The 72,089-nt window shown below is 30.0% G+C and overlaps 6 protein-coding genes across 10 annotated transcripts; 2 read left to right on the top strand and 4 right to left on the bottom strand.

Annotated features, from left to right (window-relative positions):
• Positions 1 to 18,977: 18,977 nt before the first annotated feature.
• On the bottom strand, positions 18,978 to 21,825 carry LOC110656024 (V-type proton ATPase subunit c4). The gene is made up of 3 exons (XM_021812542.2): positions 21,603 to 21,825; positions 20,672 to 20,957; positions 18,978 to 19,336 (listed from the first exon to the last, which is right to left on the bottom strand). The coding sequence occupies exons 1-3, from the start codon at positions 21,679 to 21,681 to the stop codon at positions 19,204 to 19,206; spliced, it is 498 nt and encodes a 165-aa protein (XP_021668234.1). The 5' UTR covers positions 21,682 to 21,825; the 3' UTR covers positions 18,978 to 19,203.
• A 429-nt stretch (positions 21,826 to 22,254) lies between these two features.
• Positions 22,255 to 26,173, bottom strand: LOC110656001 (polyprenol reductase 2). Of its 2 annotated transcripts, none has more exons than XM_021812527.2 (6): positions 25,691 to 26,173; positions 24,732 to 25,081; positions 24,223 to 24,457; positions 22,719 to 22,817; positions 22,513 to 22,603; positions 22,255 to 22,427 (listed from the first exon to the last, which is right to left on the bottom strand). In XM_021812527.2, the coding sequence occupies exons 1-6, from the start codon at positions 25,847 to 25,849 to the stop codon at positions 22,375 to 22,377; spliced, it is 987 nt and encodes a 328-aa protein (XP_021668219.2). In that variant the 5' UTR covers positions 25,850 to 26,173; the 3' UTR covers positions 22,255 to 22,374. The 2 variants fall into 2 exon arrangements, with proteins under 2 accessions (XP_021668219.2, XP_021668210.2); XM_021812518.2 differs by having other exon boundaries at positions 22,256 to 22,427; positions 22,532 to 22,603; positions 25,691 to 26,171.
• Positions 26,174 to 44,974: 18,801 nt separating this feature from the next.
• Positions 44,975 to 48,769, top strand: LOC110635459 (bZIP transcription factor 29). 3 transcript variants are annotated; one of them, XM_021784796.2, is made up of 5 exons: positions 44,975 to 45,165; positions 45,370 to 46,708; positions 46,812 to 46,944; positions 47,041 to 47,125; positions 48,184 to 48,769. In XM_021784796.2, exons 2-5 carry the CDS (start codon positions 45,417 to 45,419, stop codon positions 48,459 to 48,461), a joined length of 1,788 nt encoding a protein of 595 aa, XP_021640488.2. In that variant the 5' UTR covers positions 44,975 to 45,165; positions 45,370 to 45,416; the 3' UTR covers positions 48,462 to 48,769. The 3 variants fall into 3 exon arrangements, with proteins under 3 accessions (XP_021640488.2, XP_021640487.2, XP_057997408.1); XM_021784795.2 differs by having other exon boundaries at positions 44,976 to 45,165; positions 45,260 to 46,708; XM_058141425.1 differs by lacking the exon at positions 44,975 to 45,165 and having other exon boundaries at positions 45,173 to 46,708.
• A 489-nt stretch (positions 48,770 to 49,258) lies between these two features.
• Positions 49,259 to 54,648, top strand: LOC110635460 (tRNA-dihydrouridine(47) synthase [NAD(P)(+)]-like). Of its 2 annotated transcripts, none has more exons than XM_021784798.2 (10): positions 49,259 to 49,666; positions 49,735 to 49,845; positions 49,946 to 50,182; positions 50,780 to 50,996; positions 51,114 to 51,370; positions 51,830 to 52,102; positions 52,929 to 53,210; positions 53,361 to 53,481; positions 53,997 to 54,166; positions 54,253 to 54,648. In XM_021784798.2, the coding sequence occupies exons 1-10, from the start codon at positions 49,391 to 49,393 to the stop codon at positions 54,349 to 54,351; spliced, it is 2,043 nt and encodes a 680-aa protein (XP_021640490.2). In that variant the 5' UTR covers positions 49,259 to 49,390; the 3' UTR covers positions 54,352 to 54,648. The 2 variants fall into 2 exon arrangements, with proteins under 2 accessions (XP_021640490.2, XP_021640489.2); XM_021784797.2 differs by having other exon boundaries at positions 49,262 to 49,666; positions 50,780 to 51,011.
• Positions 54,649 to 58,741: 4,093 nt separating this feature from the next.
• On the bottom strand, positions 58,742 to 60,899 carry LOC110635461 (amidophosphoribosyltransferase, chloroplastic). The gene has a single exon (XM_021784799.2). It carries the CDS (start codon positions 60,771 to 60,773, stop codon positions 59,010 to 59,012), a length of 1,764 nt encoding a protein of 587 aa, XP_021640491.2. The 5' UTR covers positions 60,774 to 60,899; the 3' UTR covers positions 58,742 to 59,009.
• A 2,538-nt stretch (positions 60,900 to 63,437) lies between these two features.
• LOC131176296 (uncharacterized) lies at positions 63,438 to 66,515 on the bottom strand. The gene is made up of 7 exons (XM_058141297.1): positions 66,269 to 66,515; positions 66,102 to 66,214; positions 65,684 to 65,787; positions 64,996 to 65,613; positions 64,253 to 64,822; positions 64,074 to 64,168; positions 63,438 to 63,949 (listed from the first exon to the last, which is right to left on the bottom strand). The coding sequence occupies exons 1-7, from the start codon at positions 66,513 to 66,515 to the stop codon at positions 63,438 to 63,440; spliced, it is 2,259 nt and encodes a 752-aa protein (XP_057997280.1).
• Positions 66,516 to 72,089: the final 5,574 nt, after the last annotated feature.

Raw genomic sequence — 72,089 nt, 5'->3', positions numbered from 1 at the left:
ACGGAGTCAGTAATTCATTAGGTATACTACAAGATCATATTATGCCTTGCAGAGGGATAAGGTGTGACAGAGTGGTTATAGATAATTATACAAATATACATTTATGTTATATAAAGTTAATTTTTTAATATTTTTATTAAATGAAGGCTAAAAATTGACCTTTTTTTTTCTTTTATAAAGAGGAAATAATTTTAAAAAATAATTTAATTTTCATTTTAATTAAGAAAATATTTAATTTTGACTAATTAATTTTCTTAATACATCAAACATAAAAAAAAATACATAATATTTTTTTTCAATTCCTCTAAAACAAATGAAACCTAAGTTGTTATTTTATATATATATCAAAATAATTTAAAATTTTATCAAGATAAAGGATATATTTCGAGAACACTGTATAACTTCAATGTCACCTAATTGAGGTTGGTTGGTTGGTAATGGGCATGAGAAATCAACATCTAGCGAAGAAAAAACGAGAGAAAATTAGGGAGGGAAAAGAGAGATGACGTTTAAGTCTTTGCACGTGAATCACATGGGTTTTACTTGGACTTCCTCTTTACATTACCTTTCGTTGAATTCTCCTATTATTATTATTATTATTATTATTATTATTATCTACTTTACCTTTGCACCCCTTGCCCCTACTATATCTCTTTCAATAAAATAATAAAATTCTTTTTTTTTCTCAAAAGTTGTTATAAATTATGATATATAAGTTGTAAAAGCCTCGCATGGCTTAATTTAACAACTAAAAATATATTATTCATATAATAAGTTTAAATTTTTTTTTACTTTTCATTCTTTTCGTATAAAAAATTAAAAAAAAAAATAAATTGTAGAATAGTAATCTCTTTCCTTAAAAAATAATTTCGATCGTCTCATAATTATGATTTTGTGGATGTACCAAATATAAAATATATTACTTAAAATGCACTCTAATTTCTGAATCCAATGATTATGAGAATTGACTACAATGAATATAATTTTGTCAATTTCACTTGTAAATTAAAAGTAAGTGAACTGAAAATTAAAATAACGTTTTGATTAATTGATTGCAAAGTGAATACAAAAACTTGAAATTAAATACAAAAGTTAAGAAAATTAAAGATAAATAATATAAAAGATAAATAGATTGCTAGAGTCTAATTTATGTTGTTGAATTAAATTGTTGAATTATAAAAATTGCTATTTATCTAATATTTATATTTTCCCTTTGTTAGCATAATTACAGTAATTAGCATGATTATAGGAGATTTGTGTAGCATAATTACAGTAATTATTATTCTTATTTAAATTAGCTCATATTCTCATGTATAAATAGATGTAATATCTCTGTAAATAAGACACAAATAAATACATAATTTTTTCTTTCATTACTTGTATTTTTTCTTCTAATATGGTATCAGAGCCGTAAAGCTTTTATTTCTAGTTTCTGGGGTCTCTCTTCTCTATCTACAACCTGTTCTGGTTCATTCTTTCATTCCTGTTATTATACTATTTTTTTTCTCCTCATCTTATTATCAATGGAGAAATCTGATATTTCAAAATCTATTGCAACAGTTCTGACTGGTTCCAACTATAATATTTGGATTCAAGGAATGAAAAGTTTTTTGATAGGTCACAAGCTTTAGCGTATTGTTACCGGAAATATCACTATGCCGACAAGAGAGAACGATGAAACTGATGCAAAATTTACTAACTGTCTTGAGGATTGGGATAGTAAAAATCATCAGATCATCACCTGGTTTTGCAATACCTCTATCTCGTCCATCCACATCCAACTTGCTAATTATGACTCTGCAAAAGAAATATAGGATTTTTTGGCTAATCGATATCAGACCATTGGACTTGCTCACTATTATCAGTTGTGGACTACTCTTCATAATCTGAAACAAGAAGCAGGTCAATCTGTGAATAATTTTCTTGCCCAGGTCCAACCTATTTAGAATCAAATATCTCAGGTCAAAATCAATGAAGATCATCTTCATCTCATTCAAGTTCTAATGGCTCTTCGATTAGAATATGAGGTCGTTCGAGCATCCCTGCTACATCGAAATCCACATCCATCATTGGATACTGCTATTCAAGAGATTATTTTTGAAGAAACTCGTCTCAGTTTGGATAAAACTCCTCAATTTGAAACTGCTCTTGCAATTACTCGATCCTCACATCAGAAATCTGGCAATCAACTCTGTAAGAATTGTAATCAAATTGTTCATGCTTTTGCATATTGTCCTACTATAGAATGCAGATATTGTCATGGTTACGGTCATATTCTTGAACATTGTCCCACACGCCCTCCAAGACCAAAAGGAGGGCATTCTAAATTCAAGTCTCAAAGCCTGGATCTTCCTCTGTCACTGCTGTTGCTGCTACTGAGGGTTCTATTGCCATTACCATGAGTGATCTTGAGACACTATTCAAACAGGTTATCTCTTCTAATTCTCCTGCTGCCATGTCTGCCACTCTGGGTAATTCTTATTGGCTTTTTGACTCTACATGTTGTAATCATATGACCACTAATCTTAAATTCTTGTCTTCTGCAAAACTTGTATCTTCCTTACCACCAATCCATATTGCAAATGGTACTAAAATGAACATCACACATACTGGTCATGTGTCTACCTCAAATCTTCATCTCCCTGACACCTATTATATCCCTAATTTGGCACTCAATCTTATTTCTATTGGTCAGTTGTGTGAATAAGGACTAAATGTTATTTTCTCTCCCCATGGTGTCCAGGTACAGGATCCACAAACGGGACAGATTCACAGTAATTAACATAATTATAGGAGATTTGTGTAGTATAATTACAACAATTAGCATGATTATAGGAGATTTGTGTAGCATAATTACAACAATTATTATTCTTATCTAAATTAGTTCATATTCTCATGTATAAATAGATGTAATATCTCTGTAAATAAGGCACAAATAAATACACAATCTTCTCTTTCATTACTTATATTCTTTCTTCTAACACCCTTTAGATACCTTTGGAAGAATGTGAATGTCACTTTCACATTATACCAGTGTTGGCAACTTCTTAAAACTGTTAAGAAATCTTTATTAACTTTTCTTCCAATTAACCACTCATATTCCTAATAATTTCTTTGATATTTATTTATTAACCATCCCATATTTCTAATTAATTAAATTAATAAAATAAAATTAATTAAATTAATTTTAAAAAATTAATTTAATTAAAACATAATCAAGTTAGTGTGAGTAGCTTTCTCCTAGTATAGAAGCCGATTTGAAATTTTTAGTATAGAAGCCGATTTGAATTTTTTTTTTAATGTATCTTCAATAAAAAAAGGAAATTATTATTTAAGGCTTTATTTATTTGTTCTATGAAAAAATAAAAACTTTTTCTTTGCAACATTAATTTTAAGTACACTCACCTATCCATAATACAGATTTTTTTTTATTATAAATATGTTATTTTGAAATGATGAAGATCAATTATTTATTTATTTATACTATCAATATATATATTTTAATTGGTTTAATATTATGTGAGAAAGTTAATTTACAAGATTAATTAGAAGTATAAATATTAGTAGAGTAAACATCTACTGTGAGAAATTAAAAAGTTAGCAACTAAAATTACTGACTATTTTATGAAGAATTTAATTGATAATTTTATTTATCAACTAATTACTAACTAAATATAAATTCCAACATATTAATGGGTATTTGGTTGGTATTACAAAGAAATTAGCTACCATTTTTCAACTTTTTTAGATGGTAATTACTGTTTGTGATATTTTAATTGGTAATTATTGAAAAAATAGATAATAACTATTTTCTATATAAATTTTTATTTTAAATAATATAATGTTAATATAAAATAATAAAAATTACCAACCACAATAATAAGTTGTATTTTATTAATTATTATAAAAAAATAAATTAAATATGGTATTACTGTCTAAAATTTTAATCGGTATATTTTATTATTTGTCACTACTTTTAGTACTATTTACCTATAATCCGTTGATAATTTAATTGGTAAAAATTAATTCAATTTTTAATTTTATTGAAATCCTAATTGATAATTATTAACTAAAATTATATAATTATAAAATTTTTTTTTATTTATTATAGCGATTTGATTCGATTCAATTCAGTATAAAAAAATTAAATTAAATTAAATTAAAATTTATATTAAATTAAATAAAATAAAATAAAATTAAATTAATTTATTTTAATACAAAATTTAAGTTTGAACTTTATCTTAAACTTATTTTTTCTCCTCAAAACATAATTTTAATTATATTTTTATTTTTAACTATAATATGAAACTTAATTACAATTGATTTTAAAGAAATGAATTATTTGATTTATTTTTAAAAAAATAAATCAAATTAAATTTTAAAATTAAAAATAAAATTAAATCAAATAAACCTGATTTATAAAAGAATTTTTGTAATAAGTCTCATCATGATAGAACCTAAAAGCCTGAGAAAAGTGGAGGCCAGAACTGCGGAGATGGACAAATAGGTAATTTCGGTATGAAGCAATACGCAAGCGATGGCGTCGTCGTCGTGGTCGCAGGGAAGGCCTTTTTGACTTTCGTCAAGTAGCCACGCCCAATAAACCTGTCCCTTCTAATTTAATAACGTCCAAAACATCTTTTTGGTCTTTATTATCTACATAATTATTATTATAACTGATTGAATTTTATAAAAATATAATAAAAATTCTAATGCATGTGTAAATTAAATCACAAAATTAAATAATTATATTTTTATAAATTTTTATAATTTTATGCATAAAATGAAATGTAATTAAAATTAAATTTACCAAGCAACATTTTAAGTAGATAGGATTTTTAATGTTATATTTATTCATAATTTAAATGTTTTATATATTAATATTTTATTCATATATAATAATTAATTCAAAGTTATTGTTCACTACAATCCAAAAATGATTGCTGAGATATTTACATTATATATATATAAAAGGAAAATCATTGATTCTGCTTGGCATGTGACATGTCTGCCAAGAAAGACTGAATTAGGTCTTAAGTAATAAATACCATCACTATTATATTTTAGTTTTAAATTAGTTAGAGGTGGAAATTTTTTTTCTTTTTATATAAGAGAAATAAAAGAAAATGTGGTACCATAATTTTTTAAAAAAAATATATGAACGCATTTTTATAATTTTATATTAAAAATAAATAAATATTATTTATAATAGACAATTCTCATGTGCATTAAAATCTAATAAAAATTTATTTTATTTCAAATGTTTTAAAAGTTTTTTTTTTAAAAAGAATTTATTGATAAATATCAGAATATAAATATATCATAATATTTTTATAAGAGAAAAAATATAAATAATTAAAAATTAATATTTAAAAATAATTTTATTAAAAGAGAATAATTTTTCAGATAAAAAAATAAAAAAACATTATGTAATACTGTTTTTTCAAAAAAAAAATTACCTTTATGATTTATAGAAGAATTTATTATTAAAATAAATAAATACTATTATTGGATTTTATTAATAAAAAATTATTATTAATAAAAGAAAAATAGAATTAAGGGGACAATTTTGGGAGGCCCAGACAAGACACCAAAGGATAGGATATTGTTTTAAAGTGAGTGAACGTCACGTAGATTCCCGGACAATGAATCCTGCATTTTTCTTTTTTAAATTCTGAATATTCTTTACCTTTTGGGTCTCGAAAAGCCTTTGAAATTAAAAAGGAAACTAAAAAAAAAAAAAAGTTTTAGAATAAAATATTGCGGCAGATTCAGTGTAATTTCCTAATTTTTAAATTGTTTTTTAAAAATAAAAAATAAAAGGCTTTTTTCATTATTTTTTTAATTTTATTAAAATTATAATAAATAAATTATAAATTCTTCATTCATAATAATGAGAATTTTATGATTAAAAAATTCCTTCAAAATTTTTAAACAATAATTGATCAATGATAAACAAGAAACAGAACTTATTTTAGGATTATGCATATTATTGGAATTTAATAATAAAATTTAGGTTTAGGGTTTAGGAGTATACATTAAGAGGTCAACTTTTAATCATTGATATATTTATTTTATGTCTAATGAAAAGATATTTTTAAATTATGAAATTTATGTAATTAAAATATTAAGTAATTTAAAAAAAAATGATATACCAATCCTACTTGGTTGTCATTTAAACATTCACAATTTTAATTTTGACCATTCTATAAATTTATAATTAATCTTTAAAATTGAAATAAAATTACCAATTTTAAATTTTAAATTTTTTTACTTTGATCTTTATATTATTTATATTGATTTTTTATTTAATTTTAATTAAAATTAAAGTTTATAATTTTAAATAAAGATAATTGATCATGTATCTTCAAATTTAATTGTGGGAGTTGCAATATTTCTTTAAAATATAGTCTCTTTTCAACTTTTAAGAGTAGAGATTGTAAATACATGGATTATTAATATGTAGAATGTCAACTTCGAAATTCTGAAGTTCTTACCTCATTGTCAAGCATGAATTAATAGACTAGGTTTATGGTCAAATAATCATATTATCAAAATATGAATTTTTCACATTTTTAAATATCTACAATTATTATATTAATAGTTTAATGTGAGAATTTATCTTGTGATACAAAAAATTAAAAATCTAAACCTTAACAATTTAACCACTTTACTATGATTCAAGCTATATAATGAGCAATGACATAAACTTGACCTCATGATTTAGGACAAATCTCCATCCATCCATATATAAAGCAGCACCACTATATATGTTTATTTCACCTTACCACATGACCTAAGAACAACCACTTAAACTTCTATATATGCATTAAAAGGAAGGTTATCTATTCAACTTTGTAAAATCATGGCAAGAATTTCCCTTTTATGGGATTTTTTTAACCTAAACTTAATCTACTATAAATCCAAAATATAAAATATATGGTGAGATATATTTATTAAATATATGAGTTTCACATGATCGTACTTTGGGTCGATAATAGACTCGATCTAGGCAAGAATTTTTCTAATTTTTGTAAATCCAAAGGATTAACCCATTAATAAAAGGACCCATCTTGAAATTTTTTGCTCTGAATCTACATGCATACATATTTATCTTTGATCGAAAAAAAAAAATCTATTAAACTTTATTTTTGGTAATAGGTATTACCAGAACAACAATTAAATTCTTTTTTCTATTGTTAATGGTGATTTGTATGATTATAAATGGCAAAGTAATTAGGAGCAAGAGAAATGATATAACTTAACTAATTTTTCTTTTTTAAATGTTAAAATCATTTATAGGTGCTTATTTCCTGATGACCCAAGATGGAGATGGCGCACTTCTTGGATATGTTAATAGAAGTTCCTCTTTCTAATTGTGGTTATATATATATATATATATATATATATATATATATATATTTTTTTTTTTTTTTTTTTGAAAAATTATGATCCATAACCATTCCTCAAGGTGAATGATGCTCCTCTAAATTAATTTATATATTAATTTTTTTATTTTGAAAGGAGATATTAAAATTAATAAAACAATGAATATATAATTAACACATTTAATTAAATTATATAGATGAATTTAAAAATATAATTGATAATAATATTTTATCACAATAAATAAATAAAATAAAATAAAATGCAAAGCAATGTGGAGAAGTGAAACAGGAATATTATTTACCTTTCGGGGCCTTTGAAATTAAAGTGAAAATTAAAAAAAAAGGTTTTAGAATAAAATCTTGTGGGAGATTCAGTGTAATGTCCTAATTTTTAAATTGTATTTTTAAAAAATAAAAATAAAAACCTTTTTCTTATTAATTTTTTTAATCTTATTAAAATTGATTACAAATAAATTATAAGTCCTCTATTCATATTGAAGATAATTAAAGAAAGATAAATAAGATACAGACTTTATATAATTATATTTATTTTGATTAAATTTATTCTTCTATTTAAATTTATATAATTTTTTTTTTAAAATTCACTATAATTGAAATGTTTTTAAGTTACTCTAAATTCAATCATCGGGCTGTCTCAAAACCAAAAAAAGGCTCAATCTTATCTCATAATGCCTCTTGCACAAAACTTTGATATTTTAGGGTTATGCATGTCATTGGAATTTAATAGTAAAGTTTACGTATCGCTCGCTAATAAGAAATTCTAATAATAGTTAATGAGTATATATTATGAGCTGAACTTTTTGTTGTTGATATATTTATTTTACATCTAATGATAATTTTTTTTTATTTGATTGAGATATAATGAATTAATTATAATTAATAATTATATCTATTGACTCTTTTTTTTTTAATTTTTGTTACCATGTCCAATCACTTTAAATTTAATTTTAAATATTAACTATAAATTAATCCAATAAGTAAAATTAAAATAGCAGTGCCAGTGTGGCCCTTATATGATAACTTAGGTTTTGTTCAGTAATATTAGCTGTTCTGGTAGCTATTAATTATTTTAGTAATTATCAATTTTTTTTTGTTAGCTGTTAGATATTAACAGTTAGTGGTTAGCTATTTATATAACTGTTAAAACAGAAATGTTCATTAAAAATAGTATTTAAATTAATTGTAAATATAAAAATAATAAGTCTTATTGACTGTAGTCAAAACATTCTCAATCTCTAAAAATTAAGAGGAGTAATTTTTCATGAATCATTATCTTAACTTTTAAATACTAATATAAACATTATGCCACAAAATAATATAAATAAAAGAAGTAGCCTTTTGACTCTAGTGAAAAATACTAAATGCTACCTTAAAATTATTGCCAAACAGAGCCTTAATATAATTAAAAATATTTTTAGATTATGAGATTTATATAATAGTAATTAAAATATTATGTAATTTAGAATATATATATATATATATATATATATATATATATATATATATATATATATATATATACATACCATCATACTTGGTTATCATTTAAACATTCACAATTTTAATTTTGACCATTCTATAAATTTATAATCAATCTTTAAAATTGAAATAAAATTACCAATTTTTTTTAAAAAAATTAATTATAAAAATTTTAAATTTTTTACTATTGATCTTTATATTCTGAAATTTTAAATTTTTTACTATTGATCTTTATATTCTGTATATTTGGTTTTTTTATTTAATTTAAATTAAAATTAAAGTTTATAATTTTAAAGATGATTATACCATCGTTAAATTAAAGTTAATTGATCATTTGTCTTCAAATTTAATTGTAGGAGTTGCAATATATTTCTTTAAAATATAGTCTCTTTTCAACATTTTAAGAGTAGAGATTGTAAATACATGGATTATTAATATCTAGAATGTCAACTTCGAAATTCTAAAGTTCTTAGCTCATCATCAAGCATAAATTAATGAACTAGGTTTATGGTCAAATAATCATATTTTCAAAATATGAATTTTTCATATTTTTAAATGCAACACCTCGAATTTTTAAATAATTATTTTATATGTAAATTATAATATTTTACTTTATTAAATATTATGAAAATTAAATTTGAATTTTTTGAATTTTTAAAATCGAGTTTGATTTTCTTAAGAAAATAAATTTCATATATTTTTAAAAACTAATTTAAAGACTACGTGGCAAATTTAAAAATATATTTGGACTCCATAAATTTTTCTAATTTTTTTGAAATTTTTGGGCCTCATTTTGAGTTTCAGGGCGGAGTAAAAATTAAATTTTAGATACCTTGAATCAAACCTGCCGAATTGAACTGGATCGAGTTAGACCGATCGAATGAGATTGATCTTCTCCTTCTTCTTCTCCTTTTCCTTTCGCATGACAAACACCTCCTCTTCCTCTCTCATTTTTTTTTTCTCTTCTCTCCCCTTCCTCTTGCCGGCCAACCACCCAAACCCCTTCCCCTCTCACAGGTGACTGTCCAGCCACCTTCCCCATTGCCGCTCACCGCCCCAGGAAGCCGAAAAACACACCAAAAGTCCCTTCACTAGCGCGCATGACTCCTAGACTTTTCGGCCAAAATTTGACAGATTTAGCTGTCAATTGGACCGGGTCCAGTCCCAATCACTTTCTACACTTCCAAAGCTTTCCAAAGACACCAATAACACGAGTTTTTGTTAAGTAGTTTGTCCGAATCTAGCTCAGAAAGTTTTAGCCCATTTCTACTTTTGGGCTAAATTTCTCTCAAACCGGGAACTCCACGGAGATTTTGACAGTACCAGCATGCTCCGTTCAGTGAGAGCTTCGCGGTGATATAAATTTCAAAATTTTTTAACATTTAAAATCTGATGGGTCTTACAGACTTCACAGTATTTTTCAGAGCCTTAAATGAGTTTATTTAATTTCATAAAAATTATATTCTAACTCCTAGTATTGTGGGCTTCGCGCAGGTACCTTTGTTTCACGAAAATTTCACCGCGCGATCGAATCTGCATTTTCGGGCCGGATCGACGAGCTGCTAGAGTCGTTTCAGAAATGGGTCAAAATTATAGTCCTTGCCACTATTTTCAAACGCCCCGGACACGTTCCAAGTGTCACGACCCAACCTATGGGCCAGACCGACACTAGGACCTGGGCCAGCCTAAAGCCCCCGAGGCTGGTAGTAAGCCTAACTATTTCTTAACCTAACTCTAAGGCCCATTTGGGCCCAATTTCAAGAATTCAACCAGACAGAATCCGGCCATAAAGTGGACCTTTCAACGGGGAGTTTTTGACTCACCCGACCTGTAAACATGATATATAATCAATTGGGGAGCTCAGCTCACCCTCCACATACTCATAATAACATAAAAATAAATGGGAGGTCAGCTCCCTCATCCAGTCTAGCAACCATGCATATAATAAGTTTATAGGTCCAACATGGTAATTATATTACAAACCCAAATCAAATGAATATTTCTAACACATGCGGAGTTCTAAGAGTTAACAGATTTATACAAACATTAATAAATGACCTGCGAGGGAGAAAAGCAGGTTAACCTCAACAATATCCTCCTGTAGCCTGAAAAAATATTGAACAGGAGTGAGCGTTCGATTCAGAGAGTAAAATATCAATTTTAACCATAATCTCTATAGCTATCTAAAATTAATGCACCCTGTACAGTGAAATGCAACATCAGCAATATTTTCACATCATAACAGCAAAAAGGTAATTTGGAGCACTCACACACCCAATAATGTCAAATCATAAATATATGGGAGCTAATCCCCTATACAGCTCTCTTTAATCCAACCTGTGCCAGCGAAGAACTCAAGCCGGACTTTCGCTTAATAAACCAAATCGGGGTCCTAGCGAAGAACTCAAGCCGTGTCTACCCCGAAGAACCGGGTCACAGCGAAGATCTCAAGCCGTGTCTACCCGTCCTATCTATAGCCAACACCACATTACACGCTCGCCAACGCACGCACACTGCTCCAAATTACCACAACAATATCCATGGCACTTTAACAGTTGTGAATGCAACACAAAACGTGCCTAGAGTTTAACTACATAGATATATACATATAAGTGATGCATGGGCATGCTTGAACATATAATAATATCGAAATTACAATTAAAATTAATATTTTACTCAAAAACTTGACAGCAGTCACTGTTGCGGCTGTGCAGAGGAAGAAGGCTGTCTCGGCTCACCTGACAATTTTAGTACAATCATTTAATAAATTTGACTCAATACAAACTAAGAAAAAGACCAAAGATGTCCTAAGTTGTGTTGAAAATCTGGCACAGTCTCCCCTATACCTAAAACCTACCCAACCTGCAAAAGGGCTCAAAACGCACTTCTATATTCACAAATCATACACTCACAACTCAATCACATCACACAGCCCCTCCTGGGCCTATCCAAACAGTCATCAATCACAATATGTAAATTTACATTTTAGTCCTTATAATTGATCATTTTTGCAAAAACTACCCCAATAAGCTCTAAAAATTCTAAAACTTTACCCCGCGGTCCTTAGCAATATTACTAGGCTATTGTAAAAAGAATCATAATTTTCTGAGCTACCACAAATATTTTATGGATTTTTAATCCCATTTAAGCACTAGAAAATTATGAAAAAGAAAGGTTCGGGTTTACCTATGCCGATTCTGACTCTGGGGACGCGCTTGGGACGTCTGACAATGATGGGGTAGCCAAAATATCGATCCAATTCGAAGACTTTTTCTGTATGTCTGACTGAAAATTCACAGACCTGGACAACTGTCGAATTTCCGCGAATTGAAGGTACTTACAGGAAGCCCACAATACGGGGGTTAGTATAAAATTTTTACGAAATTTTCTAAGCTCATTTAATGCTCGAAAAAATACTACGAAGTTTCGTGGGACCCACCGAAAAACGATGTCAGAAAATTTTGAAATTTATATTTCCGCGAAGGTCTCGACAAGTGGAGCGCTCTGGTACTCTCGGTTTTCTCGTGGGGTTCACGGTTTGCAAGAAATCTAGCCCGAAAGTCAAAATGGGCTAAAACTTCCCGGACAAAAATTGGACAAACCGCTCGATGGATTTTGGTGTTCTTGGTGTCTATAGAAAGCTCTCGAGGTGTAGATGTTGTTTGACACAAGACTCAGCTCAATCGGTGGCCGAATCGGCCAGGAAGTCGAAACGGCGCGCGCACGTCGGGTGGTCTTTGCGCGCGTTTCTGGCCGCCTAGAGCGTCGACCGGCCATGGGGAGGTAGTGCGGCGGCGCGTCGGCGAGGTGGGGTGGCTGGGGAGGCGGTGGCGGCGCGGCCTGGGGGTGAGGGAGGAGAGAGAAAACGGGAAGGGAAGGAGGAAAGGTCGAGCGCACGAGGGAGAAGAAGGAAGAAAAAGAAAATGGCCGGTCCGATTCGATCGGTCCGATTGGGTCTAGTTCGATTCGGCCGATTCGATTTATGATATAAAATTTTAAATTTTTACTCTGCCTTGGGACCGAAAACGAGGCCCAAAAATTTCGAAAAAATTCTAGAAAACTCAGAAAAATTTATAGATTCCAAATATATTTTTAGTGTTGCCACGTGGTCTTTAAATTAATTTTTAAAAATCATCAACGTTTTATATTTTCGGGAAATCAAACCCGATTTCGAAAATCCGAAAAATTTCAAATAATTTTCTAAAATTTAAAAAAAATTAAAATATTAATATTACTCACAAAATAATAAATTTAAAAAATTTGGGGTGTTACACCAAGAGTCAGAATCAACATTGGTAAATCCAAATTCTAAATTTTCTTATTTACTTAGTACTGATTTTAGAATAAAAATCCATAAAATATCCGTGAGTGGTTAGAAAATTACGATTCTTTTTACATTAGTCTTATAGTATCGTTAAGGACTGCATGGCAAAATTTTAGAATTTTTAGAGCTAGTTTGGATGATTATACTATCGTTAAATTAAAGTAATTGATCATTTATCTTCAAATTTAATTGTAGGAGTTGCAATATTTCTTTAAAATATAGTCTCTTTTCAACCTTTCAAGAGTAGAGATTGTAAATACATGGATTATTAATATCTAGAATGTCAACTTCGAAATTCTAAAGTTCTTAACTCATCTTCAAGCATGAATTAATACACTAGGTTTATGGTCAAATAATCATATTATCCAAATATGAATTTTTCACATTTTTAAATATCTCCAATTATTACATTAATAGTTTAATGTGAGAATTTATCTTATGATACAAAAAATTAAAAATCTAAACCTAACAATTTCTTTTCTTTTTTTTTTTTAAAGTTTTTGATATTTTAGGAAAAATGAAAATTTATTTTTAAAAAAATTTCACAATTCATTCATAATTATCATAAGAACAATATAATCTTCACATAAGAAAATAAAAATATAAATATAAGCAATTGAAAATTTCTATTAGAAGATAATCTAGGAAGATGAGAATAATCTGAGATGAGAATAGTCTTCCATGTAGTACTGATTATTTTTTATTTTGAACGATAAAAGAAAACTTTTGTAATATTGCTCTATTGAAAATTTGTTGCTTCTATGGCTCGTAGAAAAATTTAAACTATAAAATTTAAACAAACTCCACTAGTAGACTCAACTAATAAAAAATCATTATATTTAAGTTTTTTACTAAAAGGAGTCAATGTTCACACTATATTTTGATTTAACAAAAAAACCTATCAAATCCTGCATAAAAAAAAAACCCACTAAGTAAAATTTTGGCCTTAATTAAATAATTTAAAATGAATTAATTGCTTGAATAAAAACTGATTCAATAAATTAAAATTATTGTTTTAGAAATTATGGTAAAAAATTATTACAGGTTAGTACTAGAAGTTTGATTTATAGTAATTTGATTAATGAACTTTGATTACATAATTGTACTTTAGATCGATGATGGACTCGATCTAGGCAATAATTTTCTTTATTTATGTAAATTCAAAGGATCAGCCCATTGATAAAAGGGTTCGTCTTGAATTTTTTGCTCTGAATCTATATGTGTATATATTTGTCTTCGATTATAAAATTCTTTTATCTATTGTTAATGGTGACTTGCATTATTATAAATGGCAAAATAATTAGGAGCAATGGAAATGACATAACCTAACTATTTTTTTTCTTTTTGGAAAATGTTAAAATCATCTACAGGTGCTTTTTTCATGATGACCCAAGATGGAGATGGTGCACTTCTTGGATATGTTAATAGAAGTTCCTTTTTCTAATTGTGGTTATATTGGCTGCAAAACTAACTAAATAAAGCTTGCCCTTCTCTATACTTATATTTCTTAAATTAAAGGAGGCTTTAGCTATATATTAATTTTTTATTTTGAAAGGGGATATTAAAATTAATAAAACAATGAATATATAATTAATGCATTTAATTAAATTATATAGATGAATTTAAAAATATAATTGATATTAATATTTTATCACAATAAATAAAGAAAATAAAAAAAATGCAAAGCAATGTGGAGAAGTGAAACCACTTTGAAGTGGAAAGTGAAGTTGGAGATAAGCAAAACATATAAGCTTCCAAAAACTTGACCTAATTTTTTCTGGTAACCTACTCTTCTCTTCTCTCTCTAAGTATGTTGCCTTCCATTTTTATGGTGACTTCTCTTATTATAATTTATCCTTTTGTTTAATTTAAGCTATAATAAGAAAGAAAGTTGGTTAATTCATCAACCAAGTTGGTCACTCCAGCAACTTGGAATATATATGTATATGATCTGGTTTCTGTTCCAATATTATCAGGCAGAGAAAAATTAAAAAGAACAAGAAAAAGAATTGGACCATCCTTGATTTACCTAACTTAAAAGATAAAAATGTCCCCCCAAAAAAAAATTATCCCCATGGAAAGTGCGAGTGAACGTGTATATATATACATCTTTTTTTTTATATTTAAAAAATTTATTTAATGTAACTATATATAATGAGTACATTTTAATCATTGATTATGATAAGATATCAATAATTATAATATAACTATTGTATAATGATTATATTTTTAAAGGTAAAGAAAAAACAATAAATGAAAAGAGAAATTATTTGGATGCTATTGAGAGATATTTATATTATTAATATTCATATCTAATTTGAATAATTATACAAATAATTTCTACAATGATTTCATAATTATATAATTTATTATTTTGTTGGATAAAAAATCATGCCTTGTTTTGTTATTATTTTAGTAGTATAGTTGCTTGCCATTTTGTTGCAACAATGTGATATAATAAATGAATGGCCTATTGAAAAAACAGTCAACTTTTATTATATTTTGATAATTTTATTCAATTTTTTTTTAATTTTGATAAAATCAATCAATATTTTTAAAATTATTCAAATTTTATTCAAATTTTCGGATGAAATTTAGTGATAATAAGAAAAGAGAGTGCATGAATAAAACTATCTAATTTGATCAAATTAAATGACTAAAAATTTTGATACATCATAGATATCAAAATGAAATTTAAAATTATTTGATGATATCAATAGGGTTGGGTTAACCAGAAAATGAAGTCGAAGAATACATTAAAAAAATTAGATATAATACAACCAAATTTAAAAAATTTGAATAAAATTTTAAACATTTTAAAGTTTTGAGATTTTACCAAAATTGAAAAAATTAGATAAAGTTGTCAAAATTGGATAAAATTTGAAATTTTTTAATCAAGAGCTATATACCACAACTTATTTTTAATCACATAATATGTGCATGATAATTAATTATAATTATTTACAAACAAATAATGCCAAAATAATAACTAAACAACCCAATAAATGACAGGTTGATAACCCAACAATAATATTGTTTCAATCTTAATTCATTTATCAATAAACCAATCCCTTATTATTAGCCATTTATAAGGTTAAATTTGCATTTATTGATATTAATTATAAAATAACTCAATCTATCTATATAATTATATAAAAGTAAAGAACAAAAGTATTTTTCTTTTTCTTACTTACTTGGCATTTTCTATGAGTTTTAAATATATTTTTTAATTTTCATAAAAAAATAAAAAATAAGATAATTTTCTCACTCCTATTGAGTAACCTTTACTTAAGAGAAATAAATAAAATTTTAATTTAAATTGATTTATTTATTATTTGATAACTCCTATTTTTAAATTAATTTTATTTGGAATTTACACTTTTTTTCTTCAAATTATGTTTACTTTACACTTTTTTCTTTAAATTATGTTTTTTTTTTTGTTTGTTAGATTATTTTTCTCTAATTTTTCTCTAAATTATATTATAAATTACTTTATGTATAATGTGAATCATTAAAGAAAAAATATATTTTAAAAATTAGAAATAATACATAATAGAAAATGTATATATTATATTAGCAAGTTAAAAAGATAGGCAAGCCCCAATAATAGCTGAATTTAATATGAAACAGGAAACGACACTTTATTAACTAATTAAACTCAATTTTTTTGTCTTTTTATATCTTACATCTTTTCTGTCATTTTCTTTTTCTGTTTGTTTTTGAGCTTTTTTTTCCTTTATTTTTCTATATGCTGCTTTATTTGCACATACGATAACTGGACTATAAAAAAAGTTATATTTCTTGGTGATAACTGAAGATCATTTTAAGCTCAAGAGAGCTATAAGGGCTGCGTTTAAATGGGAGAAATCAGAGGGATGCTTAGATGATTTACCTTTGTATGAATTTGCTAGAGATAATTGTCAGTAAATTTTCAAATAGCTCTCTTACTAGCAAGTATGTCAACTCTTATTTGAATTTATGTATTATGACATCTCATTTTCTTTTTTCTTACTTTTTCTAATGCTATTTAGAATTTTTCAGGAAGAATGTAATTTTAAACGTGAAATTAGTATTTGACCAACAATCCTAAACTCTTAGAGTTCCGATTAAGAAAATTGAAGTTTGAAATGGTTTGTAGTCTAAGCAATGAATGTTTTAAATGGAGACAAATTAAATTTGTCTAATGGTCTTTCAGTGAATAAAAATTTACAGTATGATATTTTGTTTAATAAATTATATTATAAAATTTTTTAATATCCATAATAAAAGACGAGAAGTTTAATACTTGAAATGTATAATTCGTCATTATTTTTATATATTTAAAATCAATTAAACACTTTAATGGTAAAAAAGCAACTTATGGTCATCAAAATTATGGTAAATAATGTTGTATTATCATCGATGTAAAAATTTTTTATATTGTTTATCACTTCTATTATCAAAAAAAAGTTGTTTTTTGTTTATATGGAAATATTTTTGAGGTTTAAGTTTTTCATGGTCATGATTTTATCAATTAAAATTTTTTTTTCTATTTTTAAGCATTGTTAAGTTTTTTTTTTCCATTTTTCTATATTCTGATGGATCTATTAATATATTTCTTTTAAATTTAAAAATTAATATTTATTTATAATTAATTATGACTTTGAAAATCTAATCATATTAGTTACAATATTAAATATTAAGAATTTATTATATATTACTAATTTTCTATTTTGTGATGTTTAATATTTAAAATTTTAAATATATAAAATATAATCAACAAATATATGCCAAAACTAATTTATTAAATTATTTTCACAATGTCTAAACTTTATATGATGAAATAATATTTAATATCTTTATCAATATAATTATTTTTATATAAAAATTTGAATTAAATTAAATTATTAATAATATAAGCCTACGCAACGTGTAGACATATTACTAGTTTTTTTTAATATTATAAATAATCAATAATAAATTTTATCTTTTTAAATTTTATATCGTTATATACATTATTATTCTAACCATAAAATTACTTTTGATGAGCCAAACCCTATTTATAATTTGTAATTTTCATTCAGATCATCAATTGTGTCACATTCTTTGATGTAGAAAATCTTAAACATTTAGGATTATTTATTAACCAAAAAAGAAATAGTAATTTATTTTATTAGAAGTTAATAGTTTTATTTAACTTATAATTTTAAATTAGAGTTAAAATTAGAGTTTTTAATTTTAATATGATTAAGGTTGTAAAAACTATATAAATAGAGCTTAGCATCTCTACATTATTATTAATATAATTTAATAAGTTTTGAAGAAATAATTTTGCAATTGTATATATAATATATAAAGATCGCCATTTTACAGAGATGTGAGAAATATAATAAAAAATAAATTAATAAAAAATTAAAATAATGTCCTTATTGTGTCTACATGCATATGCAAAATGAACAAGATATTTATTCAAATTGTGAGTATTAATTTTAAAAATAAAACTATAAAAGTCAAATAAATTATAATAAAAATTTAAATTATAATAAAAATTAAGTGTTGCTAAATTTTCAAATAAAAATTAAATGTTAATTTACATATTCAATTTAAATAAAAGATAACATTAAATTAATAGTCCAATAATTGAGAGCTATCTTGGTGGAACCATACCTGCCTCCAATTTCCAAAAATTGTGCTCTTGCCCTCATCCAAAGGCTTGGAATCTTACATTCCTAAACCCATTGAAAATACATTGATACATTACAAAAAAAATTGAAAAATCAAACATATAACAGCTTAATGAGCTTTTATTCTGAAGATAGACTCATCCTACCTCTGCAAACAGCACAAAGAAATTAAGGGTCTGGCAGAACAGACACTTCCATAAGAATATTTCAAAACATTGCAAGTGATTCCTAACTATGAATAATTAGTGAACAATCATTAAATTTTTTTTTCCGCTGCAGTCACGCCACTAAGCCATAAAAGAATAACAAAAGGTACTAATCCCACTGCTTATTCCGCCCTAGACTGACCAGCACGGGAAGACAGGATAATGCCAACAATGAGTCCATACAACGCCAATGCTTCAGCAAAAATGAGGATCAGAATCATTCCAACAAAGAGTTTTGGTTGTTGGGCATTAGCTCTGCCAAACAGAAGGGGGAAAAAAATAATCAATATTGAAGCACAATATATGAAGTTTTGCTAAGGCAATGCCATGAGCCATGATCAAATGTTCCACAAAGGCATTCTCAAACTTTTTAAAATTATCTAAAAACATTAAAAATAAAAATTTTCTCACGATAAACGAACATGTCAAAACTAAACAAATTATACAACCAGATACTTCCCTTTACCAACTTAACAACACTACAGGCTTGGCATAACTACAGAATATCTTTTAGGTTAAATTAATAATTACTCATCAATTAAACATGATGACACTGCTCCAGTAAACAATAGTCCATGTTTATTCATTTTTAGCTTTTTTTTTTTTCTTTTTGAAATTATTACAAGTAAAGCGACTTAAATTAAGCCATACCAACAGTGTACCTAGCCATAATTTGATGAAACCAACCATCAATACAAGGATAAAACCAACCATCCATATAAATAGAAATGAATAACTTCTGCATAAAAAGCTTTTTTAAAACACAACTCAACTTTTTGAAGCAAGCAAAAATATTAATATTGACCAAGATGCGGAATGGTTACATGATCACAACAAATAATGGAAATTTGATGATGCATGCAAAAGAAATATCTATTAAAGGAACTTAGTCTGCATGTATCTATGGTACATATTACACAATCATATTTCCTATCTCTCTGTCAGTTGAAGCTATAAAGAATGTAACCATGTCATTTCATATCCAAGGCAGTTTTTCTTTTTTTGGGGTAATAAAACAGACTGTTTACAAGCATGCATTGATGCATGAAAAGTGGTCACACTAGTTTGGAGGAAATTTCGTTTCACTTGAAGAAAAAAGTACCTAAGCCAAGACAATTTAGCCACTGATAACAAACCTTTTTAGGGCTATAATTTGTGTTAAACACATCAAGGCCACATTCCAAAGGCCAAGGCAAATACTCTTAACAAAGTGGCTCATATAACCTATGGTAATTACCCATATGAAAGTTGGTGTCAATGGTAAAAACCCATCGTGATGTGTGCCAATATCCAATACTACTACACTACTACCAACCATTCAATGACAGTTGAAAAACATTTGCATATGATACACTAGGGAGGAGACTTAATGACTTCGTTGAACAATCATGCTTTTGAACCATCAGTGATGGTTAGAACTTTCATAACACACATAGATTAACAAATGCAAAATTTGGAGCCAGCCACCAAATTCACTTTTCAAATCATGAAAGCAAAAAATAATGTTGGTTGAGGCACATAACACAAATTAATGACATGACAGTAATCAGTTAATGGCAGAATTAGGTCCAAAAAGGACAGAAGATGTACCTGACACCAGCATCACCAACAATTCCAATGGCCATTCCAGCAGAAAGCCCAGCAAGGCCACAAGCAAGACCAGATGAGAGATGTGCATACCCATCAAAAAGGTAATATGACTTGGCCTTGGGGTTAATTCCAGTACTGATAATAACTGCAATAATCAACCCATATATACCCAACACACCAGCCATAACAACTGGAACAATTGACTTCATCACAAGTTCAGGCCTCATCACTCCCATTGATGCCACGCCAACACCACTCTTAGCTGTTCCATATGCTGCTCCCATACCTAAACCCAATGAACTTTAATATTCATATCAAAGAGACTCGAATTTTTTTTTTATATATATATTTTAAAGCACTTGAATACAATGTCTCAAGTAAAACGTGAATTGGGTTGTGAACTCCAACTGGTTTGTAACCAGAACTTGAATACAACGTTTTCAAGCAAAAAGTGAATTGGGTTGTGAACAGCATATAGTTTGGAACTAAAGTTAAATTAATTGAGTAAAACTGATCTTAGCTAATAAAACAATGTTCAATTTGAATCTTAATGATCTCCGTCCCTCCAAATCATGAGAAACAAACAAGGGATCCTAAACTAAGCAAGCTTATACAATGGGCTACAACAATGAACAATGACAATACTAATAATATAACCAAAGATCTGCAACATCACCAATAACATTAAACCTTCCCAATCGCGAAAAAGCTAGGAATTTAAGATTAAGAAACCGCCAATAATAAACAAAATGGGATCACTTAAGGCATATAGTTGCATCAGACAGATCCAACAATCAGACACCTAAACTTGATTTTCTATCTGATTCTCGGAAACAAACATATAAAATTTAAAATTGACAGATTCACACAGTGAGATCTAAAACAAAAGATAGACAATTAAAGACAAGGAAAATTATAGAGTTATGGTTACAGGAGAAGACAAGAGCGGCAGCGGCGCCGAGGAAGCCAAAGAAAGGAGCAGTTTCATCGCCGCTGAATCCAGAAGACATGGTTAATTAAGGGATGTAAAAAAAAAAAAAACGGTGTCGTTTGGATCTGAGATCGCAGAGAGTGTCTGGAGTATCGATCCCTCCTTGATCTCTCTCTGGTAGTTTGTTTTTGGTGGTGAAAGGAACTTTGTGGAAGAGAAAGGTTCTGTTAAATTTTTATAAATCTAAAAGCCAACTCAATGGGTTTGGATTAAACTTTTCAGAAGTGGGCTTGGGCTTGGGCTTAAAACATATATATCCCATAAAATTATTTTAATAAAAAAATAAAAATAATTTTTACAATTTGCCAATAATCATAATAAGAAAAAAATTTTGTTTTTAAATTTATTTTTAGAAATAACATTTTTAAAATTATTGTAGAAATAATTTTTAGAAGAAACTAAAATTATTCGACGTCCCTAATGACCTGACCTGAAGGCCCAATTGCAGAGAGAAGTATTAGACGACCAATGAAAGCTTAACAGCCCGAATTTGAAGTTACCAAGAGAAAATTCATTGAGAAATTAACTCCACAATTAGATATCATCAACTAAAACCAATTTGATTTTCTATCAAAAATTTTCCAACCAAATGTCTACAATTTGCAACAGCCATTGTTTGGCATACTCTAGTGTGATTACATATACACCCACATACATGTATTAATAAATAAATGGAATAATAGCGAGACGGTTGCTTGGATAATTGTCAAATTTACGAAGATACCACCTGTGTGTTTCTGCCGCTGCAAATACTAGATTTGCCACCTGCCACCACCCAACACAAAAACATTCAGGTCTTGTATGGTGACTGAAGGAAAGCTCAATTAAAAAAGAAGCATTTTCCAAATACTATGAACAAGGAATAATACCACAAATGCAAAAAGGAACCAAATGGTAAGGTCTGCTCCTCCACTAGCAACAACCATACCAGCATATATAATCTGTGCATCATTTCCATAAAGCAGGAAGAAGCATAAAAAGTGGGCCTTAGGCTTTTCAACCACTTAATCAAGGAGAGAATCACAAAATGTGCTCGAGTGAGAACGACTGACTTACAATCTCAGCCAGATAGTGTGGAGATGAAACAATCTCAAACCAATCACCGTAAGGGATAACATATTCATCAATTCCTCTTCCATGTTCTCGTAGTGACCCCTAATTAACAACAGGACAGTGAATGTGAGGATTTTGAGTCGGCTTATTAAATTTGCAGCAGTTTCATCATCCTTGTTAACATATATGAAATCAACACAGATGGATGAACATGGATAGGTGCCTTACAGAATGATTTCACCCCATTTTGTCTCATACAAGTTCATTTGACAGTTGTCTATGCTCCATACAATCAAGAAAAAAGAGAATAAAGAAATGTTAAGGACTGATGTTGTACATGTGCTTGTGTGTGCGAGTGTGCATGTATTACTAACCCACTGTCTTCTCCAATTCCCACTAGCTTGAAAAATCGAGAGGCTGCGAGAGAAACTAGTGCCACAATTCATCAATAGAAATAACTTACACTATTTTCATGATGCAACTATGTTACATCACAACTGAACAAATTTAATGAACATGATATCATTGACTAAGATGCACATTCATTCACATGAAGTAGTTTTTAATAGATATTAACTATAACAAGATGTACTAACTTCAGAGAAAAGTGATTTTCCATCTAAAATATTTATCACCTTGACTTCATTTTATTGAAAAATCAAACTGTCCAAAATCTTCCTTTTGGATAATTGACCCTTGCACTGACCAACCTATTAAGGACATGCTTCTATAATTGAATATTTATCATCTTTGAAGACAAGTTATCTCAAAGAGTTAAATTAAAATCATTTGGCTTAATCTTAAAAATGGTTAATAAACTTGTTGATAAATTTAAAAACATTCACTAAACTTCAATTTGTATTGACCAAAACATATAACCTTTATTTTTATTTCAGTAAGGTCACTATTACTAAATTTTTGAAGAGATTAACCAAATTTGTTTTTTTATGTGTTCACCGAGTAAGGAAAAAATTTTAATGTCCTATAGCATATTTTCAATCATAGAACTAAATGAAAAAGATTTTACCTAGTTACATTATCAAAATCTTACATAAAACTCTACAAAAAGCTAGCAAGTGAACTTGTTAAAACAAAGAAAAACTAAGTGATTTTGCTTATAAAAACTAAACTTTGGTAATTGCGTTGAATTAGCGATAAAGTTAATGACTATAAATGTATAATTTTTTTTTTCTTATACAAGGAGAAGAATGAAGACCACAACAGCCATCTTTAGTCATAATTAACTCATGCCCAACAGGAAAATTCTTACCTATACTAGATGTATATGCACCACCACTCACATGGTTAGAGCTCTACCCATGAAAGTTGTGGCATGTATAAACAGAGTATATGCAAGAAAAATCCATTAAAATTCCAACAAAGATATAGAATTTTAGTTGGAAAAGTAAAAAAGCTAGTAACTTTTTTTAGGAAAAGCAATTACAAAACATTGTTAATCCACAATTTGCTTTAAATGAGTGAGTAATCATGAAATTGTGGTACTCACAAGAATTGCATGGCAACGAAGCTGATGAATCCAACCCCAAAAGAAGATGGTAGCACCAACCCACTGGCACCATCCAAGCTTCAAAAGCGGATTCACAAAGTCATACCAATCAAATTCAATGGCCTGCATTGTGTCCTTGCCTTTAACAATAAACTGAGTAATTTCATTTGTGCCAAATTTAAACATCTCAGGTGCACAAGTGCAGCAGAGTGACAAGGGTGCTGCTACGTAGAAGCTGATTTCAAGAAGAATTCTATGAATCAGTGACACGTCCAAAAAGAAATATATTGCATAACAAATTCTTCAATATCAAACAGAAAGATGGTTTATAATATTCATTAATGAAGGTGTGTAGCATATGCAAGTGGTCAACATGAAAATAATATTTTTCTTTCCACATTAGTGTTACATCTTTTTCCCCCCTTTTTGTGTGTAAGCATGTGTGCATGTGTGCATGTGTGAAAGACTGCAAAAACATATCTAGTTTAGAGGGTCTTCAAGGAACTCACTACAAGCCAGTAAGATAGCCGAAAATGTGCATCCGAGCTGAGGGGTTGTAGTTAAATACATACATTGTCTCCAAAAGACGTCTTAAGACTTGAACTTCCATTAATAGCAGCAAAAACACAGAAAGCCAAATGCTGCATCTATGCTCTGAAGAAATCAAATGCAATTTATGAAATGGAAAGATGTTAGAACCTCCTGCCAAGTAGCTGGATATACTAGAGTAAAAGTATGGCTCAGGCACCAATGATGCTGTTCTATATGCATATATCCATGTAGTAAGAAGAAGGAGGGTTGTCCAGACCACAGCCATCATATAGAAATGAGAGAAGAATCTTTGAGGAACAGTGAATTTCTACATGTCAAAATAGAGTAAATTAGGAAGCCTGGAAATATAATCATAATTACAAAACAAACATCTTCACCGAAAAATGCATATAAAAGATTAGGAAACTATCATTGCTACACAACAAAAGAATTCACCATAATAGGAAATGGCAGGACATCTGGGAAAAAAAAAAGAAAACTGGGTTTCAAATTTCTACCAACAAATCTCTATTCCATTTTGCAAGTTCCAGAATGTTGATTCATGAAAACTTAGTATGTTGATTCGCAAATGTACTAATCAACACAAAGAATCAATTTCATGAATTAGGCTACTAATTATATTAGTCTATTCCTTGTCAGAAAAACCTTAGATGATCAACTTCTCTAGATTCTAAGTGTGTACATATGTATAAATCTTCAGCAAACAATAGAAGTAGGGCATATAAATAGCTTTCACCTCCTTTAACCTTTGAATTGACAATAGCCAATCATCACAGCAGCAATAGAATGGAAGAGAAACTCAATGATCCATCCAACTAAATCCAGCACAACTTATTGTTTCACTCTTCCAAAGTTCAGTGCTTCAAAAGCAAAAGGAATCGCAACAAAAGTTATAAAAGGGGGATTAACAACTTACATGGTAAGGCGATGATTGCATGATCTTTCCTCTCTTTGCAAACTCCAAAACAAGTCCATGAAATAAACCAAGCCTAGAATAAGGCAAGGAAGCTATAACTATAGGCAGAATCCCAGCTATCCAAGCAGCCCTTAACAAACCCACAAGCCCAATCTCCATTTTTGACAGGAACCCAAATCGAAGTGGAGTGTTTTACAATTCCCAGAACAACAGTCTTCTATCAAAACAAACCATGGATTGAACTGTATATTAAAGAAACAAGGTTTAGTGAATATGTTAATGTGAAGCGGCGCCTCATCACTAACCAGCATCACCAACACCACCTATCCACACACCGTTCCAAAAGCTCCAGAAAATTTATTCTAAACCCCACCCAGAAAACAAAATCAAAACCTAGATTTTCTTTTCTGCAGTTTAAAAATCGGTTATTTTTGGCTCTGTTGAGGATGACAGGGCTAACTCTCAATCTGGAGGTTTTTTTTTTAAACAAACTCTCAATGTGGAATTTTGACAAAGAAACAAATTGGACTCTCCTTTCTCTATTGTAAAAAAAAAAAATTTAACTAATTAATTATTTTAATTGTGAATATTCTTTAATTTAAATAAAGACTTAATTTTCTTTTTTATTTAGTTATTTAATTATAAAAATAAATAATAATTTTTTAGCAAAATATAAACATAAACAGCATATATTATTTTTTCCTCAGTCTTTTTACAGGCTTTTTTAACAAAATATTATATTTACTTTTTATAATTTATGACATATAATGTAATAACCAAAAAGAAAAAGATTTTTAGTGAAATCGTTTATTTAATAGATCAATTTAAGAAATTTATTATATTAAACTTTTTAATTACAATTTACTTTGATTCAAAACAAATTAATAAAAAAATATTTCTGAATAACAAAAAAATTATTAATTGTTTTTAAACATCAAAATATTAAATTTAATTGTATATCACTATTTAACAAAATTAAAATAAATTTTATAAATTAAATATTAATCTATAAAGTGTCTTAATATTATATTACATTATTAAAATTATTTTTAGACAAAAACTAATTAATAATAACAGTAACATAAAAACCTAATCTATAATAACTTTAAGTCTTAACTCTATATTTTTTAAATTACAAATTTCATTCGTTGCAAATTTATTATATAATTAATTTTATTTTTTTGAAATTAATTAATTTTATTTGACTAGTTATATTAAAATTTCAAATGGGTATAGGATAAGCAACTCTTATTTTAATTGAAATTTTTTTAATTATAAAAATTCATGCACTTTGAATTATAAACCTGTAATTAATTTAATTTAGTTTAATTTTCTTCTAAATCTCATTAAACAATATATGATTTTGCATAAATTTTTAATCTTTTCACTTATGGAAAATATTAATATTTAATTTTTTTATAACATTTTTTCTTTTATTTTTCTATAAATATATAGATCCAACTTAATTAAGAAGTATTCATTCTAAACCTAATTTAATTTGGATTTATAATATTTATTAAAAAATTTTTTTTTTTCTCTTATAGTCATAGTTATTAGGAAAAGACATCATATTATATATTTTCTTTAAATTTTTGTATTTAGATTCAATATAATATAAATTAAAAATATAAATATATGATATCTATATATTTAATTAATAAATTTCACTAAATATCGTATATCTTAAATTCGTGATGAATCATGTGTAAATAAAATTTTTCTTATTAACACATCAATTAATATATAATTATGATATTTTCTCACCATAAAAAATTAAAATATAAGAAATATATATCATTGAAATTTAATAATAATTTAATAAATAATAAATATCATATCAAATTATATATTTTATGTAAATGTTAAACATTAAAAAAAATATTTAAGGAAAAAAATTATCTCTAAACATTTTAAATAAATATATCCCATCAGAAAAAGCTCAAGACTATTCAATAATATCTGTTATGCCCATTTCTAGAGCGCAGTCTAATCAAATCATTATTTAAAAATTAAAAAAGATTAAGTATTCTTAACTAAATTTTTTTTATAAATCAAATATAATAGATGTATTATTGTATTTTTTATTATTCCCCTAATAAAAATAAATATTTTATATCCAATTAAACTTTAAAACCAAAGTTTTGGATTACTTATTTTTTTTAAGATAATATTAATATAATTAAACATAATATAATAAGAGAATTTAATTATATTAAAAATTTTAAATAATAATTTTTTAAAAAACAATTTGCACGGTGTAATGATGTAAATTATGTTAGTTTCTTGATGTATCTTTATTAAATTTCTAGAGTTTTCTTAAGACTGTGTGAGAGGTTTGAGTTCAAGCCCTTAAAAAAAAAATAAAAATTATGATTCTATTTTTTTTTATAAAAAATAATTTTATATAAAAAATATTATGAAAATATTTATTTGATTGTAATGTGTTTTCATATTTTTATTAAAATTATTAAAATAAAAAATAATTTGAAAGAAAATCATTTTCCTTTTATTTTCATGAATATCTTATTAGAAAATATAAAAAATAATTTTTTATAAAATAAATGAAATTTAAATTAAAGTCTTCTAAATAGTCCATAATTTTTTTAATTTAATCCAATTCTTTCACATTGTTAATGAATAAAAATTTTCTTTTTATTAAACATATAGAATTTTAAAAAAATGAAAAAAAAGGACAATTTTAATTTAAAGAACCCAACGGGATTCCAATAAAACAAATAGTGATTAACATAATCACCCAATTCTTCCCTAAGTACCCCTTTCAAGGATTTTAGATTCCTGAAAAATTCATAGAATTGCGTTAAAAATTACCTTATTTAGCTTGACCTTGTAATTACGAGGACTGGCGTGGCGTGAGTTTGAACCTAGCGTTTGAGGAGAGGCCGGAAAACTCATATAGGTTGAGAGAGGAAGGAGGAGAAGAAGAAGAAGAAGAAAAAGAAAAGGAAAGAGAGGAGGGGGAGGTGGACAGCATTTGTTTGAGTTGCTGTTTCACGCTTTTTTGCTGGGTTTCGAAAATTTAGACGAATTTTCTTTTTTCCTTTTTTTATAATTTTTATTCTTTTTTATTTAAAAATGAGAAATTTTTAAATAATTAAAATTATAAAAATAATATTTTTTTTTACCATGTAAAGGAATTGAATTAATTAAGAAAAATTGTGAACTAAATTAACTAAATAAAAAATTAAAAAAAAAAAAACTCAATTGGATAAAATGCATTGGGTGTCCTTAAATCATTTGTGGCATTGGAAAATGCAAGGTTACTTAAGATTCAGAGATCTGGAAGCCTTTAACATGGAGCTTCTGGCAAAATAAGGAAGGAGACTGATTAATAATCTTAGTTCTCTGCTTGCTAGGCTGCTCAAAGGGAAGTAGTTCCCACACTTCCTTTTTATAAGCTAGACAAAGTAATATAAGCCTCCTGGGGTTGGCAAAGTAATACTATGTGGAAAGAAATTAATTGAGAAAGGAATTAGATGGCTCATTGGAAATGGAGAACAAGTTCTATGTAAGGATGATTTATGGATTGGGAATTCCTTTCCATGTCACCGTTAGGTCAAAGAAGGACATGATGTTTCTATTACATGGGTCTTTCACTTAATAAAAGTCCAATTCATCTAGAGGGGTGAAATAGGATGGTAGGAGTCTCTCTCCCTTAATTAGTAATATTTGTTCTAGTTGAGTGTGAAACATCTTTAAAATTTGGAAGGGAGAGCTTTGCCTCCTTTGTGAGCCTGTCTAGCACGAATTCGAATTAATTGGGCAAATGAGTTTCTGATATCGGTAATTTCTATCAAATAAAAACTAATAGATCCCAATTCAAACTCTTTGGAAAATGCAAATTGTAAAATAGCACTTCTTAAAAGCAGCAGCACAGAACATTCTCTCAATGCGAGTTAGTATCTTCAGAGGGAATGACAGAATGATATGGCACTTTGATAGGCGTGGAATTTATTTAGTGAAGTCAGGATACTTTTTAGCTCGGCTGCTAACTAGTTCATCAAAGAATGTTAACACCACAAGCCAGGCCCCTCCTCGCAACAAGTGTCCTCTACTTTTTGGAGAAAGATTTGGAATATTGTGATGCCATCCAAATTGTTAATCTTTCCATGGACTGCCCTCAAAGAATGCATCTCTACTAAGGAATTGCTTCATAGGCGACTGCTTAACATGATGCCGCATTGTTTTTTTTTTGTGGAGAAATAGAAACTGTTCGTCACCTTTTCTTTGACTACCCAAGGTCAATAGATGTGTAGATTCGTTCCCCTTTTCGCCTCAGATCATCTATGACAAGGGGAGCTTCATTGATGGACTGCTGGTCGGATTTATCATCTGCGATGTATGGTCAAGATGGGGACAAAGAGCTTATTCTGCTTCTGGTATTGATTCTCTGGCATATATGGAAACGTAGAAATGCTTTCATATTCAATGGCCGAAAAATAGAGTACAAGGACATAATTTCCTTAGCTTTGAATCATTTTGAAGATTTCAAGACAGCTAATGATGGCTAGTCTCTCCACACGAGTTGACCAGATATAGATGCGACCAACAGGTGATCTCAATAAGATCAACTTTGATGCTGGAATATCTAATGAAGGAAACAGGGCAGCAGTAGCTGTTATTGCTCGTAACTATAAAGTTCAGGCCCTTGGGTGCATTTGCAAGAGAGTCCCTCCATTAATAGATCCTCTCATTGAGGAATGCTTGGCATTCCGTGAAGCTATCTTATGGGCAGAAACAGGGGCTTTCGCAAGGTTATTGTTGAAGGAGACTACCTCACTATCTTTCAAACTCTCAGTGGAGTACCTCCACAGTAGACATTCAAGGTTTAATTGAAGACATTTCCGGGCTTGCAATTAAATTCTTTTTCACAAGGATAGGCAATAGAGTTGCTCACAGTTTAGCTGCCAAGACACTCCATGATACATCCTCGTAATCCTTTTTTGCAAACCCAAATAGCAACTAGACAACACAAAGGCGACCAGAAGCCACCCCCATAACATCATGTCGAAGTCAAGAAACCAAACCCAAATGGCATTGTGTCGACTTGAGACATTTCATGATTTTAAATTTGAAATTTTCCCTTTATTCATGGATGGATTACTTTTTCCCCTCAATGGCTCAATCATTGACATGGGTTACCGTTAAATGAAGAAACAAAATCAGAATAAGATCATTTTCATAATCAAAATATATATATGCATCAGAGCCTCAATGATCGGAGATATTTTGCATCCATGAAATTATGAGGCTATAAGGCTAATGGTATTTCAATTGCCGACGCTCTTTGAAAGTAATAACAGGCCAAGGTCCACCATGATGGCTAAGGACTGAGGCCCATGTGAGATGCTACAAGCCTTTTTATGTGAAGGGTTCGAACTGGTGATTAGTTGTTGATCCTTTCTGTACAAGAACGAGTGTGCATGTGTGTGTGTTCTTGTGAGACTATTATTAGTGTATGAAAATGATACTAATTATGCAAGCATATTATGTGAATATTTACGAATTTGATTTATTGTTTTCATTTTATAAATGAAGAGCACCATTACTAAGGCTTGTTGGGTTGGACAACGCTAGAGTGTCTTTCTGAAGCATACTAATCCATGAACTAAACACTAATTATTTATGTATATCAATAAATTATATCAAAATAAATTCTAATTGGGCAAAGAAATTATTGTACAGAAGCATTATATATGTTGTACATTGAAAATCAATATGAATGCCTCTTGTAGACATTAATCACATAAGTTACCTAATTTAAAGTAGTAGTTTATTTTTAAAAAATTGAGAAAAAATAATCTTTCAATTTTCAGGAAGTTGACATTTATTTTCAATTAAATAAGTCAATTTTTAATATTTTTTAAAAATTTAAAATTTTCTAACTCACTTACCCCAATTAAACATGGCCTAAAGGACAAGCTAACTAGAAATGCTCCATCAACGGGGGCATTTTGGCTTTGTATGGTTTTCTATTTCCCCTTTCCCTCTACCTTTCCCTTTCCCTTTCCCTTTCCCTTTCCCTTTCTCTTTTCCTTTCCCTTTCTTCTAGAGATAGACATGTGTAACTTAGCATATTCATACTTCTTCCTTACTTCAGTATAATTTTTATTAGCTTTAATTAGATTAAGGGATGGCAATCTTTCAATTTATTACCTTTATTTTTTTAATATAAAGATTTAAATATATTATTACTAAATGAGTATTATATTTTTAATTATTATACATCGAGTTAGATAATAATTATTATTTTTAATAAAGTATGATGTAATTAAATTATTTTATTAAATTTTAATAAAAATTTAATTATAATATATTATATTACGGCTCACGAGTATTGATTTGGTTGATCACAGTGTAATTAAATTTTTTTCATTAGCCTACAAAAATAATAATGATCCATTTTGGCTTTGTATGGTTTTCTATTTGCCCTTTCCCTTTCTTCTAGAGATAGGTATGTGGAACTTGGCACATGCCTGCTTCTTCCTTACTTCACTTGATGTTACATTTACATTGCCATTTATTTTATTTCTAAATATTTTATGGGATTGCAATCTTTCAATTAATGCTACATTTAATTGGGTGTAATATAATTAAAATTTTTATAATTTAATAAAAAATTATATTATATTATATTATATTATAGTCGGCAAACGTAATTTAAGTATATAAAATTATTTTGCTTACTTTTTAATTTTAATTTAAATTTTAAAAGGGAATTTGATTATTAAAATTTAATTGTAGTAATATTTAAGAAATATAGATTCCTCAATAAAAAAAAAAAAGAAATATAGAAATATTTAATATAAATGTTTATTGCAAAAGAAAAGTACGAGTCAAAGTCATAAATTGGAGCAAGTAATTAATAAAAAAAGAAAAAGTTGATGAAGGAGCAATTAACGGTGAAGGCCAGAAGAAAAATATGGTGTAATTTTGGCATTTTCTGTGATGCAGTAACAACGTGCCACGTTTTATACAGAATCAATAACGCTTGGACCCACCACATTCGGTCAACGTAAGACAGTAATGAATGGTTCTGTTTTGCTCCACGTGTACATATCCGAATAACCGGTGTGGGGAACAAGAGACGTGGTTTACATCATCTTCTCTCTTCTATGTTTCAATCCATTATTTATTATTATTATATTTTTTTGGTCTTCATTTTTATTTATTATTATTATTATTTCATTTAGAATTTTAATAATAATCAACCAACATCTCCTAGTTAATTAATCTTAAAATAATATTTATAGAGCTAAGATATTTATAAAATAATTTTCTATCATCATGTATAGTCAATTATGGCTTGAGAGGATGATGATGAAAAAGACGGTGGATTGCAAGTGCATGGCCTACCACAAGCCATCAATAATACCCATTTTACGTTTTTTTTTTTTAATAATGGCATATTATCAATTAATTCTTGAGTTTTTATTTAAAAGTTTAATAATAATTAGATAATATAAAGATTTGAATTATAATAAGGATGACAATAGTAAAGTATCAATAATTATTCTCTTATCTATTGAATTTGAATATAGGAAAATATCTAGTTAGTTAATAATCACCGAATGATTAAATCAGTAATGAAAACTGAATTATAATAGAATAGGTAAAATTAATTAATACGCATACCTGATAGCTTTTATATAAGTTTTAATATAAATTTCTATTAGAATTAGAAATTTATAATTAAATTAAGATTATGAGTTCTCACCAAGTATCTTACAGTTAATCAATTCAGGTTATGCGCTATTTAGTATTTAATTATTCATTATTCACATTTTAATATTATTTGACTGGCTATAGTATTAATACTCAACCCAATTTTTAAATTTAACTATTATTTTAAATATTTAAATTTATTTAAATCTACTATAATTTATCTTAAACTAGATGCGTTGCTATCCATAAACTAGATGCACAGCGACCAAAGGGCAAACTCTCTAACTTTAAAAAGGTTTGTGCTATAGTGGGATTGGTGAATTCCAACCTAGGCCACATTGGCGATAGATTACCCCAAGGGCAAAGGCAAAGGCAAAGGCAGTGCTGTGATACCAACTTTTGTCTTTGCACTAAAAGTTTTTAGACAAATATTTGAAGGATAAGGGACTTGGATAGTTCCTCCAATTGTCCATATACACCTTATTGCTAATTCCATGGTCTCACTTTTGGTAACATTGAACATCAACATTTTGGACAAAAGCACCATTGCAAGCTGACCCAAATTTTGGGATTTATTGAACACCCTTCAAAATTTGTGTTTATCCTTTTGGGAATTGAGAATGGGACAAGGACTTTGAGATACCATAAGGACCCATTGTTCATTGTTCCATTTCACCAAATAATGGCCTCTATGACTAATAATAAAGTACTTCACAAAGCAATGAGTGTTGTGTGCACTGTATTTTTAAAGTGAGAATTTAGATTTAATTTTTAAAGAAAATATTATTGAAAAGTATAATTGCAAGTTTCGAATGAATTAATTTTTTGTGAACAATAAAATGAATATAAAGATATATCTCAATAAAAAAAGACATTTCATGGGTAATGTTTATTGATAAAAATATACATGTAAACATGTAAAATGATGATTAAATTTTGTGATATTGACCCATTGAATATGTAGTTGTAGTTATTAATTACATGTGAAAATATTTTTATTTTAATATTTTAAATTTAAGAGATCAATTTTATTATGGATGGTGTATGGGTTATTTATGAATGAAAATTATTTTTTTACTTTTAATAAAATCAATAATTTTTTTTATTGTCATAAATATTTGAATCCTAATTTTAAAATTTCAAACTTTTGAAAATAGTAGGTAAACATTTATTTGTCAAATATTATTGTTATTTTATTTAAACGAAATTCAATTTTAAAGAAAAAACCACCCCATTAAACAGAAATTAAAATTATGTGAATATATGGATATTTTTATAAAATTATACTTAATGAAATTTTATATTATAATTAATTAACTATTTATTAAGAATATTTATTAAGAATATATCGTAAAAAATGTTTTTTTAATATATTAGTTAATAAAATATTAAAAAATAATTTAAAATTAAATTTAATAAATTTTAATTATATTAAAATAATAAAATAATTTTTTTAAAATAATTTTTTTAATAATATTTAAAATAATACTTTTATTTTTTTAAAATCAATTTTATCCCTCTAACCTGAAAACATAAAAAACACATCTATTTCTTACCAGAAATACAGTTTATATCATTGATACAAGAGCCTGTGTAACAAGAAATATAATTTTAATTACTCATATTATTATAATTATAATCTGAGTCCAAATTAAAATTCTTTCTAAATTGATAATAAATTATTTTTTTAAAATTAAAAAAATATATATATCTGTATAATTAATTTTAATTAGATAAATTATTTATCATTATATATAATTTAATTAGGTATAAGTCATATATCTATTTAATTAGTTCTTATTTTATTTGATGTATTTACTTAATAATTAAATAAGATAAGAATCGTTATTAAAAAAATAAATTTTTTAAATATATTAATTAAAAAATATTACAAAATAATTTAAAATTAAAATTAATAATTTTTTTAATTATAAGAATATAAAAATAAGAAAATTATTTTTTAAATTATTTTTTAAAACAACATTTTAAATCTGAAAAACTGTGGAGGCCAAACGCAAACACGTATGAATTATTGGAAAATAATTGTGTGGAGGTGTTTTCATAACCACGTGGGTGTGTCCATGTGTAGTAAATGAGTAAGAAATGCAGAATTAATGTTAAACTAAATGGGGACCATTGGATTAGTGATGGATAAAAGTCACGAACTACTTTTAATTAATTAAATATTAATAATCCCTAATTTATTATTTTAGTTGGGTGCCAATTAAGTCAACAAAATAAATAAATAAATAAATAAATAAACAAATATATAAATATATAAATATATACACGGCTTCACATGATTAAAAGGTTTGGTTGGGCTAAAAATAAATTGAGTTGATTTTGATAAAAATTTAATTTTAATTCGATTTATTTTAAAAAATAGTTGAAGTGGAGTTTAATTTTTAAACTTATTTAATAGATGAATCATGTTTGAATTTAGCTTACTCATTTAATAGGTTTATAAACTGATTTATTGATTACTCATTCAATTAAAATTAATTATTTAATTTTTAAATTTATTATCTTAAAATTAATTAAAATTATATTAATTTTAAATTTAAAATTTATTAATGCGATTAATGAGTCGAGTTATTTAAAATTCAGTTTAATCAAACTTTGACTTAATGAATCAGATTTAAATTTATTAATATTGAGATTTAATCTTGAGTTCAAATATTTTTTAAGTCAAAAATTAGAATTGAATTTATATTATTTCACATCGAATTTTAAGTGGGCTTGAATAATAAAATATTTTAATTATCAAATCTATTTTATCCATGTATTTTAGGTGTTGACTTCTTCATAATAAAATTCAAACAATAAACAAAATAATTATATGATAATATACTTTCATAAAATAAAGTAAATTTATTAAAATATTATTTAAAATTTTTTGATGACATCTAAATTATTCTAATATCTTTTTTTTTTTTTTAAGTAGAATCTTGTTGAATGCTTAAAGCTTAATCATGCTTGAAATTCTTACTTTTAAGAAATAGCAATAATTTATTATCTAAAATAATAAAAAAGATCTTATAAAAGGTATGCTAAATAAAATTAACTATTATAATAATTATTAATTATTTTAGTAGATATTAACTATTAGTGGTTAATTATTTATACAGTAATTTGAAATAGGAATATTTGATAAAAATAATTATTGAAGTAGTTGTTAAATATAAAAATAGTTATTTCATCTTATTACTCTGATTAAAATGCTCCTTTGACCCCTTAAAAGTTAAGAGAGATAACTTTTCATGAACTACTTTCTCAACCTCTGAACACTAGAGTAAATATTATGTCATCAAATAATATAAATAAGAAAAATAGTATTTTAATTAAGATTAAAATACTAAACCCTACTTTAAAAGTTATTAAAAAAAAAAAACACTATCCATTAAGATAAGTTACTAACCTACTTTGCATGTAATTTAAACATGTAATGGATATCAAAAATTAATTATTGGGTTTCATCATAGTGACATTAGAATATTTTTAAAATCATAAAATTTTAAAATTGAATTCTAAATTTTATTAAAATTAATTATATAAAAAACCTATCCAATGAGAAGAACTTAAACAATTAATTAAGAAAATTAACAATTCTCACAAGTGATTTTAAGATAGTAAAAAAAAAACATGTATTTACAAATTTAGCCTAATAATAAATATATCTATATCTTTAAATTTAAATAAAAATTATTATAATAGGGAAACATCTCACATGAAATGATATATAAATTATGCATCTTCTCTTGTGGAATGTTTTGTGTTGTTGGCATGATTCATTTAAATAAGATTTTAAATTTAATTTCCATTTTTCATTTAATTTGAAAAGAATATAACAAATTGTAATACCATGAGAAACTATAAGATAGTAAGAATTATTTGTTCTTTAGAAAATATTTGAAAATTAAAAAGCATTTTTTGGAAAATATATAATTTTAAATATTATTAGAAAAAACTAATTTGGAAAAATTGTTTTTATTATTTTAATATTTCTATAACTAAAGTATACTATATTTAATTTTTAATATTATTTAATTATTTTATTAAAAAATATATATTTTCTTCACAATAATCCTAGTAATAATATTATAATTCTTGTTTTCAAGGGTTAATTAAAAAGTAAAAGAAATTCATTCTGCCTGAAAGATTTTAAGTTTGAATTTCGTCATTAATTTCTTACTCTGATGATATATTTAATTCAATTAATTTTATTCACAAAAATATCTTAAATTTTAACCTCAATTATCATGTTTAAAAAAATATTAAATATTATCAAATTAATAAAGTCCCTTTAAAAAAAAATTATCTATTGCATTTCCAAAATTTATTTTTAATTGATGATCAATCACATGTTATGTCAACATTCTTATTTTATCTACTCATTTGAATTCACAATTTTTTTCTTAAGAAAATAGTAACCATTTATCACTTGAATTATATATATATATTAAATATCAAAAGAAAAGGAAAGGGTTTAATGGGTGAATCAAATGGAAAGAAAAGTATAGATGTATACCTCTTATCATAGAAAGAAACAACTAAATTATATTTTGCATGTTTAAAAAATAATATAGATAATTTATTGAAAATTTACTGATAGTCACTCCCAGAGGAATTTAAAAGAAATATTGGAAATATGGATTGGATTGAAATTACAAATTTATTTTTTAATTAATAATTTAATTCGAATCCTTAATCTAATTAAAATTAAATATGTAACTTTATTAAAGTAAAAAAGATAAGTTTTTATATATGAACCAGATAGTGAGATAGTAACTGAATTTGGACCATGATATGTGACATTCTTAAAGAATGATTTTTCTCGACAGGGCCAAATAAGTCAATATTTATCTTTATATAAAATTGCGAACCAAACCGCTTTCCATATAACCTCAAATGTATCATTTTCCCAGTAAAGAGTATTTCAACTAACAATGAAATGAGTTTCAATTGCCATAAAAATATAATCTGTAGTGAATTCATATAATATTGCTAATCCCAATGAGAGTAACATAAATATTAACGAGTCAATTTATCAATTTCAATTATAACGATCGAGTCATTTGTATGTTTCCCATTGTCATTTTGAGATCGAATGGAAAGCATTTATAGTTACTCTACAAGATAAAGAAAGAGGTGATTGTAAGTACATCTTTCACATGTCTTGCCAAGGATGAATAGATTAAGGCAATGGAAGAAGAGATAGATTTTTTGAAATCAAACCAAGTATAGAATTGGTTGATTTACCAAAAAGGAGCAAATGGGGAAAGTCTCTTATGCTAATGTAATTGATATTCTGATGTATGTTATGATGTGTATTATACCTAATATCTACCATGCTATTGGGTTAGTTAGAAGATACAAATTCGATTCAGGATATCAAAATTGGAAAACGATTAATAGGATACTAAGGTATCTATAAGCATATTTATATTAAATATTTTTTTGTTAGATACATGATTACAAAGAGGTGAACATGCAGTATATATCTACACATGTTGATATCTACACATGTTGATTGCAAATCTCTTTTACAAAACCTATTGCAAAAGATATTTACAATAGACATGTTAAGTCATTAGGTTTGCATAGATGTTAATGTACTTGTATTATGCATTTTTCCCAAACATGTTCATATAGCTAAATTATTTTCATTGATTCATATACATATGTAAGTATATATATCTGGAATATATATTAGAACTTGAAAAGTATATTGTACAAATAAAGAGATTGACATTTTCACACAGGCAATTGCCTCCATAACTTTGGTTGTGACACTCCTTACCCGTATACAGTATAGCCGAGTAAGATATGCCACACAGTGTGTCGGAGCACCATATATTATCTTATTGATATTTATCATTTTTTAATTTATTTAATTATGGGTCACTAAGTGAAATTTCTTGAAATTGATATCCTTTACATCATTTATTGAAATTTTAAATTAATTTGAGGTTCCGAAAATTTTACAGAAAATCCGGCAGAGTGTCTGCTAAAAATGGAGAAAACAGTTCTTCGGAACTTGTGGAAAACACTTTCAAATATTTTTCCAATCATTCTCAACTCTAAGTAAACAACACCATCTCAACATTTCTCAACAATTTCTCAAATTTCATTCATTCAATTCATATCATAATCATGCTCAATTTATAAATAAATACTTAAATGTTATTTATGAACACAAATTTATAGATAATTACATCAATACATAATTACATGAGTTTCAAATGTACAAAATAAAAACTAATATTTATTACAAAATACAAAATCCCGAAAGATGCCTAGTAGTCCTACCAAGGATGCACTGAAATGGAGGTGACTCTGTACTTAATGCAGATTTGTAAATCTCACCCAGTCTGGGGTCTGCTGGGCTCTCTGTTAGCGTCTCTAATACCTACGCGATGGAAAATCCAACGCGCTAAGCAATACTGCTTAGTAGTGCCAATAATACAAGAAAATATAATATACAAATTAAAGTAAAAATTTCCTAGTTATTGTGTTTATAGGAAAATAAATAATTACTAATTTATTATTTAATTGTAGGCTAATTACATCTTATGATATTAAATCTTCCTAGCATTTTATTAATCGTTCTCAAGATGATTTTGAGCATCTTTTTATTGTAATCATTCTTGTTCTTTATCTTGATATTTAATTTCATTACTTCCTTTAATAATCAATTCAATTACATTTATACTTTTCCATGTTCAAGTAACCCATCCAAATTGACCGGACTGGACAAATGGGTAAACTAGGGCTGGGTACCAAGTACCTCGGACTTTCATACCATCGGTCACAATGTGTCTCCCAATGTGCATCAGAACAGCTAATAAGCTGTAATAATCATTAGGCACAAGGCCAAGTATAGTAAACACAATCAACATAGCCAAAGGCTATTATATCTCAGAATGGCACAAAAGGCCATAAAACATAGAATGGCATGAAGCCATATACAGTACAGCTAACAGAACCCTATTGGCATGCCAACCTATCCAAACCAATCACACTATGCTTACTAGGGCATATTACAATTTTAATTATGAAATTCTTGGCAATTGAAGTTCAATAGTTATTATTTATCCCATTAGTCAACTAAAATGTTGATTTGTTCATAGATAGTAGGTATATTAGTCCTACTATCATTAATATACTATATTTTGTATTATAAAATTTTTGGCATTGGTTACCAATACCATTTCAAAGCTTATTGTGTATTATTTAAAATTTTCAGATTTCATGCTTTAAGTTTACTGTCTCATTGGTCATTGCTACAGTAGAAATTTGATAAAATTCTCTTCATCAAAGTTATTTCTTATTGTGTTTTCTTTAATTTTCTTTTTGAATCACTCCATTTGGAGCTTTCTAGCTCAAGTTATGCTAATTTTAACAAGGCAGGCAGGATTAGTATTTACCCATAATTTCTGGGCAGAATCCCATTCTGGCAGCTTTGGTGTCCTGAATTTGGTGGGCAATTTCATTAAGTTCTGATCAGAATTTGAAATTGTGTTATTCATGAAAGTTGTCCTAAATTGTCTAAACTTTCCATTGATATATAGTTCATGTCAATTGGACTTTTCTATACTGAGTTATGACTTAATGAACAAACACTGTTCATTTGGTCATTTTGCCCAGGGCAGAATGTGTGTTACCCTGATTAGGTCAATTTTTAAGCCATTCTATTATGGTTTTCTGGGCAGGGTTTCTTCACAAAAAATATTTCATTATGTGTCTAGTTTCACTTCTAACTGGCCTTGCACTAATTGGAGTGGTATAGCTTGATTTATAACCCCAAGAGCACACTGGACTCAAAGGGTCCAAAATGCACACTTGAGGCAACCTAACCTTTGCCTTAGGTAATGTCACAAGTCACTTCAAACTTGGTTCAAACTACACCAAATGGTCATTAATTGACCATTAAAACATTAATTTATGCTTAATTACATCAACGTCCAAATTTTAGTTTCAAACCCTAGCCTTAATTGATCAAGGTCTCAATTTCATGCATTAAACTTTCAATTTCAACTTATATTATGTCCTTAAACATGAATTGAGTGAGAGGGAGAAGAAATTAGACACTAACCTTGTTGGAGCTACTTCCAAGCTTGCCAAAACCTTTCTTTTTCCTCTTCTTTTTGCTACCTAGAGATAGTTTAAGGTGTGAGGAAGAATTTTAGTGAAGAGAGTGAGGGATTTTGAGGTGAAATGGAGTGGGGTATAAAGCTTGATAAAGCTTTAATGGAGGATTCAGGTTAGAGATGGGTTTCGGCTGGGTTGAGAGGTAAGGGATGACATAATTTTCTTTTTAAATTTCAGCCCATTTTACTCTTTTTAAGTTAGCTTATAAAGGTTTGCTTTAAATTGATTGGTGGAGACTTTTTAAATGACATCATAATAATGTCATAACTCAAATTTTAATTAATTTTCTTTTCTCCTCATTTTCAATTTAATTTTCATCATTTTTTATTCATATTTTATGTCATATAATTTATTTACTTAATTGGACAAGTTGGCCAAAAATCATCTCTGAAGACGAAATGATCAAAATGCCCTCTGTTGGGCTTATTGAGCCAAAATCGTCTGTACTGATTGAATAAATTTTCTTAGTATTTTATTGGCATTCTAATGCCATCTAAGGCCCAATAACTCTTCACTGGAGTCTCAAAAATTATTTCACGGAATTTCCCTCGGGTTTAGGGCAACTAGCTGTAAAAACAGCAACTTCTCGTAGGTCACTCATCGCTAGGGCTACAGCTCATTTAACTTGATTGTGTTTTATTTCTAAAATCTTTCATAAATTTTTCTTGGCATTATTTGAGTTATTTATGACTTCTCACTCTCGTCTAAATATAGTTCTAGACATTCTAGCTGTCGGCACCGACACGGGTCACCGAAACAGCAGAATGTACGGACTTACTAAAGTGAAGGTGTTACATTAGTGGTGGATGGGGATAAGACAATTATAAGATGATAGCAAATCTCTTTTTACAAAACCTATTGCAAAATATGTTTACAATAGACATGTTAAGTCATTAGGTTTGCATAGATGTTAATTTACTTATATTATGTATTTTTCACAAACATGTTCATATACCTAAATTATTTTCGTTGATTCATATACATATGTAAGTATATATATTTGGAATATATATTAGAACTTGAAAAGCATATTGTACAAATAAAGAGATTGACATTTTCACACAAGCAATTACCTCCATAACTTTAGTGGTGGATGGGGATAAGACTGTTATAAGATGATTATTATTTATGTGATAATAATAAGGAGCTCAAAGCTTATAATATGAAATGTCACCCCAGAAAAGAGATGAAGAACTAAGGGCACTGTAAGCTAAGTAATTATATTGACTATATGTGATTTGAGTCACATTATCTGTCTTTAACATCATATGTGAGTTTTAATGGAAAATAGTAGACAAGTGAACTCAAAGTTAAACATTGGGGCGTTTAAACTATCATTTGTATGATATTTAATTAAAGACATATGCTCCATGGGAAAGGAGTAAATACCATAACATGTGAGTCATACCACGTGCGTTTTGTATCCATTAAGGGGAATACAAATGTGATCACTATTTGGTATTGTGTAGGATCATAAAGATTATAAGTAATATTTATTTAGTACTCTCACGACTTCATTCAGTTACTCGAGACCTTATTTAAAGATTGCCATTTTAGGGTGCTGCCAAAGGATCATGAATGATACGGTTTAATGAGACATTCCTATAAAGTGAGTTAAATTAAAGTTAAGAGTATCATGAAAAGGGGAAAATCATTAGAATTATCATATTAATTTGTGTTCATTGGTCAACTAATTATGTTTATATTTGTGATAAATATATAATTATGAACTCATAATAGGTAAATAAGATCAGAGGAGATTTGAATATGATAAATGATCTAGAGTGTTGCATACTGCATCTACTCTAAGCTCCATTAGTCGAGGTGCTATATTATTCTAACAAGTATATAGCAAACAAGCTCTTTAAATATGTATTAGTCACGCGATTTATTTGAGAAGTATGAATATTATATAATTAAAATAAGAGTTGACCCATCATGTGTAAGTGAGAGATGTTGAAAATGTGGGTTGGGTCACCTATGTGGGTCAATCTAAATCCATGATTTTCAGTTTAGTAAAATAGAAATACATATTAAAAGAAGTAATGAATTTGTGTAACTATAGAGAATTATATTTATACAAAGAGTTGTATCTATATAAAGAGTTGTGTCTATTGACCAAAATGTACCATAACTTATAAATAGTCAAGTTTTATAGTCATTAGCGATGCAAGAAAAAACATGTAAACAAAAGTGTGAAGTGTGTGTACTAAGCAGTGATGCATTAACTTTTTGATCTTGATGTCCTTAAAATACTCTCACTTGATTCATCCGAAGATCAATGGTTATTCTGCAAATAAGGTACACATCTAAACTGTGAATTGATTTATGTAATTCATTATAAATATGTGATTATATAATAGACTAATAAAATAAATATGATGATTAGGATTATATGAATACAGGTTAAAATTCATGTATCTGAATCATGCGATGGGTATTTATTTTTTCTTTAAAAAGAAGTGCAATAAAAAGAAAAAGAGAGGATAAAAGGGATTATTATGATTAATAAATTAATATGTAATTATGAGAGAATTATTTTTATTTCAACATGATTTTTATTAGAAAATATTTATTATTAATTAATTTTCTTAAAATTGTGTAAAATATAATCATAAAATTTTAGCAATATATCCTTTAAAAAAATATGATATGAACATTAGTTTAAGCAAAGAATCTATTATAATTTTATAATAGAAAAGGTATTAAATTTTTAATAAAATAGAAATGGTATTAATTTAAATAATATTTTTTCCATAAAAAAAATTAAATAATTCTTAGTAGTATAAATAATTGATTTTTGTTAAGTAGAATGAGTGGATTTGACGGTGGACGGTGGCACGAGATTGAGAAACATACGATTTGGGCCAAAAAATCAAAAAGCAAAATTCCTTGCTAAATAAGCTGCGGAGACAAAGGAAAGAGGGGAAAAGAAATAAGGTCGGAATGAAATTCAAATTCGTCAGAAGTTCAAATGCCTTCCAAATGAAATTCACGCGTTCCCCCTGTGAAGAAATCCGTGCCGTATGGTTGGTCTTGGTCTTGGATAGGACCAAAAAATTTTTATTTTTTTTAATTTTTATTAAAAAAATTATTATTTAACTCTTTATTTAAAAATTAAGTATTTAATTTTTTATTTTAAAAAATATATTAAATAATTTCTATATTTTTATTTTATTTACTTTTTAATTTTTTTCTTATTTTAATTATTAATTTAAATTTCATACAGATTATATAATTTATAAAAATAATTATTTAATATCTCTATTTTTAAGCTTTAAATTATAATAAAAATTTCTTTTATTTAAATTTATAAATTGATAAAAAAATTTAATTTAAATTAATAAAAATTAAAAAAATATAAAGTATAATTAATATATTTTTTAAATAATTAATATTATTAAATTATAGAGATTAAAAATAATTTTCTATATTATTATTTATTTGTTGAGAGAAACTTCAGATAGAGGGAGTGAAATTCTAGAGAGAGAAACCGCCTGCTTAGCTTAGCTTGCCTTGCTTTTGTTTCTTTATTTCTTCGCCATTTCCGCCAGCATAACCGAGAAAGGTTAATATCGACAGAATTTTTCTGCTTGCCGGTTCTCCATTTTGCTTGAAATGACCGTTCTATTGCTAACAAGGTATTGTTGCTCTTCAATAATACTCCAAAAGTTAAAAATAAATAGAATGCTCGTTGTAGCGTTCTTATAGTTGATTTTGTGTTCTTGCTTGCAGATTCTAGGATTTCATTTGGTTTATCCATTTATCAATTGGGGTTTTGGCAAAAGTGAACTGGGTTAATCTTACACTGGGGGTTTTGGGTGATAATTGAATGGTTTTTGCAGGGACATTATAGAAATATTGATTACCAGTAGTTTTCAAGTTGAAAAGTATGGGTGATGAAGAGGCTAACAGTGAAATGATGCAAAGGCTTCAATCTTCTTTTGAGACTACGCAATCATCTTCTTTAATGTCTAAACAACCTTTTTCATCAATGAACCAACTCGATATACCTCAATTGAACCAGACCCAAATGCGTGCCAGGCATTTTGCTCACTTTGCACAGAATTTTAGCAGTGATAATGGCAAAAGAGTAGGGATACCGCCTTCCCACCCCAATCAGATCCCACCCATTTCGCCGTATTCTCAGATCCCGTTCTCTAGGCCAACAAGCCAGCAAATGGTTTCTCAGAACTTTAGTCCAGGACCCACCCATTCAAGATCTTTATCTCAGCCTTCATTTTTTTCACTTGATTCGCTGCCACCGTTAAGCCCGGCCCCTTTCCGTGACTCCTCTTCAACGTCTGCGTCTGACCCAGTATCAGCTGATGTGTCCATGGAAGAAAGGGATGCAAATTCTCATTCCCTATTACCACCCTCATCCATTAATAGGGGTAATACTTCAAGAGTTGGTGAGAGCTTGCCTCCACGCAAGACACATCGGAGGTCTAATAGCGATATTTCATTCGGGTTTACAAATGTGATGCAATCTTCGCCTCCTCTCGTTCAGTTTAGGGGTTCTGGTGTTTTGGAGCGTTCAGTGTCTGGGAAAGAGAATTCAGGGTTGGCTAAGCCAGCTCAGCTGGTGAAAAGAGAATGGGAGAGAGGTGGTGATAGCATTAGCAATGATGAGGGGATGGGTGAGAGGAAATCTGAAGGTGAAGCTGTGGATGATTTGTTTTCAGCTTATATGAATCTGGATAACATTGATGCGCTGAACTCTTCTGGAACTGATGATAAGAATGGTAATGAGAATCATGACGATTTGGATAGTAGAGCTAGTGGGACAAAGACTAATGGAGGTGATAGCAGTGATAATGATGCAGAAAGCAGTGTGAATGAAAGCGGTAGTAGTTTGCCAGGGGTAGGATTGAGTTCTTCAACTGAGAAGAGGGAGGGGATCAAAAGGACTGCAGGAGGTGATATTGCTCCAACCACCAGACACTACAGAAGTTTTTCAATGGATAGCTTAATGGGCAAGTTGAACTTTGGTGATGAGTCTCCAAAGTTGCCACCTTCACCTGGAACTCGCCCAGGACAACTATCACCTAGCAATTCATTGGATGGGAATGCCTTCAGTTTGGAGTTTGGAAATGGCGAGTTTAGTGGCGCTGAGCTTAAGAAAATTATGGCAAATGATAAACTTGCTGAGATTGCATTAACTGATCCAAAGCGTGCAAAAAGGTACCTGTTTGCTCTACTTTATTGCTTCACTATTGTTATTTGGAGAACTCATCCAAAAGCCTTGCCTTGATTTTTCATTTTTCATTTGGTTTGTCCATTTTAGGATCTTGGCAAATCGTCAATCGGCGGCTCGTTCCAAAGAAAGGAAGATGAGATATATTTCAGAATTGGAACACAAGGTTCAGACTCTGCAGACAGAAGCTACCACGCTCTCTGCCCAGCTTACTCTTTTACAGGTGGCGATTCGGAGTACTTAATTTTTTTTTTTTTCCCTTGTCTCTAATTTTTCCTCTTCTAAGTTCCCTTGTTATTGCCTTCTATATTGCATCCAGAGAGATTCTGTTGGTCTTACAAACCAGAATAATGAGTTGAAGTTTCGTCTCCAAGCCATGGAGCAACAGGCACAACTCCGAGATGGTATGGACATTTTTCTCCCTCTTTTCTTACTTCAATAATCAATATTATTCCACTGCATTTATAACGTTGTGGAATAGGAAATGGATAATTTTGTGTCAAAACAGAATAGTTGATGTTAGTGTGGTCTCACCTAGACCTGGCCATTGGTCTGGTCTAGTCCAGGCTGGAATCGGCATTTAGGATTGAGAAAGAAGATGAACTGGGACTCGACTGGTTCTAGGCAGTTCGAGCCGATTCCGGTTCAGGGCTGGTTCATGCCCTTGAACAGATGACCAGGGCTGGTTCGGGATTTGACCCTGGTTGTCCTGGTCCGATTCGGGGACTGAATTGGCCCTTGGCCGGGTCTAGTCTTACCTAACAATTGGTAAGCCCAACAGCTTGAATTTTTAATGGGAAATTTAACTGTTCATATTCAGAATTCCCCAACATGATACCATGTTACAAAACCACTTGCTATAAAATCTTAAAGCTTGGACAAACAAAGTCTAGGAATTTTAAAATTGTGAACACATTATTACGTGGAATGCCACTCTAAGTTTTCAGTTTTCATTGACACCTTTTTTAGCTATTTATTGTGAAATCACTGAAGACTGAAGATAACCTTTGGCGCAAGAACTCTGAGATACTAATGTCTTTTCCAAAGAAGACTCAAGTTGATTTAAACTGGGATACAGCAGTTTTATGGTTTCCCTGTAACCTATACAAGTGCAATAATAGTAATAGGGATTCTTTCAAAAATATAATTATTAGTAACAGGGAACATAACCTCACCTCTCTCAATAATAAGAAAAATATCATCTTAATTTTGTGGAATTCATATGAAGTTCTACATACGTTGATAGAATTTGGCTTTAGTTATTTTCAATTCCATAGAATTGAATTCATGGAATTAAAGTCTACATGTTCTCATGCTAACATACTAAACATGGAATTCAATTGAATTTCACAAAATTTTGTGGCATTCATTTGAACCAACAATCTTGTATTATTTCACTAGTTCCTCATGCAATATGTGATTGCTTGGTATATTTATACTTAATTGTGTTGATTTGGAACAGCTCTAAATGAAGCGTTGACTGCTGAGGTTCGAAGATTGAAGCTTGCTGCTGCAGAGCTCAGTGGGGATTCTGACCCAACCAAGGGCATGGTTCAGCAGCTTGCCATCAATTCTCAGATGTTCCAGCTGCAGCAGCCACAGTCTTCCCAACAGAACATCCATCAATTGCAGCAGCAGCAACAATCACCTTCCCAGCTCAACATGCATCAGTTGCAGCAACAGCCGCAGCTACAACAACAAAATGGAAACACATCCTCGAATGCAGAGTCTAATCAATAGGTTGTGAAGGATAAGATGGCTACTGTTGCTTATTATTTATATTTACAGTTTCTGGTGCTAAGTATTTGTTTCTTCGGTGCATTCATTCATTAGTTTGCCATCTCCTATAGAAGTCGTTAAGGTGTGGTAGCCACAAATTCGTTCTGCATTGCATGTCCAACTCAGAACACCATTGAAAGTGATATACAGGCCTTTATACGTGTGTTTTGTTGAGACCCTAAAAGGGTTGAACTGGAACTCTCCTTTCCTAATGTTTGTATTCGACTTAGTAGGGCAAACGCATAATGGAGAAGAAGAATTCATTATAACTTGAATTTTAATAGTTTTAAATGTAAATGAAAATTTCATTTTCCATATATAAAAATAAAATTTTTAAAATATTGATGAACATGAAAATTTTCAACAAAAACAAATACATAAAATAAAAAAATCAACATGATCCACTTTTTATATTTATCATATATATTTTCAATATAATTTTTTTATAAATAAATATCTTTTACATATAAATGAAATAAAAAATTATTAATTTTTTAAAAATAAATATGAAAGAATTATATTAGGGGAGCATTATTAATCCCCACAAAATTAAAAATAAAAAATTATATGAAAGATGAGTTAAAAGATAGAGAAAGTACTGGCAATTTTATTTTATAGTTATTTTTTTTGAAATATAAAAATTTTATTTAATAATATTAATGTTGATGATGGTGATGATATTTATTAATTTTTTTATGAATTAAACTGGAATTTTAAATTTGATATATATATAAGCGAAAACGATAGCATCTTGCGTCGTTTTAGATTGACAGTTATGACCTTAATAAACCCTACTGTCCATTCAAGTACGAAGATACATGAACTGGATGATAACTGCCACTGCCACTGCCACTGCCACCGAATTGGTTGAGTGAGTTAACTCGTGCGACATGGCCGAGTCTGCTGCCGATCTCATTGAACACATGAACCTTGTAATCGACCAACCACCATCACAACCTTTGAACCCTAACGGAACTCATCGAACACCGGAGGAGCTTGTGGCCAAAGCCATAGCTCCAGTAAAGAGAGAGTTCCTTCGTCCTCCGCCTTCCAGAACCAACCAAAGGGACACTGCCGTTTCCGATGCCGATGCCAAGGCCTCTAAGTCAAGTGTAGTAGCCAAGGAGAAGAAGTCCAAACGCCAACTCAAACGCGAACGCCGTCAGGTCCGCTATATCTTCAGCTTTAAAATTTTGTTGAATTTCAATTATTAAATTTTTGTTCTTTTGAACAGAAATCTGCATTGCATCTGTGCCCTGAGGTAGCGAAGAGTGAGGACGTTAGTTCGTGTGCTTATGGTGATAAGTGCAGATTCAGCCATGACATAGAAGCCTTTAAGGCTGAGGTATTTTAGCATTCATCAAATGATAGTTTCTTAATCCAATTTGAAGTATTTGGTATTGGTTTTCAATTGTTGTGATTGAAGGGATGTTTATAAAATGTAGAAACCGGCTGATTTAGAGGGGAAATGTCCGTTTACTAATGGAGATGGGCCGTGTCCTTATGGCTTGGCATGTAGATTCTATGGGACACATGAAGATGGTGCTAAGGGCAATAGTTCGAATGCGCTGAAGAAGAACTCTGAAATTAATGTATTGAACAAGGATGTTCAAAAGCTTTTGTGGAAGAATAAGATGAAGTTCCCCAAAGCAGATGCTAAACTCAAGTCTCTTGGTCTTATGGTAATAAAACGCTAGTTCTATTTCCTCTTTCATTAGCTCTTGTTTTGCTCATCAGATGGGGATTCTTCTTCTTCCTTTTATATGTATATGAAGTTTGGGTTTTCTGTTTTCTTTGTGTGCTGGCAGTTATTTTATTTTAGTTTGGAATGTGACTGAACCTGGAGCATGACAGGGAGATTGAATCATGCCAAGGGCTTCTCTTCATTGACATTTTTATATATAGCAAAATGATATTCTAGAAATATATGCTTTGATGGATTAATTTGAAAATGCAATGATCATGAAAATTAATTTGAAGTCTTAAGAGTAATAATCTCATTTGCTTGAAGAATATTTCTGTAAGAGAATGATTTTTGAGTTTTCAGTGTTCTTAAGCTACAATTTACAAATATTTTCACAAGCAGTGGTTCTGCTATATACTTGCTTTGTCTTTTTTTTTTTTTTTTTCTATTTTTAAGAATTACCTGCCAACTTAGTCATTGATACTTTTCATGTTTATGGTTCTTACTATCTTGTAGTTTGATTCTGCTGAAGCTGCTTCTATGTGACTTTGTCTCACTGTTTAATTTTTGTCATGTTCTTGTTCTTTTCTCTCAGGGACCTGGCAATTCAAGAGTAAAAAAGCAGGATGATGGGGAAGTTGATCAGAACTCTGTGAATGACTCTCATGCTACTGTAGCCAGTGACTCTGCTGATAAATTGGAGTGCTCTTTGGAAGTGCGAACCGGGGAGAATGCTGATGGAATAATAACAACTAATGAAATTAGGCCTCTGAAAAGAGTGAAGTCAATTATTGAAGAAAAGTGTTGCTCTGGTGAAGAAGCTAATGGTTATCTTAGCTTTTGTTCCTGAGTAGTGCAACTTTTGAAAGTAGTTATTGTTTATTTGGTGTAGAAGAACATGTAACTGACCTTGATTCAATTTATAACAGGATTAAGTGTTCCAGAGAAAGATCTTGAAAATAGTTGTCCAGAAACAGAATTAGAAGTTATGATTGATGATGCACTCACAGAAACAGATGGAAGTTTGAAAATACACCTGCGTGAAAAGAAGTTGATTGACTTCAGAGGAAAGTTGTATCTCGCACCTTTGACCACTGTTGGAAATCTTCCTTTTCGAAGGGTTTGCAAAGTATTGGGAGCTGATGTAACTTGCGGTGAAATGGCAATGTGTACAAATCTTTTACAGGTCTATGTTCTGCTTTATTATCTCATTTTATTTGCCTTATTAATTGTGAGTTTTCTTTTAATTAGCAGAGTTGATTTCCACAAATTAAAAAAAATTTACTTTTTAGTTCAGGTGATTATATAATGCACTCCTAGAATATAGAAAGCAATTTCTTTGGTTTCCATTGTTAGTATCAGTAATAATATGGCAATGGTCAATCTGGTTTCTCTACCAACAGCATGGCTCATTATTGGTATAAACATGCTGAGGTTGAAGAATGTACAGATTGCCCTTCAAAATCTGGACAGAAGCTAATATTTTGGTCCACATTACCAAAGAACAAAGCATATTGAATTACTATCTTATATTTTATTTCTTTCTGGGAATACTTTCTCATGGTCCTTGGTAACTGTATCATCTATGCTGCACACTATGCGTTCTATCTAACATTTCTGAATAAAAATTTTCTTGTGAGGATAGGGTCAAGCTTCTGAATGGGCTCTGCTGAGGCGCCATTCCTCTGAGGATTTGTTTGGTGTCCAAATATGTGGGGCATATCCAGATACTGTAGCACGCACTGTGGAGCTTATAGATCAGGAATGTAATGTGGACTTCATAGATATAAATATGGGCTGCCCAATTGATATTGTTGTTGACAAGGGTGCTGGGTCATGTCTTCTTACAAAACCAATGCGAATGAAAAGGGTTATAAATGCAGCTTCTGGCACAGTTGAGAAGCCTATAACTGTGAAGGTAGTAACTTACTTTTGTACTAACATGATTTGCAAATATGCTGATTTGCTTCACTTTTATAGATTTGCATATTATCTTAATGTCAAGTTTTACCTTTGAATTTTAGGGCCAGTTCACTTATATTGGGGTATTTTTTTTGGAAAAGTTTTCTAAGAAAAATGGAATACAGAGTTACCTATTTACATGTGCCAGTTTTCCAAATGGAGAATTGGAAAACCAGTTTTCCAAAATTTAACTTGGATTTGGAAAACAATTTTAAATTGTTTTCCACTGTTTTCCTTTATAATAAAATTCTGTTTTCCAAATGAAAAAAACAATGATTTTTTTTTAATAATCAAAACTATATAACTTTTTGTTATTAAAATTGAACAATTATTTAGAAAAATATTGATTTAAAATAATAAAAAATTAATCATATTATTATAAAATAAATGAACAACACTTATTAAAAAATTTTAAAAATAAAATAACTTTCAAATATATTTTATAATGATTTATTTTTTTAATAATGAAAGATATAAATAATTTTTTACTTTGTTGAAATAGAAAATTATTTTCTATTAATTGCAGGTGAACCTGTTTTCTATGCTTTTCAATGTTTTCCACAGAAAATGAAAACTAGATTTTCTTAGAAAATGGAAAATAGAAAACATAAAACTGTTTTCCATAAGTAAACAGGCCCTTATCGTTTTGCAGTTTTACAGTTTGAGATTTTTTGGGAATTTCCTATCCTCATTTGTGTTTTCTGCTAGTGTTTCAACCTTTCTATTTTATGCTATGCTTGGTGAAGATGGGTTCATTAATCTGTGCTTTTTCACTGATTTAGGTGCGAACAGGTTACTTTGAAGGAAAAAATCGTATTGACTCACTAATTGAGGATATTGGTAATTGGGGGGCCAGTGCTGTAACAATACATGGTAGATCACGCCAGCAACGCTACAGCAAGCTTGCTGATTGGGACTACATATACCATTGTACTAGAAAGGCCCCGGAATCTCTTCAAGTACTAGGAAATGGGGATATCTTTTCATATACAGGCTGGAACAAGCACAAATCTGACTGCCCTGAGCTCTCTTCATGCATGATAGCTAGAGGAGCACTAATTAAAGTTAGTAACTGGATAAAGGAATTATCCATGTCATTGCATGTTGGATATTTATGAATAGTGCAATTTTCTTGCATGCTTCTGAACCGTGGTCTGTTTTCCTTAAAAAGGCAATTTTAAATTCCTCCAAATAACATTAATTGCATTTTACAGCCTTGGATATTTACTGAAATCAAGGAACAGAGGCATTGGGACATTAGGTCTGGAGAGAGATTGGATATTTTGAAGGATTATGTGCATTTTGGCCTTGAACATTGGGGTTCTGATACAAAAGGTATGCATTTTCAATTTTTGGTTAGATGAACTAATATCCATAACTTGGATCTCATTTTCCTTGGGAATTTTTTTTGTTTTGTTTTTGTTTTTGTTTTTTTATGTTGAATTTTTTTTGTTTTGTTTTTGTTTTTGTTTTTTTATGTTTTGTTATGACAAATGATATAGTTTTTCAATTATTTTGTTTTCCATGTATTTTGTAGAACCAGATATTGCTGCTGATAATAGGCCTGTTGCCTTGAAATGGATGATAAGATCTTTGGGTTTGGCTCTCATTTATTTTGTAATAATTTTAGCAAGAGAGAATAGGTCTGCCCTGTATATGTGGGTTGTATTACCAAAAAAAAGTTGGATTGAGAATTATATGTTCCTTGGGGTGTAGGTGTGTGTGTGTATAGAGAAAGAGAGAGAGAGAGAGAGAGAGAGAGAGAGAGAGAGAGATTTGAACTCTTAATAACAGCTTGTTAGATTGGAGGGAAAAATATTGTTGTAATCCTTGATTTTTACCATTTGCAGGGGTGGAGACAACTAGGCATTTCTTATTGGAATGGCTTAGCTACACATGTAGGTATATACCTGTTGGTCTTTTGGATGTCATTCCACAACAGATTAACTGGCGCCCACCCTCCTACTATGGTCGTGATGACCTTGAAACTCTTATGGCTTCTGATTCTGCTGCTGACTGGGTAAAGCCTTTGCCTTAAAACTTGATGATTGATGCTGCTCTAAGGTTTCTAAGCGCTATTAAGTCCTATGGTTTGTTTTGTTGCAGATTCGAATATCTGAAATGTTGCTCGGCAAAGTTCCAGATGGATTTACATTTGCACCAAAGCATAAGTCCAATGCATATGACCGAGCAGAAAATGGCTAATTATCACTTCCTGATTTTCATGGAGGAATCCATACCTTTTATGTGCACTTGGTCTCTGAGGCTGATACTGAAGGTGATTCTGGAACCAGGTAATTGCCAATTGTGTTTTATGATGAGTGAGTACACATTGGTGTTTGATTGGTGGTTCTGTTATTATTTATGAGGTACCAAATTGGTTACCTACCTATAAATTTTAATTGTTGTCCTTTTATCATTCAAAAACTTTGTATTCTATAAATTAAAAGCATACAATTTCATTGAAAGTCAAAATGTGATTAAGAATTTGGTTTAGTGTTATTTGGTGCACAGTGGAGAAACTAAAAATTTCAATGTGTTTGTTTTAGCTAGAGCTTTTAAATAGGCTAATTATAGGATATTTGAAACTTTCTGAGTTTTTGTCATTAAGATTTCTGACTAATGGTGTATTTTGAATCCTTGACCTTCTGTCTGGAGTCTAGAATTTACAAGAGTTCAATTAAATTTATTTCATTTTAGTTCATTTTATGTTTGGAATGAAAGAATTTAATTATTTTTAACTTTAAAAAAATTTATTTTCAAAAAAATAGAAATTATGCATGATTGTGTGAGAATTTAATTAATTTATTTTTTTAAATAATTTATTCCAAAGGAAGCAGTAACAAATAGGGTTAATTGTCAAAAAAGCCATGAAATTTGCCAAGTTTTGCAATTAAACCCTGAAGTTTACATAATTGTCAATTAAACTTTCACGTTTGATTGATGTCTCAAATTGACCTAACCATCAATAAACTATTAGTCCAGTTAATGAGAGTTTCATGTTAGCTGCCATATCATTACTGGAGAAGCCAAATAAAAAATCCCAAATTAACCCTAACTTCTCTACTATAAGAAATCCCTAAGTAAACCTTTCTTTAAAATTGATTTTCTCTCTCTATGCACTGATTCAATTAACATGCATGCAAGTTGCTTCTTCTTCTCAAAACTTCTTCTAATCCACTGATTCAGTTCTTCATTCACTGATTATAATGTCTTAAAGTGAAGGTTTAGCCTCACGAATCCAAAATCTTTTTCCTTCTTTGTTTTCCTATTTCTTCCCCTTTCCTCTTTGCTTCCTTCCCTCTTCTATGTGCAATCGAGCTTTGCATCCACATTTGTTGCTGTAGTCGGAGGAAAAAGGAGGTAAATAACGAGGAATAGTTGCGACGATGTGAAGAGGGATTTTGTGATTGTGATCGATTGGTGGATGACAAAAAGGAAGTTGGACTTTTGCAGAGGTATTTAGAAAATTAGTTAATGCTTGTTGGATTTATATATGAGTGTGATGATGAATTAGATAGTCAAAGAAGAGGAAGATATTGCTCTAAATCAAGATTTCAAGACTTCTTTTGGGTTAATTGCTAATGATTTTTAATTTTTTTAACTTTCAATTTTTTTTTAAAATTCCTCTTTGGTTTTTGAATATGTGCAAATATATATATATATATATATATATATATATATATATATAAACTTATGATTGAGGATTTTTGCTAATTTCTGATTTGTACTGAAATTTCAATTTTTGGGTTTTCTTTTTCAGTGTATCTAGAATTTGATTAGAATTCGAATTTTCGGAGTTGATGATCTTAATGTCACAATGTTTGATTTGAAAATGTGTTATGTTATTGTTCTGATTTTGTTTACATAGGGAGATTCCAATTTCCAGATTTGCAATTCTAAAGATTTTGTTTGCAGAATTAGAATCTATGGTGGCTTTATATAGTGGAGAAGTTAGGGTTAATTTGAGGTTTATAGTGTGGCTTCTTCAGTGATGATATGACAGCTGACGTTGAACTCTCGTTAAGTAAACTAACGATTTATTGACAGTAGAGTCAATTTGAAACATTAATCAAATGTGAAAGTTTAATTAGTAATAATGTAAACTTCAGGGTTTAAATACAAAAATTAACAAACAATAAGATTTTTTTGGGAATTAACCCTAATAGATACTCCATAACTATATATTTATTATGTCCATCCATATTTTATATGCTTTTTTTGACAACAAAAAAGAAGATTTTAATATCTCACGCATATTCCTATTTTGTTTACACATTTTTTAGGCAACAATTAAAAAATGAAAAATTATATAAAAATGTCAAACAAAAGTACTATTATCTAATTAATATTATTTTCTCTCCTTTTATTTGTTAATGATGGTGTGGTGTCAATATAAAATAATAAAAAAAGTAACAATATAATTTTAATTTAAAAAATTTAAAAACTCTCATAACATGCGGATAAATGATTAATTAATATAAGTTTTCAGAATTGTTACTGATTAAGGAATGATAAAAAAAATTGATTATTTAAATCTAAATGGATTGATTTACTATTTATTTATCGAGTGAAAGATTAAATTTGAATTAATTTTAATTTAATAATATATATATTTTTTAAATTATAAAATTTAAAATGTGGTGGACGAGTTCTTGCTTGCAAGACAGCAAAAGGAAAGCAAGAAAGCGGGAAGCCACCGAAAGTGGCCTTTCCTTGATCTGACTGTCGGCCATGGCCCCATTTCTCTTTGATTAGATTCGACTATTTAGTCTGATTAAATATTCATTGAAGAGAAGAATTCAAATCAATTTCAATCCGATTTAGACCAATAAACTGATATAAACTGTTAATCTCGAATTTAACTGATATCAATTTCAAGCTTAACCCAAATTATATGCAAACTCGATCGGATTTTTCTTGTCCAGTTCTATATCTCCATTTATGAACAAAACCAATAATCTTACTACAGTAGCAACCTTTATAACTGGATGAACACTTTTAGGCTGCTCTTGTTTTAAACCAAGTGTCGAAGTCTTCTCCATCCAGTCTCATTTTAGTCTGTTGGTAATGATCAATTGTATACCATAACCATGAAATGCTGATGAGCCTAGAATACTTAAAAAAGAACCAATTGAGGTTCTTGGAAACAAAATTACTAGACCATAATCAAGCATTCCAATTTAAATAAAAATCAGATAAAATCACAATACTTAGTATTTTAATTTCTGATTGAATTAACTGAGTAATTGCAGAATTCCCTCTTAACTGGTCGAATTATGAAAGATGATCATCTGCTAAGTGGGGTTAATAAGATGATTATCTGCTAAGTGGGGTTAATTTTTATTAGCGGTCTCTCAACTTTTAAAATTGTTACATTTTTATCTTTTATTCTTTGTTTGTTACCATTAAATCTCTCTACTTTAAAATTTGTTACACTTTAATTCCTTAACTTTTAAATTTATTGCACTTCCATCCTTTATCTTTAGTTTGTTACCGTAAATTTCCTCATTTTTGGACTTTGTTACAATAAAATCCTTCAACTTTGAAATTTGTTACATTTTAATCCCTCAACTTTTTAAATTGGATATTGTTTGCAACAAATTTGAAAAAGCAACACAAAATATATTGAAGTACTAACAAACAAATAAATAATCGATTAGAAAAGGAACTCTAAAAATTTATTTTTATAATTTTTCTTTTTGATTTTAAAAGAGGGAACAAATAGTGATTTACTGAGTATTAGATAAAGAGTTAAGAGGGAGAGAGAGAGAAGAAGAAGAATAGGATGATATGAATTTCATGTGACATTTTTTTTTTATTTTTTTTATTTTATACTGTGCCATTATCACGTATAAGGTTAGTCGGAGATATGTGCAATTTCTAACATGAGGGATTAAAAGGGATTAAAGTATAACAAATTTTAAAAAGAATGATTAATAAAAATTTGCCGCTAAGTGGGATTGTAACATTCTTATGCCGGCAACTAAATTAGCCTCTACATGCAAAATCACTTGCTTTATATTCTGTCTTCTCAATCCCCACATCTACGGTTCCATATCCAGGAAATGGCCTTACCTTAGTCACGGTGTGATAAGATAAAATAAAATAAAATAAAATATTAAAAAAATATTTGATTTAATTAATTTAAAAATAAATATTTAATTATTTATTTAAATTACTTAAAATTAATTTTTAAATATTTTAAATATTTAGTTAAGATCTATTTAAAGATAACTTAGTTTATTAAAATGAAAAAAAAATATGTATAATTAAAATATTATAGTTATTAAAATTAAAATAATATTAATATTTTAAAAAATTATTAAGATAGTATAATATTTTACTTGATTACTCATGATAATTTTTTGGACTTATTAATTTATAAATAAGTTTAAGTCAGCCAAACAAAACATCCTCTGAATCACTAATGACATCAAATAGAACATCAAGTGTAAATTTATGAATGAGACAATGAGTTCACTACATTTCATCATTATGCACTTAAACCTTGTATTTTTTTTTTTTTTGAAGCACTTAAACCATGTATCATATCACCAACTGATGCAACATTAATCTCTGCATGCAAACAGAATAACAAGGACAAAATATATTGAAGTTCATAGAAGAAATTGTCTACCACAAGGGAAGATAAACCAAGTGCTTATTTTAATCTTGCAAGCTTTAGAAGATCCAACAAAATTGTGAAAGTTTTGGAACCTCAATTAATCCAAGGAAGCATATAAAGGCTATATAGAATCATTGAAAACATCTGCCACTCTCTGCACAGCATCACATGCTTGATAGTTGATACCCTTAATAAACCATCAATTCAGCAAATTGGAGGTAGCCCAAACTATATATCATGAAAAGGATGATACCTTCCGGACATCACTTTCTTTCTCGATATCCTGAAATCGAGGTCCTTGAACCCAGCCCCCATCAATGGACTCAATACTTCCATTCAACCCATCATCCATAAAGTCACCAACCCGTTTCACTTTAACTTCCTTTGGCTGAACTGGGTACCTCCCAGAGAAGCAAGCATAACAATAATTTGGAGAATCATCCCCCAAAAAGTTCTTCAAGCTATCCAATTGTAGAAAGGCAAGTGAATCACACCCAATAAACTCCCTGATTTCCTCCACAGTCATCCTGTTAGATATCAACTCCTCAGAACTTGGCGTATCTACTCCATAATAACAAGAAGCAATAATTGGAGGGCTAGCAATCCTCATATGAACCTCCTTAGCCCCGGCCTCCTTGATCAACCTAACAATTTTTGATGAGGTAGTTCCTCTCACAATTGAATCATCCACAACCACAACTCTTTTCCCCTCCAATACCGCCCTCACTGGCGATAGCTTAAGCTTAACACCAAAGTCCCTAATCTTCTGTGATGGCTCGATGAATGTCCTTCCCACATAATGTGACCTTATCAATCCTTGTTGAAATGGCACACCTGCTTTAGCTGCATAACCAAGTGCAGCCACCACCCCTGAATCTGGGACCGCAATCACAACGTCACAATCAACAGGAGCCTCAGTAGCAAGTATTTCACCAAAAAGATGCCTCGACTCATAAACAGACTTACCAAATACTTCTGAATTAGGCAAAGCAAAGTACATATGTTCAAATATGCATTGCTTTGGTTCAGGGTGGGAAATTAGGCAAAGTGATTGAATTCCTTCTTTATCCACTACTAAAACCTCCCCGGGATTAACTTCCCTCTCGTATGTGGCTTCAATCAAATCAAGAGCACAAGTCTCAGAAGCAAACACAATAGAACCATTACTTCTTCTCCCCATAACCAAAGGCCTAAACCCATGAGGGTCCCTTACCGCAACCAATTTATCCTCTGTCGCAAACACCATAGAATAGGCGCCTTCTAACTTCTCGCATGCATCAACAATCCTCAGAAAGAAAGGCCTAGCCTTGGAAATCGCAATCAAATGCAAAACAACCTCAGTATCAGAACTAGTATTAAAAATGGAACCAGAATCTTCAAGGGTAGCCCTCAATTTCCTATAATTCACTAAATTCCCATTGTGAGCAACCCCAACAGACCCAAACCGGTACCCAGCAACAAAAGGTTGAACATTTTTAAGCATAGAAGACCCTGCAGTAGAATATCTGACATGTCCTATGGCTAAATCACCAGGTAACTGATCAAGTTTTGATTCGTTAAAGACATCAGAAACTAACCCAACACCGGTAATAGATTGCAGAACATTATTATTTACAGCAACAATACCAGCACCTTCTTGGCCGCGATGCTGCAAAGCATGAAGAGCTAAATAGCAAAGACGAGACGCTTCTGGGTCGCCATAGATACCCACAACACCACACTCTTCACGGGGTTTATCGTCATCATCAAAATGGAAACCGAAAGAAGAACCATCTACGTTGTTTTCATTTGCCGAGATAACATGAGAGATGGGGTTGTCGGAAGAGAAAGCGAGGAGGGTTTTGTGGGTGTGAGAGACGGAAGAGGGTGTAGGAGGGAAAAGAGAGGGTTTATTGAGGGTTTTGGGAAGGAAGGAGAGAGGAGCTTTCTGGGGAATTTGAGATTTGGAATTTAAGGAGAGAGAGGGTTTGGAGAGATTGATAGCAGAGGAGGAGGCCATAGGAACGCAGATGACAGAAGACCGCAGGAGAAGAAAGTACAGTGTATGTGAGAGGGAAAGACGCAGAGAAAGAGAGAGAAGAGGAAGTATATAAAAGCAGTTGGGTTTGGTTCTAGGTTTCCGGAGATTTAAAAAATAATAAATAAATAAATAAATATAAAGGATAAATTATTGAGCAATTTATACAGTATGAGCTAATAATGTTTTCCATACATCCGTGGAATTTATTCTCTAAAATTTAAGCAGTAATTGCAGTGTTATTAAACTCAAATTGAATTGTTTAGTTTTATTTTAATTAAAAAATTTTAATAAAACTAAGTAATTGAAATTTTATTAATATAAAGTATATTATTTATATACACATACAAGTATTTTTATTATTATTAAAAAAAATAATTATTTAATTAATATTTTTTTCAAAATACAAGAAATATTGAAGTGATTGCCAAAATTATTGTGTATGAAGAAGGAAATTTTGTCACGATTGGAGACTGTAATAATTTTCCAAGTTTGGTTAGGCAATTAAGGGTTGGTGTTGGTCCAAGCTCCATTCACTTACTGCCTTGTGCTCCTTTGGTTGGATATAAGAGCAAAATTATATCTCACTATGGTTTGCTCATTTATAATAATAATAATAATAATAATAATAATAATAAGAATAATTTATTTGTACATCATTAATGGAATATGTAGGCGAAAGAGAAATAACACATAAAATTTTATCATAAATATTAAAAAAATTAATTTAAAGGGTGTTCACTACTTATTTTTAATTTTTAATTTAAAATATATTTTTTAATTCATAAATTAAGTTAAAATAAATAATCAATTATTTAATAAAATTATTTAAAATTAAATTTTAATTAATTTATGTGTTTATTAAAATTTGTTTAAAAATAATTTAATTTATCGAAACAATTAGAAAAAGATATGTAATTAAGTAGGAACAGAAATAGGAGGTGCAAGGGGAGCCTTGCCCCCAAACATTTATAATTTTCTTTTGATAGGTGTAATAAAATTTAATATTGTATTATTTTATCTTTTAAATTTTCTATTAGCTCCACTAAAAATTAAAAAAAAAATCTTAAATATGTAAATTAAATTATAGTTTTTAATTATGTGCATCAAATTTTCTGTTAATCCTTAATAATTTATAATTTATTTTTTATATTTTAAATTGAAGTTTCATTAAATTAATATAAAAGTTAAATTAAAAATTAATTATTTAAAAATTTATATTTATAAATTAAAAATTGATTGTAAGTGTTATTTCAAAATTAAATAAAAGTCATTTTAATAATTTTATATCATATAATCTTAAATAAGATGTGATTTTTTGGAATTTGCATTTTTGCTCTTTTTTTAAAGGTACAGCATAATTTTTTTTTCTCTTTTTCTCATTTAGTTTTCTCTCATTTAAGACATTTAAATTAAAAAATTATTTTATTTATCTCTCTATAAGTAGACAATGCTAACAATCTCAATTTGTATACAAATTTTTGAATTGATTAACTTAAAATACATTTAGTTTGTTATTTTACTAGTCTCTATTTTTTCGTCTTCTTAATTTTAGTAATGATTATACTATATAGTCTAGATATTTAAGATTTATATTTATTTTTTTACTTTTGAATCTATGAATTTTATTCAAATATTTAGTATAATACTTTGATGCAGAATAATTTAAATAGATAAGTAATAAGCAATGGGTACCTTTACTTATAACTTTGACATATTTTAAATATTTTTTTCTTTAAATATTTTTTTCTAACTTACAAGGTAAATTAAATACTAATTTACTTATATTTTCTACTTATAAGTTTGACCTCCTTATAAAGCAAATCAAACATCCTCTTAATAAAATAAAGTATAGTTAATAATATTCATAAAATAATTTAGTGTTATTAAATTCGGATTGAACCGACCGGTTGAACCCGTGAACTTGTTAATCATACCCTTAATCAGTCCGAATTTGTAATTAAATCAGATCAGAAAGTGACCCGATTGAATTAGTCGATCATATCGATGAACTGGTGATGAGCACCCCAATGAATATTGCGTAAGGATGCAGACCTCTAATAGAACCCAAGGATCATCAACACCAAAACAAGTTTTCTTTGAACAAAATAAGATGCAATCTCTATGAAAAAGAAAGAAGCATCAGAATATATATTCAAAGAGGAACAGATCAAGTGTCAACACAATAACCCAACTTGTGGAAGATTACATTGATCATTAAGTAAAATAGGCAAGTGATCAAGTTGTCTAAGTTCTAGTTCTTCCAGAAACTAGTAAGAAAGAAAACTCAAACTCTTTCTAATGGAGGCTCTTATGTGCAGCAGAAATAAAAAACTAAAGGAAGAAGATGATATTCTCTTCCTTATAAACCTAGGGTTACAGAAACACAAGCTGAAAATATTAAGACAAGAGTTAAAAATAATTATGCCATGTTGGCAATCCTAACAAGAATAGTAAGTGTATTAATTATAAAGACAAAAAGGTGGCAGCAACATTAATTGCAAAAGGACAGAAGGTGGCAGCAATTAGTCCCTCTTTGTGGCAAAATATTGGAGCTCACTTGGTAAAAAAGTAGCTCTTTTTAATTCAAATGAACCAATGAGCTCCCTCCACGTGGCGTGAACCCTACAAATACCAAGGTAGCTGCTAAGTGGACTCCAAGGTGGAGTGAGGCATGTCCAAGGTGGATGGTGATGTGGCAATGGAAGCTGACATGGTTGGTGGTATGGCAATGGAAGCTTCAACTTGGCACATGGTGATCCACTTAGATTCTTGCAGCAAGCAAGCTAGGCCTTCCTTATGCAGCTCCCCTTCTAAGTTGAAAATCCTTTTATGGTCCATGAGCATGCTTTGAAGTTGCTTAGCTATCGCCCTAGTGATTGCCCCTTTGAAGGGTGGTGGTGCTCCATGGTGATCCTCATCATCCTCTCCCACTTGAGAAGAATTCGTCCTCGAATTCATTTCTGAACCAAGGAAAGAAGTAAGATCAGTTACATTAAAAGTATTACTAACTCCATAATCACTAGGCAATTCTATCTTATAAGCATTATTGTTAATTCTTTCAAGCACTTGAAAAGGGCCATCACTTCTAGGATGCAACTTGGATTTCCTTTGGTTAGGAAACCTTTCCTTTCTCAAATGGATCCATGCTAAGTCACCTGGTTCAAAAATCATAGGCTTTTGCCCCTTATTAGCATGAGATGCATATTGCTCATTTTTTCTTTTCTAGATGTAACCTAGCTTGTTCATCCATCTTTTTAACCATTTCAGCCTTTTTCTCACCATCCAATGAAGCAACATGATAAATAGGCAATGGTAAAAAATCTAAGGGAGTAAGTGGATTAAAACCATAAATAAGCTCAAAAGGAGAGTTCCCACTAGATGAATGTACAACCCTATTATATGCAAATTCTATGTATGGTATGCATTCCTCCTAAGACTTTAAATTTTATTTCACTAACGCTCTCAAAAGTGTGACTAAGGTCCTATTCACTACTTCTGTTTGGCCATCAGTTTGGGGATGGCAAGTAATAGAGAAAAGTAACTTAGTTCCCAATTTTCCCCATATAACCTTCCAAAAATGACTCAAGAATTTTACATCCCTATCACTCACAATGGTTCTGGGTATACCATGTAACCTAACAACCTCCCTAAAGAATATATTAGCAACATATGTAGCATCATCAGTTTTGTGACATGGGATAAAATGTGCCATTTTTGAAAACCTATCCACAACAACTAAAACAGAATCATGACCCCTTTGTGACCTAGGCAAACCCAAGACAAAGTCCATGGACAAATCAACCCAAGGATGCTTAGGCACGGGTAGAGGTGTGTATAGCTCATGAGGCATCACCTTAGACTTTGCTCTCTTGCAAGTCTCACATCTAGCACATAGTCTCTCAACATCTTTTCTTATGTGGGGCCAAAAGAAGTACTCCCTAAGGACATCTAGTGTTTTGGCGACACCAAAATGCCCCATAAGGCCTCCACTATGACTCTCATTTACAAGCAATTCCCTCAAAGAACTTCTAGGCACACACAATCTATTTTCTTTAAACAAATATCCATCATGCCTAAAGTACTTTTGGAATGCAAATTTCTCACATGCATGGAATATGGCAGCAAAGTCATCATCATGATCATATAATTCTTTAACATACTCAAATCCCAACAATTTATAAGAGTAGTAAGAAGATTATACCTGCGAGAGAGTGCATCAGCAACCACATTCTCTTTGCCCTGCTTATATTTCACAACATAAGGAAAAGACTCTATAAATTCTACCCATTTAGCATGTCTCCTACTCAACTTATGTTGGCTTTTGATATACTTTAAAGACTCATGATCAGAATGTATGATAAATTTCTTAGGCCACAGATAATGTTGCCATGTATCTAATGTCCTAACTAATGCATACAATTCTTTGTCATATATAAAATAATTCAATGCGGCACCATGCAACTTTTCACTAAAGTAAGCAATTGGGCGTTTCTCTTGCATGAGAATAGCTCCAATCCCTCCACTTGATGCATCACATTCAATCTCAAATGTTTTGTCAAAATTAGGCAAAATTAATAAAGGTGCAGAACACAATTTCCCCTTAAGCATGGAAAATGCATGTTCATGTTCTTTACCCCAAAAAAATGGCACATTCTTTTTGACAAGTTCATTTAATGGAGCAGCCAATGAACTAAAGTTAGGCATAAATCTTCTATAAAAACTTACTAATCCATGAAAACTCCTAACTTCATATGCATTTTTAGGTGTTGGCCAATCTCTAATTGCCTTAACTTTTTCATCATCTACTTCAATGCCTTGACTACTCACAAAAAATCTCAAAAACACAATTCTTTCTAAGCAAAAAGAAACACTTTTTCACATTTGCATACAATTTTTCTTTTCTCAATACATCAAACACAAGTTTCAAATGATGCAAATGATCATCAATGTTTTTGCTATAGATAAGAATATCATCAAAGTAGTCAACAACAAACTGTCCAATAAAAACTCTCAAAACATGATTCATAAGCCTCATGAAAGTACTAGGGGCATTAGTGAGACCAAAAAGCATCACTAGCCACTCATATAAGCCATGTTTTTTTTTAAGGTAGTTTTCCATTCATCACCAACTCTCATTCTAATTTGATGGTAACCGCTCTTTAAAGTAATCTTACTAAAAATGCAAGAATCATGTAATTCATCCAACAAATCATCAAATCTAGGAATAGGGTGGCGATACTTTACAGTGATTTTATTCATAGCTCTATAATCCACGCAAATCATTTATGTCCCATCCTTCTTTGGCACAAGCAAAACAGGAACTGCACAAGGACTCATGCTCTCGTGGACGTGTCCCTTAGCCAAAAGCTCATCTACCTGTCTTTGAAGTTCCTTAGTCTCAGCTGGACTACTCTTATAGGCTAGTCTATTAGGAATTTAAGCACCAGGAATGAAATCTATTTGGTGTTCAATACCCCTAATAGGTGGCAAACCCGAAGGTATCTCATCCGGAAACACATCTTGGTTTTCCTGCAAAAGAGACACACCAGAAGAAGGATGATTGTGGTCAAGGTCAGAAACATTTAAATAATTCTCCCTATACATGAGAATGCACAATGGCAACCCACCACTCAAAGCTCCTCTCAACTCCCTTCCCCTAACATACAAGCTCATCTTTTTCTCTCTTCTCTCCTTTTGCCCTGAGCCCTCTTCTTTTTCCATTACTCTCACTTTCTTTTCTTTCGCTTCTTTCTTTTTCTCTTTCCCATCACTCTTTTCTTTACTCTCTTCACTCTTATGCTCGACCTCTCTTAATTTTTCTTTTCAACTCTCTTTTCTCTCCTCAATAGCCCTCAATATTCTCATTTGGTCCTCATGTGCTTGTGATGGTGACAAGGGCGCTAAGGCATGTGTGTGGCCATCTTTCTTCAAAGTGTAGTGATTCTTCCTCCCATCATGAATCACATACCTATCATACTGCCATGGCTTACCTAGCAAGATATGTATAGCTATCATGGGTTCTACATCACATAAGACCTCATCATGGTAGCTCCCTATAGTGAAAGGTACCACTACTTGCTTAGTTACCTTCACTTTGTTGTAATCATTTAGCCATTGTAACCCATAACGTTTAGGATGCTTAAGGGTAGACAATCCTAATTTCTCCACAAGTAAGGAACTAGCCACATTGCAACAACTACCCCCATCTACAATCATGCTACACAATTTCTCCTTCACCACACACCTAATATGAAAGATGTTTTTCCTTTGCAACTCATCACTATCTACAATAGGTTGAGCACTCAAGGTCATCATGGTAACCAATGCAAAGTCATACCCATCGGATGGCTCTTCAATGTGCACATCCTCTTCATTTTCATTCCCCTCAACTAACATCAAAGGTTCAACCTCCTTTTCTTCCTCGCTCTCTACCTCCCCATCTTCCCTAATCACCATGACTCTCTTATTGGAACATTGGGAAGCATAATGCTCATATCCCAAACATTTAAAACACTTCACATCTCTAGTCCTAGTAGTGGCAGTACCCCCCTTCTCCTTATCTTTACTTTCTACCTTTTCTTTCCCATTCCTCTCTTCTTTCCTAAACTTAGGAATTTCTTTCTCACCCTTAGAAGTCTTATCTACATTTGATTTCCAAGGGGCCTTTGGAGCTGAATGGACACCACTACCATACTTCAAAGCTCTCTTCATCTTCAATTGTTTTTCTACTTTAATGGCTTTGTGCAATAACTCAATCAAATTAGTGTAAGAGTGCAACTCAATAACATGTACAATCTCCATGTTCAGACTAGCTAGAAAACGTGCCATAGTAGCCTCTAGAGGTTCATCTAATTGTGCCCTAGCTAAGGCTATCTCCATTGCCTTATAGTACTCCTTTACACTTTTCCCTCCTTGTATCATCCTTTGCAAGCTTTGGTGGAGTTCCCTAAAGTAATGTTGGGGAATAAATCTTTTCTTCATTGCTTCTTTCATAGCCTCCCAAGAAGTAATGGGTCTAAGACCTAAAGTCCTCCTAACCATCAACTGGTCCCACCACACTATAGCATACTCCTTGAACTCTACGGCTGCAAGCTTCACCTTCTTTTCCTCACTATAGTTATGACACTAAAAAATTAGCTCAACTTGCCTTTCTCACTCCATGTAGGCATCCGGATTCTCCTTCCGATGAAAGGGAGGAATTTTCATCTTAATACTACCCACATTAGTGTCTACCCTCTCTTCTTGGCCTCCATACCCATAATCATCATATCTATGCTCCCCAAATCTAGGCAACCTACCTCCTTTTCTACCTCGAGCTCCACTACCCCTAGGTGGTCTATAACCCCTACCACCATAGTTGTAGTTCCCATACTCAAATTCTTCTTCTATCTCTTCCTCAACATGCACTTCACCCTCAAGGTTCTCCACTGTTGGTTCCCCTATATTTCTCTCTTCTTGCCTTCTGTCCCTAGCATTATCTCTACCCCTTACTCTCTCTTCCCTATCCCTTCTCATCTCCTCCAAAATCCTATCCATGTCATCCCTCAATGTATTCATGCCCAAGGTCAACCTCTCAAATTATGCAGCCACGGCGTCCCTATATATAGCTTCATCAACTAGGACTCTCTCCCCACTACTATCGGTTTCATTTCACATGATTTTGAGCTGCAAGAAAACAAGTTAGTAGGAAATGACTAACCCTCTTTAGGTGTTTCACACAAACAAGTTAGTAGGAACTAATCATGTCAATGCCCAATTTCAATCATCAATTCATCAATCTCTCTTAAATCAAAATTAGTGCAGTAGGCTCAACATGCTTGATATTATGCAAGAGTTCAAAGAAATTAGCTAGCACAAAGATGATATAAGCTGAAATATAAATTAAACCCTAAGATAAAACTGAAATCAAAGACAGATTTAAAGAAATTTCTCTAAAACCCTAGATGAAGATTTTAGTAGCAAGTATTGGAAACATAAATGAAAAGCATGGAAGATGAAGAAATGAAGGATGCTTACTTGATTTGATGCCCTAATGCTTTGATACCAATATGATGAGCACCCAAATGAACGTTGCCTAACAATGTAGACCTCTAATGGAACCCAAGGATCATCAACACCAAAACAAGTTTTCTTTGAACAAAATAAAATGCAATCTCTATGAAAAAGAAAGAAGTACCAGAATATATATTCAAAGAGGAACAGATCAAGTGTCAATACAATAACCCAACTTGTGGGAGATTACATTGATCATCAAATAGGCAAGTGATCAAGTTGCCTAAGTTCTAGTTCTTCCAGAAACTAGCAAGAAAGAAAACTTAAACTCTCTATAATGGAGGCTCTCATGTGCAGCAGAAATGAAAAACTAAAGAAAGAAGATGATATTTTCTTCCTTATAAACCTAGGGTTACAGAAACATAAGCTGAAAATGTTAAGACAAGAGTTAAAAATAATTGTGTCATGTTGGCAATCCTAATAAGAATAGTAAGTGTATTAATTATGAAGATAAAAAGGTGGCAGCAACATTAATTGTAAAAGGACAGAAGGTGGCAGCAATTGGTCCCTCTTTGTGGCAGAATATTGGGGCCCACTTGATCAAAAAGTAGCTCTCTTTAATTCAAATAAACCAATGAGCTCCCTCCACGTGGCGTAAACCCTACAAAAACCAAGGTGGCTGCTAAGTGGACTCCAAGGTGGCGTGAGGCATGTCCAAGGTGGTTGTGATGTGGCAATGGAAGCTGATGTGGCTGGTGATGTGGCAATGGAAGCTCCAACTTAGCACATGGTGATCCACTTAGATTCTTGCAGCAAGCAAGCTAGGCCTTTCTTATACAGCTCCCCTCCTAAGCCGAAAACCCTTTTATGGTCCATGAGCATGCTTTGAAGTTGCTTAGCTCTCGCCCTAGTGATTGCCCCTTTGAAGGGTGGTGGTGCTCCATGGTGATCCTTATCAACTAGTGTGACCTAACCGGTTCAACCAATCAATAAGTCCTTTTTTTTTTTTTTTAGTTTTTAGTGCTAGTGAAAAGAATGAAAGAAGTTAAACTTAAAATGTAACACCCCTTACCCGATCTATGGTGTAGCCGAGCAAGGCGTGCCACATTTGATGCCGGAGCATCCTATCTCGTTTTGTCGTGTACATTATTAATTTACATTCCATTTATTCATATTATCCCATGTGTTGAAATCTTTTTTTTCACCATATTTTATTTTTATGGAGACCCGAACAGAGTCTCCTCTATTTTATTAGCGTTTGGTGGTTTCATTATTCACCTGTTAAAAACAGTTTCATATCCATCTCATTTTTTTCCATGTATCATATAATATCATCATTTGTTCATATAAATTTCTCATATTCATTTCAAGTAAATACATTTTATTTCATTCATATCAAATCATGTATAATATTTACAAACTGTTATAAAATCTGAAAATTTAATTACATCACTCACTTATGTGTAATGATCCAAATATAAAAGCTAAATACACATGGGCCCTACTAAAAATAGACTGCTGAGGTGACACGTCACACTACTGCAAATTTTCTCCAACTCACGGTCTGGACTAGTCCTGCTCACCAGTACCTATGCGTGGGAAAAATCAACGCGCTAAACGAATTGCTTAGTGGTGCATAATTTAAAATAAAAATAACTAAATAATTAAATATAATTGTTGCATGTGTAATTTCATAAAGAAATGCATATTGCATGAATTTTGAGTCATTTACATGTTTATTGAACTTTGGGAGCAATAAGTTTATCAGGATCTTTTCTGCTCATTTATTCCATATTCAGTCTTATTAAATTCATATTAGTGCCCAAGTAACCTATAACAGACTATAAAGACTGGATACACGAGAGTATACTAGTTAGACATCCGTATGTCTATCATGTATACATCTGTCATGTCAGGTTCAAGGCCAGCGGTCAGGCATAAAGCCAGAAATCAGATCAGGCATAAGAGTCGATGATCACATTATGTCAAGCATAAAGCCAGAGGAATAACCATATCAGATAGATATTGTCTTTCAATGATTATTCATATGGGCAGTACTGCAATCTATAGTCCCTAATTGGTATACCAATTGATCCAAGCTATATACATAAGTCTAGGTATACTTTGGGCAAATTAGTGTTATTAAATATTTATGGACTTATTATTTCATGTTATGCACTATTAGTGCTCTATAGCAAATTTCATGTTATTTGGCAAATCATTTAGGTAACTTATATATCATGTATCAAATAATTTCATGAACCTTTCTTTAGGTCCAGATTCTGTACCCTATTTTTGCCTAGCAATTTGGCTAAGATGTAGGGTCTGTTTGACCACACTTCCTTCATGGAAGTTGTTCCTCTATGTTTAAACTTTGATTTATTTTTTTGAATTACTCAATTTGGAGTTTTAGAACTCAAGTTATAGTCAATTTTCCAAGACTAGTTCATCGACCCTTTATGGTTCCAGAACTAGGCAGATTCTGGAGTCAAATTTTTTCTGGTCATTTAGGCATGCTACAATCATTTTTAGGTCTAATGTCATTCATATGAGTTGTTTGCCTATGTCTTAGGATCACTCAAGTTCAAGAATCACAATTTTTCTAATGGCCAATTAACTGACCTGAACTCCTGGACCTTGTGCCTTCAGGATTTCAGGTTCAGGTCAGTGTCTTTGATTCCCATTTTAGGGTTCTTACAATCAAAATTTAAGGAAAGTTCCTAAATCAAAGTTGGAGTCCTGTTTCTTAGGTTTCCATAATAGTGGAGTTTTCTAGTGGGAGATATGATATAAATACTATTCTGGGGTCAAGTGGCTATGTAGTTCAATTTCAGAATTTGGAATACTGACTTGTCCTAGCAAATTACCAAGTTCCATTAGGTTCTGGATTTTGGTCAAAATGCCAAAGTTGTAATTCTAGGTCTTATAGAGATTTTGGCTTTGGATTCACTGCATTTGCAGTTTTGTGGACTGAGTTATGGCATTTTTGTCAAAACTGGTCGGGTAGGTCAAAGTCCAGAATTTCAGGTCAAGTTCTGGTTCTAGTTAGAATTATTAACCTAAATTTTTCTAGTAAATTGGTTGGGTTGGAGTCAGAATTAGGCTCTGTGTTCTCCACGAAAAATGTGCTCCTATGTCTAACCTTTCCATTGGTTCAAGAATCAAGTCATTCTGACCTTCCTAGAGTGAGTTATGCTCATTTGAACATTTACTAATCATATGGTCATTTTTCCCGTCCAACAAGTGGTTACCTGGATTCAAGCCAATTTTAGGTCATGTTAAGTTTAGTTTCTGGGCAGGGTC

The sequence above is a fragment of the Hevea brasiliensis genome, unplaced genomic scaffold (assembly GCF_030052815.1).
Source record: "Hevea brasiliensis isolate MT/VB/25A 57/8 unplaced genomic scaffold, ASM3005281v1 Scaf1, whole genome shotgun sequence".
Classification (NCBI taxonomy): Eukaryota; Viridiplantae; Streptophyta; class Magnoliopsida; order Malpighiales; family Euphorbiaceae; genus Hevea; species Hevea brasiliensis.
This window is presented reverse-complemented; position numbering and strand designations above follow the sequence as displayed.

Excerpts from the sequence above, each read along its gene's own strand:
- LOC110635459 (XM_021784796.2), top strand. The coding sequence starts at position 45,417 with ATGGGTGATGAAGAGGCTAACAGTGAAATGATGCAAAGGCTTCAATCT. Across the intron at positions 46,709-46,811 it reads GATCCAAAGCGTGCAAAAAG|GATCTTGGCAAATCGTCAAT; the intron begins GTACCTGTTTGC and ends TGTCCATTTTAG. Across the intron at positions 46,945-47,040 it reads CCCAGCTTACTCTTTTACAG|AGAGATTCTGTTGGTCTTAC; the intron begins GTGGCGATTCGG and ends TATTGCATCCAG.
- LOC110635460 (XM_021784797.2), top strand. The coding sequence starts at position 49,391 with ATGGCCGAGTCTGCTGCCGATCTCATTGAACACATGAACCTTGTAATC. Across the intron at positions 49,846-49,945 it reads TAGAAGCCTTTAAGGCTGAG|AAACCGGCTGATTTAGAGGG; the intron begins GTATTTTAGCAT and ends TATAAAATGTAG. Across the intron at positions 53,211-53,360 it reads CTAGAGGAGCACTAATTAAA|CCTTGGATATTTACTGAAAT; the intron begins GTTAGTAACTGG and ends TGCATTTTACAG.
- LOC110656001 (XM_021812518.2), bottom strand. The coding sequence starts at position 25,849 with ATGGAGATTGGGCTTGTGGGTTTGTTAAGGGCTGCTTGGATAGCTGGG. Across the intron at positions 25,082-25,690 it reads TGCAATCATCGCCTTACCAT|AAATTCACTGTTCCTCAAAG; the intron begins GTAAGTTGTTAA and ends TTTGACATGTAG. Across the intron at positions 22,818-24,222 it reads TTCGTTGCCATGCAATTCTT|GGGTCACTACGAGAACATGG; the intron begins GTGAGTACCACA and ends GTTGTTAATTAG.
- LOC110635461 (XM_021784799.2), bottom strand. The coding sequence starts at position 60,773 with ATGGCCTCCTCCTCTGCTATCAATCTCTCCAAACCCTCTCTCTCCTTA.
- LOC131176296 (XM_058141297.1), bottom strand. The coding sequence starts at position 66,515 with ATGGAAAAAGAAGAGGGCTCAGGGCAAAAGGAGAGAAGAGAGAAAAAG. Across the intron at positions 64,823-64,995 it reads GCTGATGCACTCTCTCGCAG|AAGTTCTTTGAGGGAATTGC; the intron begins GTATAATCTTCT and ends GTGTGTGCCTAG. Across the intron at positions 64,169-64,252 it reads TTAGTCACACTTTTGAGAGC|TGGGAACTCTCCTTTTGAGC; the intron begins GTTAGTGAAATA and ends ACATTCATCTAG.
- LOC110656024 (XM_021812542.2), bottom strand. The coding sequence starts at position 21,681 with ATGTCTTCTGGATTCAGCGGCGATGAAACTGCTCCTTTCTTTGGCTTC. Across the intron at positions 20,958-21,602 it reads TGCCGCTCTTGTCTTCTCCT|GTATGGGAGCAGCATATGGA; the intron begins GTAACCATAACT and ends CATTGGGTTTAG. Across the intron at positions 19,337-20,671 it reads GTTGGTGATGCTGGTGTCAG|AGCTAATGCCCAACAACCAA; the intron begins GTACATCTTCTG and ends TCTGTTTGGCAG.